This window comes from Salvelinus sp. IW2-2015, linkage group LG4p (genome assembly GCF_002910315.2).
Source record: "Salvelinus sp. IW2-2015 linkage group LG4p, ASM291031v2, whole genome shotgun sequence".
NCBI classification, from domain to species: Eukaryota; Metazoa; Chordata; class Actinopteri; order Salmoniformes; family Salmonidae; genus Salvelinus; species Salvelinus sp. IW2-2015.
Window position 1 is genome coordinate 14,533,227 of NC_036841.1, and position 72,089 is coordinate 14,605,315.

Sequence of the window (72,089 nt, forward strand, 5' to 3'; positions counted from 1 at the left end):
AGCATTATTCATCACCATCCTGAGAAAAGCTGTGACTTTCACTTCCCGATTAAATATTTAGAGGTAGGCAGAGTTCATATGTAACTAGTTAGCGCAAAGCATGCATACTTATCCTCATATGGGGTGCAGGTCTGTCAGGGTCTGTGGCACCGCTCATCTGTTATGCTAGTCATGATAGCTTGCTCATTAAAGTAGCACTCCACTTTCTCCCGGAACCAAGAGATAGAAGTCAAATAAGAGCATTTTAAGTCTACAATTACAATAAGTTATTTCTTGGATATGTCTTAAAGTGTTTCATGCAATGTCCTGTAAGCTGAGGAAAACCGAAGAGATATGATACAGAACAGATAAAAACACTGTCAGTAATAAAGCTACTAAAATGTAACCAGGAAAAGGAAAGCACATGTTGGCAAGACAGTAGTAGCAGATTAGAAGCTTTTCACCCAATCCCTTCACCTGGCCATTACTAGATTCTCTGAATGCCACACTTTGTCTGGATCTCAGGGAACCAATCCCTTGGGTACTAATATCCGTCTTTAAGTTTAACCCTCACAAACCGACAGAGAACGGATGCCCTCTGTACCCTCTTTGGATCTCTGACACCAATGAATTATTACAGGACTTTACCCCATCGCTCTCCGTTGACTGGAGTGTCAGCAGGAGTCGTGAATAAATTACACTTTTCCCTCTGTGAAGTAAATTCCAACTCCTAGCCAGCTTAATGAACACATCCTCCACTCACTGTACTGGTCCTCACTAGATCCCAATTAGGCCAAGAGTTGGCTTGTTGAGAATGAAGAACACTGGCCCTGCTAATTCTCAGGGCACACTCCAACCTCATCCCCTTCATTAATTCAGAAGTGCTCAGTCAGGTCCTCTCCTTAGTCTCTGCACTCTCCGCACTCCAAGTGTGCACATCTTCCGGTGCTGACATGAGGCTAAACTTTTAGAAAAAAAGGTGCTATCTAAAACCTGAAAGGGTTCTTCGGCTGTCCCTTTAGGAGAACCCTTTTTGATTCCAGGTAGAACTCTTTTGGGTTCCATGTAGAACCCTTTCCACAGAAGGTTCTACATGGACCTCAAAAGAGTTATCCAATGGGGATAACCGAAGAGAGTACTTCTGCCAACTTGAGAGAGAAAATCGTGATGAAAATGTTGTCGAAGAGATCGATTCAAAGAGACTGAGATCTTTTCAAAGAGACCGATTCATGTTTTTGTGTCAGAACAGTGCCAGTTCATATCAGTAACTTGCACATGCACAAGCTGGCAAATCCCCACTGCTGTCTGAGACTGTCCAAGTACTAAGACTCAGGCAGACAGGGTAGTCACTATTTTCAATCTCAGCACCAGTTCTTTCATCACAGAAAGAGCAATGATCTCAAAAGTTACAATTAAGTTGTCACTGCTGTGACTGCTTTATTAGAGCTGTTTGTTTAATGGGGACCTCAARCCTGATATATATGTTTTTTTTGTGTTTGTCAGTGGGGGCCCAACTATGTGTCCCAACTGGAACGCCAGGGGCCACAGTAGTTAGAATTCTGGCAGCAGAACTGTCACTAAAACTGTAAACATGGCTTTCTACTAGAAATTCCATCTCTTACTGTGTACTGTACAGTGGAGTCTTTTGAGAAACAGCGGGGAGTTGATTACTGTAGTGTGGGCTTACAAAGTGGATTGAAACCGTGAAATGGGAGCTTATGTGTTGCTTTGGGCTTTTTGGCCCACACATACAATGCTGAAACACAACTCAATAGGCTTAAATGCCTCAGGTGTGGGAAGAGACTATAACCCATAAGAGTCTAAGCCCTGTCTAAACCGGGGGGGGGAGGGGGTCTGTCCTATATTGGAGAGATATTCAGGATTATTCTTAATTTGTAATTTTTTTTAACACCTTATTTTTGGCACCATATATAAGAGATTAGAAATCCCGGGTTTAAAAACAAAGGCGTCATTGTACGCTGAAGATTCATGCTCTTTTAAATCCACAATCAGAATCCCTCCACAGCCTCATAGAGGATCTAGATACTTTTTCTAACCTCTCTGAGTTAAAACCAAATGATGATAAGTGTATATTACGTACTGGATCACAAAAAAATACAACTTTTACATTACCGTGTAGTTCACCAATAAAATGGTCTGACGGGGATGTGGACATACTTGGTATACATATCCCGAAAGAAAGAAATTATCATGACACAAGGCGAGACCCAGATGCAGACACAGGAGGCAGATGGTTGGAATTTAAGATGTTTAATAATCCAAAAAGGAGTAGGGAAGAGAATGGTCGTGGACAGGCAAAAGGTCAAAACCAGTTCAGAGTCCAGGAGGTACAGAGTGGCAGACAGGCTCGAGGTCAAGGGAGGCAGAATGGTCAGGCAGTCATGTACAGAGTCCAGAACAGGAGAGGGTCAAAACCGGGAGGACTAGAAAAAGGAGTATAGCAAAGGCAGGAGTACGGGAAAAACCGCTGGTCGACTTGGAACATACAAGATGAACTGGCAGAGAGAGACAGGAAACACAGGGATAAATACACTGGGGAAAGCAAGCGACACCTGGAGGGGGTGGAGACAATGAAAAAGACAGGTGAAACAGATATGATCTCAATCCAATACATTTTAATAGAAAGTTTGAATAAAATAGATAAGATCTTGCTACCATGGAAAGGAAAATAGCTGTCTATTTGTGGAAAAAATCACCCTGATTAACTCTTTAGTCATATCACAGTTTACCTATTTGCTTATGGTTTTGCCTTCACCTAGCGACCAGTTTTTTTAAATTATATGAGCAAAAAATATTATATTTTATTTGGAATGGCAAGCCAGACAAAGTAAAAGGGCCTATTTATATAATGAATATGAATTCGMAGGGCAGAAATGATTAAATACTAAAGCATTAGACCTCTCACTAAAGGCATCAGTCATACAAAAGTTATACTTAAATCCGAACTGGTTCTCCAGCAAATTAGTAAGAATGTTCACCCCATGTTCAAGAATGGCCTTTTCCCCTTTATTCAGATTACAACCGCTCACTTTTGGTGATTAGAAAACGAAATAATCTCCAAAATATAATTATTTTTTAAACAAGCCATAGAAAGTTGGTTGCAATTTCAGTTTAATCCAGCAGAAAATACAGATCAAACAATACAACAAATATTGTGGTTAAACTCAAATATTCTCATTGATAAAAACATAAAAAAATCGAATAAAATGTTTAAAAAAGGTATAATCTTTGTAAATGATATCAGAAATAGGACTGGTGGAGTTGTCACACATGCAGCTAACACAAATATATGGAAATGTCTGCTCTACCCAAAATTACAACAAGGCAATTGCAGCATTAACACAAAAATGGAAGAGGCAAGTGGAAGGGGGGAAAAGTACGGAACTTGTCTGTCAGCATTAAAGATCAAAATTGGTTAAAGAAAATTGTGATAAATAAAAATACATACCAGTTTCATTTAAGGACCAAAAGTGGCCAGCTGTGCCATATAGATTGCTAAATAGTTGGGAAGAGATTTTCTATATACCGATTCCATGGCACATGAATTGACACGCAACACGACGCCGGATTCAAAACTTAAAATGTTTCCATTTAAATTATTATACAAAATTCTTGCAACCAATAGAATGTTGTATTCAGTTGAAGTCGGAAGTTTACATACACCTCAGCCAAATACATTTAAACTCAGTTTTTCACAATTCCTGACATTTAATCCTAGTAAAATTCCCTGTCTTAGGTCAGTTAGGATCACCACTTTATTTTAAGAATGTGAAATGTCAGAATAATAGTAAAGAGAATGATTTATTTCAGCTTTTATTTCTTTCATCACATTCCCAGTGGGTCAGAAGTTTACATACACTCAATTAGTATTTGGTAGCATTGCCTTTAAATTGTTTAACTTGGGTCAAACGTTTTGGGAACCCTTCCACAAGCTTCCGACAATAAGTTGTGTGAATTTTGGCCCATTCCTCCTGACAGAGCTAGTGTAAGTGAATCATGTTTGTAGGCCTCCTTGCTCGCACACGCTTTTTCAGTTCTTCCCACAGATTTTCTACAGGTTTGAGGTCAGGGCTTTGTGATGGCCACTCCAATACCTTGACTTTGTTGTCCTTAAGCCATTTTGCCACAGCTTTCGAAGTATGCTTGGGGTCCTTGTCCATTTGGAAGACCCATTTGCGACCAGGCTTTAACTTACTGACTGATGTCTTGAGATGCTGCTTCAATATATCCACATAATTTTCCTACCTCATGATGCCATCTATTTTGTAAAGTGCACCAGTCRCTCCTGCAGCAAAGCACCCCCACAACATGATGCTGTCACCCCGTGTTTCACGGTTAGGTGTTCTTCGGCTTGCAAGCCGCCCCCTTTTTCCTCCTGACATAACAATGGTCATTATGGCCAAACAGTTCTATTTTTGTTTCATCAGACCAGAGGACATTTCTCCAAAAAGTACAATCTTTGTCCCCATGTGCAGTTGCAAACCGTAGTCTGGCTTTTTTATGGCGGTTTTGAAGCAGTGGCTTCTTCCTTGCTGATCAGCCTTTCAGGTTATGTCGATATAGGACTTGTTTTAATGTGGATATAGATACTTTTGTTCCTGTTTCCTCCAGCATCTTCACAAGGTCCTTTGATGTTGCTCTGGGATTGTTTTGCACTTTTCGCACCAAAGTACGTTCATCTCTAGGAGACAGAATGCGTCTCCTTCCTGAGTGGTATGACGGCTGCGTGGTCCCATGGTGTTTATACTTGCGTACTCTTGTTTGTACAGATGAACGTGTTACCTTCAGGCATTTGGAAATTGCTCCCAAGGATGAACCAGACTTGTGGAGGTCTACCATTTTTTTTCTGAGGTCTTGGCTGATTTCTTTTGATTTTCCCATGATGTCAAGCAAAGAGGCACTGAGTTTGAAGGTAGGCCTTGAAATACATCCACAGGTACACCTCCAATTGACTCAAATGATGTCAATTAGCCCATCAGAAGCTTCTAAATCCATGACATTATTTTCTGGAATTTTCCAAGCTGTTTAAAAGCACAGTCAACTTAGTCTATGTAAACTTCTGACCCTCTGGAATTGTGATACAGTGAATTATAAATGAATAATCTGTCTGTAAAAAATTGTTGGAAAAATGACTTGTGTCATGCACAAAGTAGAAGTCCTGACCGACTTGCCAAAACTATAGAGTGTTAACACAACATTTTTGAGTGGTTGAAAAACTACTTTTAATGACTCCAAACTAAGTGTATGTAAACTTCCTACTTCAACTGTATATTTACCCCCAAAATATATGGGGGATTGGAAATGATGCAGACAATAACATTGATGGAAGCTACAATCTATTTGCAATTTTAAAGCTGATCTACCCAAATAATATTTTAACAAACAAACAAAAATATTTAAAGAATTCTGAATAAAAGCACTAGGCTATTTTGTTCAGAATAAATCGTAAAAAGGTGGTCCTATTTTACCAAAATGGCCTACATTTTCTAATTGTGTGAGACATTGTTTTTTAGGTGAAATGGTGAGACTATTCATAACCCAAGGAAATGTAAAACAATGATGAGCATAATGTTCTGAAAATGCTGAGCTCACATAAAGTTCTATACCCCAAGTCCATTCTGCCTTCTTTTACTCTTTCTGGGCATTATATAAGAAGATGCTGAAGACTCATGGAATGTTTAATTTGCCAAAGAGAATATGAGAGGAAAAATCTACCTGAGACTTTAAAAAATGACTCCAACTTTGACATCAGCATGGAAATGGAGTGTCACTTTGGTCGAGAGGGGCTGTTCAAATTGCTGTTAGGATTAAGAACTTATTTTATGAAGTTATTTCAGTGCAGTGGGACTCAGTTGGTAGAGCATGGTGCTTTCAACAACAGTGTTGAGGGTTCAATTCCCATGGGGGACTAGTACAAATATGTATGCAATCACTACTGTAAGTCACTCTGGATAAGTGTGTCTGCTAAATGTAAATATTAAAGAGAAATAGCTTTAGATGAGCACAATTCATGCATTTGCAAAATGTGGAAACTTAATTAAACCGAAAAGTAGGTTAGTGATGATGTTACACAAGCCACAATTTACATAAACACTAACCTTCGACCTTTGTAGTCATGAGTGAGATGCCCTTGTGAGTTATAGAGGTCTAGTCGGAACAAGCACGTTAAAGCTTAAAAAAATTATGTGTTGCAGCCTTTGTATGTCTCTCTGGAATACTAAACTAGCCTTCACTTGACATTTTTAGCTGAGTGCAGTTGCCATACTCTGGAACACAGTGCAATGGTCTTGAACAAAGAAAAGCTTGAATGTTGCCAGCTTACAGAGATTCTAGGTTAAAGAGCAATGCGTGTCTGCATGACACTCAGTACCTGGGGAAACTAGTGCTGGTAGATGTACACATGAAAAATAGCAAAGTTAACCCTAGACATTCCGTCCTGTTGATGTGTTTCATGTGAATGTAGCAGTTAACCTCTCTAGGGGGTGTGGGACGCTACCGTCCCACCTGGCCAACATCCAGTGAAATTGCAGAGCGCCAAATTCAAAAACAGAAATACTCATTATAAAAATTCATGAAACATACAAGTGTTATACACCAGCTTAAAGATGCACTTCTTGTTAATCCAAACGCTGTGTCAGATTTCAAAAAGGCTTTACGTCGAAAGCAAACCATGCGATTATCTGAGAACAGCGCCCAGCAGACAAATCATTACAAACAGTTAGCAGCCAAGAAGAGGAGTAACAAAAGTCAGAAATAGCGWTAAAATMTATCACTTARCTTTGATGATCTTCATATGGTTGCACTCCSAAGACTCCATGTTACACAATAAATGTTCATTTTGTTCGATAAAGTCCCTCTTTATATTCAAAAACCTTTGGTGCGTTTTGTTCAGTAATACATTGGAACAAAGCGCGGTCACAACAGACAGACGAAAAATCTAAAAAGTACCATGAAAATTTGTAGAAACATGTCAAACGACATTTATAATCAATCCTCAGGTTGTTTTTGTCATAAATAATCGATCATATTTCAACCGGACAAAAGCTTTGTCAATAGAAAAGGAGAAACAAGAAAGGCGTGCTCCCGCTGGACTCATGTCCGGAAATTTCCACTGTCCTCTCATTGAAAGTGCTGTTTCTCCCTAATATTTCAGAGTAAAAGCCTGAAACAATGCCTAAAGACTGGCCACATGTAGAGGAAGCAATAGAGATCGTGAACTGGGTCATAAGTCTTTGTATGGTGGATAGGCTTTCGATGGAAAAACAGGCATTTCAAAATAAAAGCACTTCATGGATGGATTTTCCTCAGGTTTTTGCCTGCCATTTCAGTTCTGTTATACTCACTGACATTATGTTAACAGTTTTGAAAACTTTGGAGTGTTTTCTATCCAAATCTACCAATTATATGCATATCCTAGCTTCTGGACCTGAGTAGCAGGCAGTTTACTTTGGGCATGCTTTTCATCCAAAATTCCGAATGCTGCCCCCTACCCTAGTGAGGTTAAAGGATTTTCAAGTTGTGAGAAAAGGGTAAGACAACAGAAAACAGGAGAACTTTCACTACGATTGAATCAAAGCTGCATTTATGATTCATGTAGCTCAACTCGGCTGTACCAAAGGAGGCATAACTGAAGTCTTCAAAGATAACATGGCCTGTGTCTCCCTAAAGAGGTTTACATTCAAATGAAGCTGTTACACTTGTGCATCTACAGTTGAATAAAAATGTCTCCATCAGTTTCAGGCTTCACCTCTATTACAGAACAATAATTTACAGAAGAGTATTATAGGCTCCTTTCGATCACCCCCCACAAACCGCTCAAATTATGCAATGACTTATAGGACCTTGAAGGGTTAACCTGCTGTTCACCATTAGCCAATTCAGTAGCAAAGACTTTGAGCATTATGATTAGTAATCGTTACTTCCTCGATCTTTCCTGTATGTTGACATCAATATATCACAACTCCTTCCCTATTAATGAACTGTATTTCGGCGTTCCTTCACCACACATTGAGAGATACAGCTGAAAATATACAATTTTAAGATATGCTCTATCAATTATTTAGTGTTTTTCCCCTCCTTGTACAGTTTGCAGCATTATATTTCGTTTAGCCCTCCCTTTCAAAACCACCCATACTTCCGTATGACTTTTAACATAGAGCAATGGCGCAGAAAATGGTGTCATAAACAAAATCTGCAGAGGTGACAGACGGACTAAATAGAACAACCATCGTTAAATTACGACACTTGGCATTTGCTTTCACCTGCTGCTTGTTTCTCTTTTGATATATGGCAGACACATAAAGTGTTTTTGTCGGAGTGAGCAAGTACTTTGAAATTGCGAAGGGCTCAAGGGCTAACATGTTTGTAGTACGCCTCTTTCCTTTACGTGGTTCATTTCCCCTCTAACTAATTGGAGTATTTTCTTATCTGAATTCCCTTAGCCAGCACCAGTTTTAATGCCTTCCTCTGCCTTATTAAGAAAGTCCTTATCTCTGCCTCTTTATCAATGTGGACTAAACTTCTCTATATGAAGACAGATAGAGGCAGTGTAACAGCCTACAACGACGCATCTAATGACTATGCAGAAGGGGACTTCATATGGCTGTAAACCACCGTGGTTGGTTGCCCCACACTTACAGTACATAGCAGCTCGTGTTATTATTGATCATGTTCTAGTACCAAGAGGAAGCAGCCACTCAAATATTTCCCTTGGGGCCCAGATCTCTCTCGCTCTTTCTCTTTCTGTCTCTCTTTCTCTGTAGTCTGTTTCTCTCCATCTCTCTCTCTCCCTCCCTTTCTCTCTTTCTCTCGCTCTCTTTCTTTCTCTCTCTCTCTTTCTCTGTAGTCTGTTTCCCTCCCTCTCTCTTTCTCTCACTGTATCTCTCTGTATTTTTCTATATCTCTCTCTGTCTCTCTTTTTCTCTACCTATGTGTAGCACAACACAAATGGCTGCTTGCAAAAAAACATATGCCAAACAATACATGAAGCTTAAATATTGTGGTATCTACCAGTTGTGACACGTTTATTTAGCATGGATTCATCTATTATACTTGCTTTATGAGAGAGTTCAAGCAAAGTGTACATCCATGAAATATGGGCAGGCCAATAACATGTCCTGACAATGTAGCTATTTGCAGCAGATAGACAGAGTGCTGGACTAAAGATGTAGAGATGAGTCCTTTCACGGGACAGCATTATTTTTTGTCACATCGTAGCAACTGCCTTCTGTACATAAGACACACTACAGTCCCTACGGTCCCTTGTGACTAGACAGGCAGGCTTTGAGCCAAAAGATGTAATGAGAATCAGCTCATCACAATTGCCTGGAGTTAGACTTTGTAGCTGTGTCCGTTATGAAATAAGGAGATGCATGTCAGTCGGACTGGCAGATTGAACTGTTCAATAGAAAAATAGAATGATAAATAATGATGATCCTTACATTCTATATCAGGCAGGATTTTGCTGGTTCGTACTAAAGAATATACCCAAGTAGAGGCTTGGAGTGATGTAGTGGTCTAAGCCTCTGCCTCTGGAGCACATGTACAAAGTACAGCTGCCAGCATGGCCTAAAATCCAACCTACTACTCTCTCAGCACTGTTTCTCCTACCTTTCAGCTCTTGTATCGCTCTATCCAATAAGCATACAACATCCCTATATATATATATATATAAATAAAAATTATATAAATAAATAAGGAGCTGATGCTTGAAATTAGAAGTTAATGTGATTTATTTTTTGCAATCTACAGTTGTCATCTCACCAGCCCAAGTTAATAGAGGTTGTTGGTGGCAGTGCCTAGCTTTAATGGTAGCCCCGTGGCACTATGGCMGGTCTGAGCTGTTAGTGCCCATGGCCGGGGATGTGACTGGAGAAGACAGGCGGATTGATAGGAACACTGTTCTTGTCATGACAAGGACATTCAAACCCATGAGGTGTTTCTGATCATTGGCGCATCCCAAATGGCACCCTAGTCCCTATATAGTACACTACTTAAGTTCTGACCAGAGCCCTATGGGACCTGGTCGAAAAGTAGAACGTTGCATAACGAACAGGGTGCAATTAGGGGCGCAGCCCACCTCTGTTCTCTCTGTCCTTTACACCCCCTGGGAGATGGATGGATGTCGTATATAGGCAATGGTTTCGTTCTCTCTTTTCTTCTTTATACTCTATTGGGTGATTGTGATTGATTTGACACGATCTGTTTGATCTTGTGCTTGTTCTGTCATGAACATTTTAATATGTGATTGTTCTATGGTGGGTTTGCAGTGCTGCATACATAATGTTCCCGAGAGCAATATGTCATCTATATAAAAAAAAATGGCACAAATGATCTCAACTTCCTCCTTGGTAATATGTTGGCCTATTCGATTTCAGTTCAGTGGCTGTAAGTATTTGGGCCTTTGGATTTACTGTCATCAGTATAGTATCTGATGTGATGTCTGCAAAGCACAGTTATTGCAACTGTGGAGGAGCACATTTCTACCACTGGGAGTAAAACATTGCAAGTTCATCAAACTTACTATACTGTTTAACGAAGTGAAGACTCACACCTCACTCAAGTCTACGTGTTCTAATATTATATGCCAGCCATTGTATTTGTAAGCAAAGGCTACGCTGTATGTGTTAACTTCACATAAAATCCCAAGTTCAAGAAACATTGGGAAACTGCGGCACTCCAAAACGTTTCTTTCAAAAAATTGACAAAAAGACATCGCTTCAATTCACCTTTCTATTGTTTGTCCCGGCAGGCTAACGCGTTTCGGCAGTTATGCCTTCATCAGAGATGTGCGGAAGCCATTGTTTTTTATATGTAGGTGAATAGGTGATAATTACAATTGCCCACACACCTGTGGAAGGGCGGTACATAGTGGTAATAAAAACATTAGTGAACCAACAATTATTACAATATACATACAAATACATATACAAACACAGATCAGCAGAATAAACTTGATAAATAGCATTTAGCTATCATGAGACATTTTTGGTGGATTTAGTTACTTCCTACTGCACAGTAAAGGCTACAAAAATAGATGCTTGGGGGTATCTGGATAGAAAGACTGAATTTGAATGTATTTAGGAAATTATACATAAGGATTCAAAATACAGAGCATCCATATCATCTACATGTTAGCATCTCTGTAATCCTATGGGTTGGTAAAAAGTATTTTACTGTAAGAGTGGCATATTAGAAATCATTAGAAAAGGTTTTGATTCTATTCTTTAGAGAATACTTCCAGTTGCCTTACTAGTGTGTGTGTGTGTGTGTGTGTGTGTGTGTGTGTGTGTGTGTGTGTGTGTGTGTGTGTGTGTGTGTGTTGTGCGTCGTGCTATGCGTGCTAAGTATTTGCGTAAGTACAGTATGTGACTGGAGCATGGTTCTCTAAAGGGGTTTTAGGAATGCACTGAACTTTTCAACTTTGTGGAAACACTCACCTGTTCCCTTTTATGAATGTAATGTGTAAATACCTGGCATAGTTTGGTAAGCGTGCACTTTTATTTTCACATGAAATATGAATGCTGACCTTGTGATCCAAGACACCCACTACCTGTAAATGTTGGCATTGTCTCTCAATTCAGGTGTGAACAGATCATTGGTCATGTTAAACTTGTTTCACACCTTTACATGAACATTTTCAATTGCTTAGCTTATGAATAACGATAAACAACTTGCAGGCATCTCTTTCATTGTCTAACATAATGCCTTTTGGGACTCCTTAACATATATTTAATGAGGCATCTCCTTAAAATATTTTATATCGAATTTTCCCCACCAGTAGGCGGGCCAACAATTCCACTGTCATTCATATTGAAATAATACAGATATGTCCGGCAGACTACATCAACTGAAGATAACTGTGTCTTTTAAAGAGAAAAATGCGTTTATGCTTTTCCCCCCAAAGGTTTAAGAACTAGCCCCGCCTTAATTTAACACAGTCTGTTCTGCTCGTTATAGTTGGAGCGACTGTTCCACGGTCAGCGTTGAAGGTTACCTCGTGCATAGTGCGTAAACGGTGCAGGGAGGAGACGAATATTCCGCTGCTCTCACACACTCTATCAACGGCGCCGTATGATGCTAGCCTGAAATCTTACCTAAGGTTTTCAACAAACCAAAATAATATCAACTTGAGTAGGATATTGTAAAACAATGTTTTTGTGAAGCGCATTCATCAGACCATATGGCAGTGCCTTTGGTGGAGCAACTTATTATTTGCTTCTGAACAACCAGACTCGATGAACAATTTGAGAACTTTGAGCAAAATGTTCAAGCCAAACGGAGGACTTCAGACGCGGTGAATTTGGATATCTTTGGATTTAAAAGACGGATCCCTGTAAGAGCAGTGGTTCAATCAAACTTATGGCGTGAAGGTAAGAGCATATCTTGCTCTGACATCTCAACACAGGTCTAATGCTCTAGAGGTAAAATTGACAGTGTCCACATTTAAGATAGACTACCCGATACCTGCACTATAAAGGAAAGTGTAGACTAGATCCAGTTGCTTAATAAAGTGATATTTCAAGATCATAATATAGTTCTTTTTTTTCATGTAATTAATGCTTCTCCCTTTTAAGTTTTCAATTGGTAACAATTTGCGCACGGCTGAATTTGAGAAATTGATGAGGTACTGAGTCATTTTATTAAATTAGAACATGTGTGGTAGGGCAATGATCATTTCATGATAAACTAAACGATGTGCTCTAGGCTATGACATTTGCGTGCGTGAGTGAGTGCGTGCGTGAGTGCCTGCGCGCGTTAACATGTGTATTTTTGCGTGCGTGTCTGTGTGCGCATAAATATGTATTTATCTGCTTGCTTAAGTTTGTGTGTGTGTGTGTTTGCAAGCATGCTCTCGGCATCAAAGTAAATTTTTGTGGATTTAAGGATCATTTCTGTGTAATATGTCAGTGATGGAACGTGAAAAGGCTGCATATTGGTCTTCTTCAAAGGCCTTGATGATAGGGAAAAGCAAACATGTGATTATGTACACACTCACAACTAGTAAGTCATTTAAAGGCTTATTGAAAGTGTATGGTCTGCTGTGTCCCAGTGATGGTGTGTTTTGTGTTTCTGTGATCCTGTGAGGGAACGGCCTGTTTTTCTCATGCTGCAGCTTGTTCCTATCAACAAACTACCCGAGAATAGCAACACCATCTTTAATATGTCTTAAATGTGTTGCCTTGGAATATAAACTACCGGTACATACAGTAGGCTATACCGAAATCAACGAGGGTTATACATGTAAGGGGTTGTATTTTGACTATACTCCATGTTGTTGTTGTATTTATTATGGATCTCCATTAGTTGCTACCAAGGCAGCAGCTACTCTTTATGGGGTCAGGCAAAAATGAAGGCAATTATACAACAACATACACTTCACAACAGATTTCACAACACATTAAGTGTGTGCCCTCAGGCCATTACTCTACCACCACCACATATCTACAACACAAAATCCATCCATATGTGTGTATTTTATCGTGAGTGTGTGCATGTTTGTGCCTGTGTGTGTGTGTGTCTCTTCACAGTCCCTGCTGTTCCATAAGGTGTTTTTACATTTTTTTATCTGTTTACAAAAAAATCTGATTTAGCTAAAACAGTGTTTGATCCCTCACAAGTAAATTATTATATGAGCAATGATAAAAAATAACAAGGTGGAATCCACAGCCGACAGTCATTCTCATGACAAAAGATGATGATGATGATGATAATTGCTATTTTCAGCGTTGCTCATATAATCATTTTCTTGTGAGGGACCAAACACTGTTTTAGCAAAAAATGCCAGCAGGCTTTTGGAACATATTTAAAACAATTACACAATTACTGAGAAATACCAATTAGCCTGAATGGTGACAAATAAAAATGACTCAATACTCTCCAACTGCAGAGAAACATCTTTAAATGCAAACTGCGGAGAGACGGGAATAAATGGACAAATGGACACACTGTGTGCTATAATTATTTAAGCCACAGAAAATAGCAACTGTTATTACAACTGAATTGCAGTGATTTTGGGTCTGATCAAGCTATGTTATGCTACTTTTATGATTATTTCTGTTTGTGCTGTCCATTGTCTTGCTGACTGGCAGGTCGGAAGCCTATCGCTCCATACAATCTCAATACGATCCTCTCAGCTCTCTGGTTACTCTGTACTGTATCTCACTCTTGTGCTGCTGATGGCAATCCAAGCTGCTGCAATTACCCTATAGAGCAGGGTTTCCCAAACTCAGTCCTCGGGGGCCCCCCCTCCCTGGGTGCACGTTTTGGTTTTTGCCCTAAACAGCTGATTAAAATACTCAAAGCTTGACTATGAGTTGGTTATCTGAATCCACTGTGTAGTACTAGGGCAAAACCCAGGAGGGTGCACGTTGCCGACCCTATTTTCTAAACGAGAAGGATTCGAACAATCTAGCTTCGTTTACACGCCTGAGTCATGTTTGGTTTGTTTGGAGGCAGACTGTAGGCTTCAGCAGATTTCCCCTTTGCAGATAGCTAGCTGTCTCCCATGATTTATGAAGACCTCCATTTGAATAGTTCAGACACTCGTACTGTAGTCTGCCAATACATCATGGCTTATGTTTCCATACCTTCAGTTTCAATAACAACAACCTTTAAATAATAACACATTGAAGACATAGTTTTCTGGTGTGGGTAGACGTTATGTGACATGTTTTTTTTTCACATATCAATCATTTAATTGTATTGGTCTATTGGAATTTGTAAACAACTGAACTGATATTCCCACTTGGAGTACCTTTTTCCGAGTGTGTCAACTGCCGGACATCTCTTGCGAGCAATGCTCACTGAAAGGACAGGAGATGGAGGAGGCAATTAAGTCCAAAAACCAATAAAATATATGGTCTGCTTATGATGGTGCAGGTTACAGTCATACACTGACACAGTGCATCTGTCTGGTCATTAAGGGGCTGTAGGGGTCAACATAATGAAGGGGGTGTAAAGTGCCTGACCAGGAATGAGAATGTTATGCATTTTAAATGGTATTTTAATGTGTGATATGTTCAGGCTAACCTGGGTTCAAATAGCATTTGTTTTCTTCCAAATTCAAATACTGAGTGTTTGATTGTCTGCCAGTTGGGCGGGTATACACTTGTTAAGACTTATTCCATTGGTTGCATTGTGCCATGCAAGCTCAATCAAGCACAGCTCAATTATGCTATAGAAAATGAATACTACTTGAATCCAGGTCTGATGTACAGTATCCCTAGTATTTGTTGCATCCAAAATACCATCTACTGTATACTGTCTGGATAACAGCTCTTCTTATTGAAACACAGAAGAGTACATTTGTACATAATAACATAGGGAAGATTTCAATTGCATACTCCTCACGTCCTCTCTCATTTCTCCTCAAAACCCATTGGAGGAGAAGGTCAGAAGGGAGGGACCGTAGAAACCTTTAGTTGGCCCTGAGTCCATTTGAACTCTTATCCTAAGCTGATCAAAACGTCGTACATCTGGCGTCACACTTGATTTCAAATGTTTCCTGACAAACCTTATCTAAACAAATGGTCCACGGTGAAATCCTCGCCTTATCATATGTAAGCAGTCTTGGTTATTTTGGGTGCTTAGAAGCAGAGATCCTTTCTCCCCCTCTCTCTCATCCACTGCAGGATTATGAAGAGACAATGCTCCCCTGGGAGACGTTTTACTCCTTTAGTCACAGTCAGGCTAAATTGTCAAACCACAGACATACGAAACACATGCACACGCGTGCACAAAACAATACACACGGGCGTACACACACACATTCATATGAGTGTCCTCTATGGTTACTTCTGCATGGCGTGATAAAGTATCACAGGTACAGTAGCGGTGCGTGGGTAAAATCACCAGTGAAGCCAAGCCAGGGGGGAAAAAAATCTGCATTACAACCTATGTGTTGTGATAATTGCGTTGTTTGCCTGTTAGTTCATATGCCTTGACACTGTGATATACAGGCCTGAGGCCGAGACAATAAGAAGACACAGTGGCAGAATAAATCCAAGTCCAGAAAATATATTGCATGTAACGAACAATTTAGCCTGACTGTGACTAAAGGAGTAAAACGTCTCCCAGGGGAGCATTGTCTGACCTACAGTATGGTCAAGCAAGGTCATGTTTCTGACATTTTGGACTACTAAACAACTATTGATTTAGAACCACAGAGTTAACGCAAATCACAAAGAATACATTATTGCAGCACCATTATTTTTATATTTTTTATAATATGTGTATTATTTTCCAATAAAAATCTAATAAAAAAAGACAACAATACAAACAATGACATTCATTGTACTGTTGAATGGGATGGCCAATTTAGAGGACAAAACAAAAGTTAATTCACACATACACAAAATAAAACAAAATCCTATTAGGTGGTACATGTATAAGAAGACAGCATATAGTCATTACAAGCCGTGTGGTTAAGCCAAAAATAAATATTGAGTGGAGTACAGCACAGAGTAGCAGCAGATCGTCAGCCCAGTTATGAAGCGGGACTAGATCATTTATCCAGTATCGGCTGCCGTATTTTGTAAAACACTGGACTTCTATTGGAGGTATTGTATCGAATCTTTTCCATATGTATTACATTCCCTAAATCCCGTAACCACATTTCAAAGGTAGGTACAGTCTCCAATTTCCAACATTGCAATATGAGCCTTTTGGCTAATAGAGTACAAAGAGAGACAGCTTTTCCTTCCTGGTTATTCCCATCAACTGTACCAAACAGATCGATCAATGGGTCTGGGGCTAGAACTCTATCAAAGGCTTTAGATAAGTAATCAAAAATGAGAGCCCAGTAAGCATGTAACTTAGGGCATGTCCAGAATAAGTGGGTCAACGTCCCCTCATCRTGCTTGCACCTCTCACACAGTGGTGAGGTGTCCGGGAATATTTTATGCAGTTTTACTTTTGAGTAATGTAACCTGTGTATCACCTTAAACTGTACAAGGTTGTGTCTGGCATTCACTGAACTGGTTTATATTCCTGAGAGCTTCTACCCAGTCCTCATCTGAGATTTCTGAACCAAGTTCTTGTTCCCAAGCCCTTTTAATGGTGTCTGTGGATACCTCTATGTGGGCCTGTAGCACATCATACAGTCTAGAGACCGACCCTTTTGAATGGGGTTTGACAAGGATCAAYCTATCTAATGTAGGACTATTMGGCMTKATGCCATACTGTGGGATATGTGTCCTTAAGAAATTCCTGATTTGGAGGTATCTGAAAAAATGTGTTGTTGGCATGTTGAACTTTSCCTGTAATTGTTGAAATGAAGCTAACTGACCATCTATGTATAGATTACCAATTGTTGTGAGCCCCTTCTCCCTCCACTGTGAAAACACCACATCATCCAATGCAGGGTGGAAAGCATGATTCCGGCAAATTGGGCTGTCTATGTAAACATTGGGTATGTTAAGAAAATACATAATCTGTTTCCAGATCCTAAGCGTATGACAAATGACTGGATTAGAGTCATAAGTGTCTTTTTTCACATATGATGGGCTATTAACAAGTGCAGGGAGTGAGGAACGTTGACAGGAGGCCTGCTCAATCAAAAGCCATGAAGGCATATCCTTCTGTCTCATCGCAGGTAAACTTTCCCTCCAGAAAGACACAATGTTCAGATTAGCAGCCCAATAATACAGTTAGAGGCTTTGGCCTTCCTCACTTCAATCTTGTACTTGCATAAATGCTTCTTTGAAATTCTGGCTGCCTTGTTATCCCATAAAAATGGAGTTACTATTGAATCCAGTTTCTTAAAATAGCTTTGTGGTATGAAAATGGGTAGACATTGGAAGAGGTAAAGAAACCTGGGTAGGACAACCATTTTAATAGCGTTTATGCGACCAACCAAGGAAATAGGCAGAGTTTTCCAAAAATCTATATTTTGTTTAAGCTGATATATTTTCATGTCCCAATTCGCTTTCAATAGCTGATCAAGGTCTCTTGTCACTACAATGCCAAGGCTTGTGAACTTGTCCCTCACTGTTCTAAACGGGGTAGATTGCAGAAATTGCATATCCACAGGCCGTGATATTGGCATCAACTCACTTTTTTGCCAGTTTATCTTGTAGCCAGAGAAGGAGCCGAATGTGTTTATCAAGTTAAGTAAGGGTGGAATAGAAGTTTTAGGCTTGGAGAAAAACAAAAGTACATCGTCTGCATATAGGGAAATTTTGTGCTGTGTGTCTTTTATTTTAACAGAAGCTATATCGGCACATGCCCGAATGCGAGTAGCAAGGGGTTCCGTGGCCATAGCGAAGAGAGCAAGTGAAATAGGGCACCCCTGTCGGCACCCCTTGAACAGGCGGAATGACTGCGACATTTCCTGATTGGTTACCACAGACACGCCATTGGGTGTGCATAAATAATTCTTATCCAATTAATAAATTCCTTTCCAAACCCGAAATGCTCCAGAACCGACATCATATACTTCCACTCAATCTGATCAAACGCCTTCTCTGCATCAAGAGCTATTACCACTGCTTCAACTTTATGATCATGATACATTACGTTGAAAAGACGTCTCAAATTGTAGTATATATGTCGGCCCGGGATAAAACCTGTCTGTTTGCCAATATCTTTGTCAACACCTTGTTTTCTATGGGGAGTAACGACACTGGGCGATACGACGACATCTCCATGGAATCTCTATCTTTTTTCAAGATCAGTGCTATTGTAGCCTCATACAGTGTTTGCGGGAGTTTGCATTTTCTTTGGATTGTTTAAACATTCGCAACATAAGTGGAGATAGACTGGCGCAGTACTTCTTATAGAATTCTATTACATATCCATCGGGCCCAGGGGCCTTGCTGTTTGGAAYTTGTGCTATCGCTGTGTTAATTTCCTCTAAYGTTATCRCTGCATCGAGTGCAGCAGCTGCCCCCCTGTCTAGTTTAGGAAGTTCACATTCAGCGAGAAAGCGTTCCATAGTTTGTGGATCAGTAGCATCGCATTTTGATTGGTATAGCTCTGAGTAAAACTGCGCAAAGCATTTATTAATATCCTGCGAATCTGTTACTATTTTACCCTTCTTGTCTTTTATTTTGTGAATAGCTCTAGATGCCTTTACATGCCTTAGCTGTCTTGCTAATAATTTATGTGGTTTGTCACCCAGTTCAAAATAACTTTGTTGCGTTCTAGCAAGTAAAGAGCCCACCCGTTTCGAAAGGATGGTATTGTATTCATATTTTAACTTTGTGATCTTCTCAAGGACTGTATACGAGGAATTCGTCCTAAAAACGTTCTCCTGTTCCCCTAACTCTCTTTCAATTTTTCTCAGCCTAGTATTGGCACGTTTCTTCCTCTCTGATGTATAAGAAATAATGTAACCTCTAATCACAGCCTTTAGAGATTCCCAAAGGGTGGAGTCGTCAACATCCCCCGTGTCGTTAGTTCCGAGGAAAAGGGCAATCTGCTCCTTCAAATACTGACAAAAAGCCTCATCTTTCAACAGGTATGCGTCTAAGCGCCACGGTCGCCGACCTGTCGACATATTGTCGAGTTTCAGCACCATGGACAGAGGAGAGTGGTCCGTAATTAGAATAGGGTGATGGGTAACCGACTCAGCTGCTGAAATTAGTTTGGAGTCCAACAAAAAATAGTCAATTCTGGAATATGATTTATGAACTGATGAAAAGAAAGAATAATCCCTGTCTGTTGGGTACGTCAGTCTCCAAATATCGACAATGTTAAGGTTTGTCATCAATGTATTTAGACAGACACTGGCATTTGATTGTTGAAGTGACCTTGATAGCTGTTTATCTAAAACAGGATCTAACGTACAGTTAAAGTCACCTCCAACAATAACACTTGTATCCAAGATATTTGGTATGGCCTTAAATACCCTTTGAAAAAATAATGGATCATCGAAGTTGGGTCCATATAAATTGACCAAGGTTATTGGTTTCGAATTCAGTGTACCAGCCACAATAATATACCGACCATTAGGATCTGAAATCGAGGATGAGTAAACAAAAGGAATGTTTTTCCTTATCAGGATTGCTACCCCTCTCGCTTTTGCATCAAAGTTAGACTGGTATATCTGACCGATCCAGCCGACTCGTAGCTTGGCCTGAGCAGAGCGTTTAATATGAGTTCCTTGAAGAAGCACTATGTCAGCACCCAGTGATTTAAGATGAGAAAAAACCTTAGCTCGTTTCACGACATGCCCTAACCCATTACAGTTCCAGCTGACTATCTTTATTCCACCTGGTCTACTCTGTGCTCTGTCACTATGTGGCATTCTTTATTTTAGAGCAAATTGTTGCTGTCATACAAAACCCAGAAGAAAAACATCCCGCCGTGCGGGAGCTTGTCATGCCACCTGTCTTAATAAACGTGAACATAAAACACAGACCCCATCCCCCCTCCCGTCCCTTTACTGAGTGACTTCCCCAAATGAAGCACTCCTTGGCTAACACACAGCCATAGGGTGTCTAGACATACAGCTTGAACTAACTCGTCATCTATAGATGCTCCGCATATAAACTAATATTAAATAACACTTAACTCTCACGTTAGGGGGTGAGTGGCGCTGAAACATGATATGCTAAACAATGCTATATTAGCCACAACATCTAACCTATCATATAAGTCCCAATTTCTGATCTTCTGATCGAAAAGACATAGGCCGGAAATTCAAACACATTCCTGGCCTGTATTTGGCCATTTCGCCGGCTGACACAGCCGTTCTGTATCCTCAGCCGGGGAGCTTGCTTGTCAAGAACAGATCGGCCTCTTTTGGGTTGTCAAACGTACGTGTTGATCCCTCGACTGTCACCTTAAACCGGGCTGGGAAGAGGAATCCATATCGGATGTTGGCCGCCCTGCATTTGTTGCGTACCTCATCATACTCTTTCCGTTGGTTCCTCACCTCCAAGGTAAGATCTGGGTAGAAAGACACCCTGGCTCCGTTGTAGTTAAGGGGGAACTTTTGACTAGCCAGCTTGCGGATGAGATCCCTGGTCTGGGGATAGTGCAGCCGTACAATGAATGGCCTTGGTGGCCCGCCCTTGGCCGGCTTCGTTGCCTGAGATCTGTGTGCGCGGTCGATCAGGATGGCCGTTTTGAAGTGTTCACTCCCCAGCAATGCCGGTATCAGCTCCGAGACAAATTCAGTGGGTTTCCCTTTCTCAGTTTCCTCCTGGATCCCACATATTCGGATGTTCTGGCGTCTTGAATGCGACTCGAGCATTTCCAGTCGGGCATTCAGGGTTTTGTTGTAATTTTTGAACGTTGCGCACTGTTTCTCTATGTCCTGTAGCCTGGCCTCGTGATCAACTGTCGTCTGTTCAACCTCATGCACCCTTCCCTTAGTTGCCTTCACAGTTTCGGCCAAAGTCCCAATACTCTTTGAGATATCAGCCAACCTTGTGTCCACCTTCTTGCTTAGGGAGTTTATGGCAGCCAGTATGTCACTTTGAGTAGGATCTGTGGGGAACTCTTGGAAGCTAGCCTCTTCAGCTAACTCCTCGTGGGTCGGCGACGTTGAAATTGGTTCGTTGTCTATCTCATTCAAATMATCTTGTTTAGCGCCCCCTTTTTTGCTGCCTTTTCACTTTGTCATATTTGTTTGAAGTTATAGGTTGTGAGAGGTTAAGATAAGTACTAATTTGTTTTAAAATAGAGTGGAGCTCTAGCAAAGCACGTCTACTCCATAGCACGCTCTCTAGCGCCCCCCGCAGCACCATTTCAACTTAAACATTTCAACATCATCAATCAATCATCAATCAAATTGATTTAGTAAGCCCTTCTTAAATCAGCTGATGTCACAAAGTGTGCAGGTGTAGAAGCACGGTGGCTAGGAAAAACTCCCTAGAAAGGCCGGAACTTAGGAAGAAACCCAGAGATGAACCAGGCTATGAGGGGTGGCCAGTCCTCTTCTGGCTGTGCCGGGTGATTATAACCGAACATGGCCAAGATGTTCAAATGTTCATAGATYACGAGCAGGGTCAAATAATAAATCTAAGTGGTTATAAATGGTGCAACTGGTCAGCACCTCAGGAGTAACCTCAGCACCTCAGGCTTTTCATAGCCAATCATTCAGAATATCTCTACTGCTCCTGCTGTCTCTAGAGAGTTGAGAACAGCGGGTCTTGGACAAGGTAGCACGTCCGGTGAACAGGTCAGGGTTCCATAGCCGCAGGCAGAACAGTTAACTGGAGCAGCAGCACGACCAGGTGGACTGTGGACAGCACGGAGTCATCAGGCCAGGTAGTTCTGAGGCATGGTACTAGGGCTGAGAGAGAGAGAGAGAGAGAAAATATACTTAAATTCACACAGGACACTGGATAAGACAGGAGAAATACTCCAGATATAACAGACTGACCCTACCCCCCCCCCCCCCCCCCCGGCACAAACTTTTGCAGCATAAGTACTGGAGGCTGAGACGGGAGGGGTCGGGAGACACTGTGTCCCCGTGCGACGATACCCCCGGATAGAGCCAACCAGGCAGGATATAACCCCACCCGCTTTGTCAAAGCACAGCCCCCACATCACTAGAGGGATATCTTCAACCACCAACTTACTACCCTGAGACAAGGCCGAGTATAGCCCACAAAGATCTCCCCCACGGCACGAACCCAAGGGGGGACGCCAACCCGGACAGGACGATAAAGTCAGTGACTCAACCCACTCAAGTGGCGCACCTCTCCTAGGGACGGCATGGAAGAGCACCAGTACGCCAGTGACTCAGCCCTTGTTATAGGGTTTGAGGCAGAGAATCCCAGTGGATCGAGGGGAACCGGCCAGGCAGACAACAAGGGCGGTTCGTTGCTCCAGTGCCTTTCCGTTCACCTTCACACTCCTGGGCCAGACTACACTCACTAATAGGACCTACTGAAGACATGAGTCTTCAATAAAGGCTTAAAGGTCTAGCCTGAGTCTCTCTCCTATGGATAGGCAGACCATTCCATAAAAATTTAGCTCTAAAGGAGAAAGCCCTGCCTCCAGCTGTTTGCTTAGAAATTACTCAGGACAGTAAGGAGACCTGCGTCTTGTGACCGTAGCGTACGTGTAGGTATGTACGGCAGGACCAAATCAGAAAGATAGGTAGGAGCAAGACCATGTAATGCTTTATAGGTTAGCAGTACAATCTTGAAATCAGCCCTAGCCTTAACAGGAAGCCAGTGTAGAGAGGCTGGAGTAATATGATCACATTTTRTGGTTCTAGTCAAGATTCTAGCAGCCGTGTTTTTAGCACTAACTGAAGTTTATTTAGTGCTTTTTCCGGGTAGCCGGAAAGTAGACCATTGCAGTAGTCTAACCTACAAGTGACAAAAGCATGGATTAATTTTGCTGTATCATTTTTGGACAAAGTATCAGATTTTTGCAAGAGATCAGGGTCCAGAGTAACGCCGAGGTCCTTCAGTTTTATTTGAGACGACTGTAAAACCAGCAAGATTAATTGTCAAATTCAACAGAAGATCTCTTTGTTTCTTGGGACCTAGAACTAGCATCTCTGTTTTGTCCGAGTTTAAAAGTAGAACATTTATCGCCATCCACTTCCCTGGAAGCCTGTGTTTCAGACATAAGGAAGGCAATTTTGGGGCTTCACCGTGTTTCATCGAAATGTACAGCTGTGTGTTGTCCGAATAGCAGTGAAAGTTAGCATTATATTTCCGAATTACATCCCAAAGAGATAAAATATATAGTGAAAACAATAGTGGTCATAAAACGGAGCCTTGAAGAACACCGACATTTACAGTTGATTTGTAAGAGGACAAACTGATATCTTTCCGACAGATAAGATCTAAACCAGGCCAGAACTTGTCCGTGTAGACCAATTTGTGTTTACAATCTCTCCAAAAGAATGTGGTGATCGATGGTATCAAAAGCAGCACGAAGGTCTAGGAGCACAGATGCAGAGCCTCGGTCTGACACCATTAAAAGGTAATTTACCACCTTCACAAGTGCAGTCTCAGTGCTATGATGGGGTCAGCTTTTTCCATTTTTTTTTTTTTTGAGGAATGGGAGATTCGATATAGGTCGATTTTTAGTTTTAAAAATATTTTCTGGGTCAAAGTTTGGCTTTTTCAAGAGAGGTTTTATTACTGCCACTTTTAGTGAGTTTGGTACACATCCTGTGGATAGAGAGCCGTTTATTATGTTCAACATAGGAGGGCCAAGCACAGGAAGCAGCTCTTTCAGTAGTTTAGTTGGAATAGTGTCCAGTATGCAGCCACCAGAGGACTATGACACAACGTGATGCAAGCGTTTTCTGTCAATGACATTTAGCTTCTGGTGTGATGTGATTGGTATGAAGCCAAATCCAAACTGGCTTCCCTTGACACTTTTTTTTTTTGGTGTGCCAGGAACATTCAAAGATGAGCTCACTCAGATTAGCTCAACTCTGATTGGCTATTATTTTATGAATGTTTTATCTAAGGAAGCCAAATGCTTGCTGGCTTGCCGTGCATTCAATGCTATGAGTGGCAACAATGTCATACTCTTTTTAACCAGACGGCATCAGATGGATGGGCTACATATACTGAGACAGAGGGGTACTCTTTTGTTTGCTCGGGTGCTCTCTCCGGTGAGATACATTCCGCTTCTTGCGAATTGAAGGAAATTCATGAAACACAGAAACGATTTGTAAATGTTTTGGGGAAACCTGGCTTCTCTTGGCAGCCATGAATACACACCACTGCACAGGTAAAATATGTACAACAAGATGCATGTTAATCTCCCTACAAGTTTGAGACAACGATTGTCCAAATGACCACAAAAAGAGAGCGAAGAAAAGTGCTTGAGTGACATGAAACCTCTCAACAACTACCTCAATGTGACAACATGTTCAGTCAAAGGACCATTAACTGTGAATGTGTCACTAGATCTGGGCTGGTCCCCTTAGACATTTAGTCAGAATGACTAGCTTTAGATTAAGCCTTGTGCAAGGCAGATGTTGTAACTTGACAGCCCCGAGTTAGGCACAACATTTTACCCAGCGTTGGAGTGCAGAACCTCTCTTTTGTGATGTTAGTCGAGAAACGTTTCAAGAAGATCTAAATGTTAGACTACACAGTGTGGTATAGTTTAAATAGCTTTTTAACTGCAGTTTAGAAATGTTCCCCCAACTGGTACAAAACCTTACTGTATGACCGTTACTGTGGGCTTTGATACATACAAGTAATGGTCCAATCAAATATGTTCTTATGAAAGATTTACATCTGAAAATAGCATGTATCCATTTAGACCTTGGCCCTTAACCTCAACATCACAGGTATTCATTAAAGGGTTCAGGGCTGTTAAGGCTTAGGATCTGCCATGATGGGCGGGCTTCTCTAGCACACTGTCAGTCATTCCGGGATGTTAGCTAGTAGCTACACCGTGGGAGCCCTGTTCATGTGGAGAGTGAAGGTGGTTTGTGAAATAAGAATGGGTTAATCAGGCTCTTGGGAATGAAGTAGAAGCATAGGCTATATGTAAAAATATCTCTCTCTCTCACTCATAAAAAAAAAGTATGTGGACACCTGCTAGTCAAACATCTCTTTCCAAAATAATGGGCATTAATATGGAGTTGGTCCCCCCTTTGCTGCTATAATAGCCTTCCACTAGATGTTGGGACATTGTTCTGGGGACTTTCTTCCATTCAGCCACGAGCGTTAGTGAGGTCGGGCACTGATGTTGGGTGATTAGCCCTGGTTCGCAGTCAGTGTTCCAATTCATCTTTAAGGTGTTCGATGGGGTTGAGGTCAGGGTTCTTTGCAGGCCAGTCAAGTTCTTCCACACCGATCTCGACAAACCATTTCTGTATGGATCTCGCTTTGTGTACAGGGGCATCGTCATGCTGAAACAGGAAAGGGCCTTCCCAAAACTGTTGCCACAAAGTTGGAAGCACAGAATCGTCAGAATGTCATTGTAGGCTGTAGTATTTAGATTTCCCTTCACTGGAACTAAGGGGCCTAGCCCAAACCATGAAAAATAGGCCCAGACCATTATTCCTCCTCCACCAAACTTTCAATGGACTATGCATTCGGGCAGGTAGTGTTCTCCTTGCATCCGTCAAACCAATATTTGCATTCCAAACTGCCAATAGGTGAAGCGTGATCCAGAGAACGCGTTTCCAATGCTCCAGAGTCCATTGGCAGCAAGCTTTACAACACTCCAGCTGGCGCTTGGCATTGCGCATGGTGATTTAGGATTGTGTACGGCAGTTCAGTCAAAGGACCATTAACTGTGAATGTGTCACTAGATCTGGCTGGTCCCCTTAGACATTTAGTCAGAATGACTAGCTTTAGATTAGCCTTGGTGCAACGCAATGGTTGGTGACATTGACAGACCCCGAGGTGTGTAGGACACATTTACCCAGCGTTGGAGTGCAGAACCTCTCTTTTGTGATGTTAGTCGAGAAACGTTTCAAGAAGATCTAAATGTTAGACTACACAGTGTGGCTTAGAGTGTGTATAGTTTAATGTTTCCCCAACTGGTACAAAACCTTACTGTATGACCGTTACTGTGGGCTTTGATACATACAGTAATGGTCCAATCAAATATGTTCTTAAAGATTTACATCTGGAAATACGCCTTTTATTCCTATGTTGTCCTATCACGATATGGCCACAATTAAATCTTAGCTCTCGGTGTATTGTAATTAATAAGCCTTCACCGAACACATTTTGTATCAATCGTAAGAAGTGTAAATCGTTAACATCTGAGCATTTTTCTTCATCAAAGTGTAAACAAACAATTTCCCGAGTTGTGAAAGATGTGACCTGCAAATCTCCTCCGTAAACATTTATAGAGTGATGAAGTGCTGCTCGTGTTCAAACATCCCCTCGAAGGCTTAAAGAGTTACTCAGCCATTTCAGACCAGCTGTGTTTGATTCACTAACCCAACACAGGAATACCTCTTGGATTCGAATCAATTTGTGAGCCATATTCTTTTGGCCCTTGAAAGAGCCTCATTGCAGTTGCAGGTCGTACTTTTAGTTGGAGCCTGAGAAATGTGAAATTATTATTACTGTGGAAACACTCCCCTGTCTTTGTTCAGATCGAGGCCCCAATATTTTAGAAGATGATACAGTGAATTCCTTTTGTATCTGGAACAGCTTCTATTGTTTTATTAATGCAATCAATTCTCACTTTTTCCAATTTTCTCTTGTTTACATTTTTTTTTATCTGGGAGAAGTTCCAAACCGGAATAGATGCACATTTAGAGGGCAAGGATGGTAATTATTCTTAGTGATGTAACCATTTGAAGGAAATAATTGCACTAAGAAGATAAAGAATAAGATAAAGGGAAGAGACGGTAATTGCTACTGTATGCAGGCCAGAGAGGGCTTTTTCTTCTCTGCACAGTAGAGGTACAATGACCCTGCTTAGTAAATGGCTAAATGATGACTACCTACCGAAAGCATGCCAGACAGAGGTAAAATGGGTATGCAGTATAATGACTATCTAGGACAAGGGTGGACTGGGACCAGAAATCAGCCCAAGCATTTCTAACACACCGGACCATTTTATTACTTGAGGCCCCCACACTGTCCAATTATTTTCCTCAAGGCCCCCATTATTGGCCAAATAATGATAATTCTGCAAAAAAATTAAATAAACATTTTGCAGGCCCACTGGGCTAAAGATCAGCCCATCTGGCATTTGCCTGAACTGCCCTACAGCCAATCCGTTTCTGTGAAAATACTGTGTTCTGTGTTTTTCTATGCTGTACTGTGAACTTCAAATGGGCATGGGTCAAAGTGTGCGGAGCCTTCCCTCACCACATTACCTACAGTACTTATGTGTCAGTAGGTAGTTGGACAGTAACAACAGATGCCAACCGATGATTCACAGCCTGCAATTGGCTAGTTGCCATCAATGATTTCGACCAAGCATCAAAGAGGCCTACGGCAGATAGCAGCTATTTTTTAATTTGTTTTCTATCACCGAATAAGATCAAACACTTTTACTCCAGATTGACAGAGGTGGTATCTACTGGAGGTTTTTCTGCACTCTCAGACACTTGTATTCCATATACACACACACACACACACACACACACACCCACCACACACACACCACACACACACACACACACACACACACACACACACACACACACACACACACCACACACACACACACACACACACACACGGCACGCCACATTCCAATCATCATCTTCTATCTAGGCTCCAGTCATCTGTGCTGCTATGGTGTAAGACATAGCAGGCTATGCAGGGCGTATGGATGCTTGTGGCTAGACTGGGGTCGTTGAGTGTTCATCCAGGTCAGCACTTCATGGCAGGTCACCCGCTCATGGATGATGTAGGTCAAGGTTATGCGGTCAGCTTATGATTGGATATGGAGTCATTTGATGTCAAACGATGCCGGAGAGAAGACACTAAAAGCCCCTCCGTGAGCTGGCAGACAGGGAGATAATAGGATATTGTGTAACGTGTGTTTCTTATAAAGGTTATCAGCAATAGAATTCAATAGAACGTATGATATTGCATCTCTATGGTTTTCAGCCTGTGTTTTTTTTTAAATAATTCTGTAAATCCATGGATTGTCAATCAATGGGCATATCTGGCTTGGCTTATTCATTTTAGCTCCTAGTGGACCATGGCCTGAATATCTGGTTATATCTTGACACAATCCACTAGTTTTATCTGTACGACCTTCAGGAGTAGCACCCTGACTTCAACTTCATAGCACACCCTGAGCTCCACGTGTATCTGAAACTGTGTATGCGATTGGGAGATAGCTAGCCGTTGCTACTATCTCTCATCTTGGAATAAGCGTACATGATGCGCTGCAGGGATAAGGCTGGATGCTGCTACTGCCCCAGTGAGTACTGCAAGGACAACCAGTTCAAACACAAGCTTTCAGGACAGCAGTGAGAACAATCTCTCATAAATAAAGAATTGGAGCGGGCAAATAAATGAGATCAGACAGCACAGGGCATCTGCAGGGTAAAGGCACAGGCCTGGGTCCCCGGTGCAATGCTTTCAGGTAGGCGGGAGCACGTGAGGAAGGGGGAGAGAGAGAGAGAGAGAGAGAGAGAGAGAGAGAGAGAGAGAGAGAGGGGGATAGAATCCCAGAGCCAACCTCTCGGCTGCTGAGTCGAAAGAAAGTTCCTCATGTACGGCGCACACCATCGTACACACAGATGCGTGCATTCACGAATGCACGCACATGTACGCACAAAAAAATGCACACACGCGTAGAGAGAGATGAAGACAATCAAGTAAATGCGCAATCACCAATGATGTATTTTAGCACACACACACACAGCTCTTGTAATTAAAGCTGAATATGTAAATTCTCTCTCTTTTTCTTTGTGTCCATTTCAGGGCCCGTTCTCGGCCTTCGTCACTCACAGCTAATGGATGTCCTCACACAGTATGCCTACAATGAGAGTTTCTGGGACAATGGGAACGGGAGCTTCAATGACACGGAGAGTGGGCAGAAGCACCCGTACAATTACTATGCCATGCTCCTGACGCTGCTCATCCTCGTCATCGTCTTTGGCAATGTGTTGGTGTGCATGGCCGTGTCCAAGGAGAAGGCCCTCCAGTCCACCACCAATTACCTGATCGTCAGCCTGGCCGTGGCTGACCTGCTGGTTGCCACCTTGGTTATGCCCTGGGTGGTCTATCTGGAGGTAGGTTACCTACACACCCACGCATGCTCTGTCATTGGCAGAAAGGCTTGATGCTAAAGATACAGTTTTGTTTTTTACCCTGTGGTTGCTGGAGGTAGGCTTCCTGTACACTCATGCACATTTGTCATTGGCTAAAGGCTTAAATGTGCAGTGGAGTATTCTTTCCCATGAGGTTGCACGGCAAATTGCGTACATAGCTGAAGCAAAACAAACGCGCACATAAACAAGAGGTTGTTTGATTACGCTTATGCCAATCAGGGTTCCTTTTACCCTTTCCTCTTTGATTTTGCCCTTGCATTGACCCTCCTCCTCAGTCCTCCAAAATGAAAACAAACCTTTAGGGCCACATTGTTGATCTGAAAAGAATACGTTCACAGTGCTCCTTTATTAAAGGTCTGGTAATACAACAGCTTTCCCAAGGTGTCTGTCATTGAAGCAATGAGCATTACACAAACAGAAAGGACAAAGGCAACAAATACCATTGCTGGAACAATGTGAATGCAATGTGTGTCTGTTTTCATTGTGTATCTTCTCCACATAACTGGTTAAAGATGTTCATTTTAACTAAATGAGTAATAAACACATTTAAATATTACAAATCAAATGTTCTGCGTGGCTTAAAAGTGCATGAGGAATAATAGCTCTGCCGTTTTCAAAAAATGCATAAATGTTATCGCGTTTTATGATGCCAATTTACCACGCAATAAAATATTAAAGTTTAAATCCATCAAAAATGTTTCCCTGTCAACAAGAAAATATGTAAGTAATTATGGTTCCATCCAATGTAGTTATGGAATTTAATAGATACGAATTAAGATGGCATCAGCATTAAATTGTGGGAAATAGCTGTAACGGCTGTCGTCTTCCTCCTCCTCGGACGAGGAGAGGAGAGAAGGATCGGTGGACCAATACGCAGCGAGGTATGTAGACATAAATGAATTTATTTGAAATACAAAGACGAACACGAAAACACTTGGAAAATTACAAAATAAGAAAACGACGTAGACGAAAACCTGAACATGGAACTTACATAACTACACGCAGAACTCACGGACAGGAACAGACTACATCAAACGAATGAACAGCCAAAACAGTCCCGTGTGGTGCACATACACAGACACGAAAGACACAGGAGACAATCACCCACAAACAAACAGTGTGAACAGCCAACCTATATATGGTTCTCAATCAGAGGAAAACGTCAAACACCTGTCTCTGATTGAGAACCATATAAGGCTGATTACAAGACCTAAACATAGAAACACAAAACATAGAAATGCCCACCCACACTCACGCCCTGACCGACTAACACATACAAAACAACAGAAAATAGGTCAGGAACGTGACAATAGCATTGCATATTATAACTCACAGTTCAATCAGTCACTCAATAAAAAAGTTATCACTGTAGCAAATAGGCTGTAATGTTGATCAAATGTCTACTGTATACAGGAGGTCAGACGATTAAGTTTGAGCAAAGTGAGGAAATTAATAAATTCACATCATGAAAATAAATGGCACTGTACCTACAAAGCTATCTAAACTCAGCAAAAAAAGAAACGTCCCTTTTTCAGGACCCTGTCTTTCAAAGATAATTTGTAAATGTGTACTTGTCCTCTTGCTCTGTTGTGCACCGGGGCCTCCCACTCCTCTTTCTATTCTGGTTAGAGCCCGTTTGCGCTGTTCTGTGAAGGGAGTAGTACACAGCGCTGTACGGGATCTTCAGTTTCTTGGCAATTTCTCGCATGGAATGGCCTTCATTTCTCAGAACAAGAATAGACTGACGAGTTTCAGAAGAAAGGTCTTTGTTTCTGGCCATTTTGAACCTGTAATCGAACCCACAAATGCTGATGCTCCAGATACTCACCTAGTCTAAAGAAGGCCAGTTGTATTGCTTCTTTAATCAGAACAACAGTTTTCAGCTGTGCTAACATAATTGCAAAAGGGTTTTCTAATGATCAATTAGCTAATCCAAGTTTATCATTTTAAAAGGATAACACAACGTGATGGCTGCTGATAATGGGCCTATGTAGATATTCCATTAAAAAATCTGCCGTTTCCAGCTACAATAGTCATTTACAACATTAGCAATGTATTTCTGATCAATTTGATGTTATTTTAATGGACAGAAAATTTGCTTTTCTGTCAAAAACAAGGACATTTCTAAGTGACCCCAAACTTTTGAATGGTAGTGTATGTACTCATTTCCCAGCTATAGCTAGGTTAGACAACATTGGTGAATTATTATGTATTATTTTGTGATGTGACTTTTAAAACTGTCTTGTGTGATCTAGGTGTGTGCTGTGTAAACCACGTAAGGTTGAATCAATGCCCAGTGACATTTGCGACGTAAAACAGCAGAACGGTAGCCTTGGGCAGCAATACAATAACCTCATTCCAGCAAATCAATTGAGAGCAGGAAGTAGTACAGGTTTCGGAGGAAAAACTCCTTGGCTTACCTCGCTGTGTTAGGATGTCATTTCTTACCGTGGTCTTTGGCCAGTGACGTGAGAGGCTATCCAAGACTGCAGCAAAATAATCCTCCTATGTGTGTGTCAATGAGCCTGCCTCCTGATTACCAGGGCTATCAAGTTACACTCTAAAATTATAGTCTGTCGTGTGCTCTGGAGAAAAACTGTGACTTGATCTCTTGCTCTAGCATCCAAGAAATCCCCAATAATTCTCCTCTGGTCTACTTACATTTAAAAATCTGTCATTTTGCAGATGCTCTTATCCAGAGCAATTTACAGGAGCAATCAGGGTTAAGTGCCTTGCTCAAGGGCACATTGACAGATTTTTCATGTAGTTGGCTCGGCGATTCAAACCAGCGACCTTTTAGTTACTGTCCCAACGCTCTAAACCGCTAGGCTACATCTGACTAAAAGTTGAGAAATGCCACATACAGTAGGCTAACTCATTACACAACCTTTCCACAGTGACCCTCAGCTCCCTTCAAATGGGCCTCTCAATTGTATGCAGTAGGCTGCAGCTTGGCAACATTACAAGGGCTTATTGTTAGCATGAGAATAAGCACTGCCCTTAAGTGAAACGGGTGGATTTTTTGGGATGATTCACACTCATGAAACGTTTGATTTCTAGCAGAGAAAAGAGATGTCATGTAGGATTATGCTTCGACACAACGAAAATAAACACGTTGATCTTTTGTTATTACAATGCCGTGTTTTGGATTATCGTCCCTCTCCCGGGAGAACATTGTAATTTGCTGCGTGACCGTTGTCTATTTGTTTTCATCTTGCTGAGATCTTGTTCAGGTTAATTGATCTTCCTAGTCTAACAACAAGCTGTGGTAATGTGTTGGTCACAGTCTGCTGCAGGAGCACTGTTGCCCTTTCTCGCTAAATGCTACATTTGCATTAATTATGAATATGTTACGCCTTAGTTCGACCATGCCAAATGTGGTATATTAAGAGCCTCTTCTTGACATATGCTAGATGACCTTAGGTCTTCCGATGTTTATTGGCTTTGATGAGCAGCTGGGAAAGAGCTTAGCCTCTTTCCTCCCTGCCAGCCTCCCCGTATGTTAAACAAAGTGTCTGTGCAGATAGCAAACGAAATGTTGACATTTCTGAGAGAGCGTGATATCTAGTGTACAATCCCCACGCAAAATGAGAAAAACAAAACATCCGGACTAAATCAGAAAATATGTATCGGGCCGCAGTCGACATTAACATAGCAATTGGATTTCTCGCTGCGTTTTATTTTACGATGTCACCGACGTCAGGGGCAGTCCTCGGCCAAATCAATCCAGCATTTTCCAGCATCACTTATATCATGGTGAAGGTAGATCTATGTTTCCAATAAGCCCTGACCATGATGTCTATGGGTGTTCAGAATGACCTCCATTCCCACCAGTTAGGGAGGTGTGTTAGTAGGCTGATTTGTGGAGCCTGGTAGAAAGAGTCTCTCATTAGGTTTGTCAGATCATTCTTTAATCACTGGCAGGGCTGCAGACTGACAACCAGGAGCAAAGACATAACCCTCTTCAAGCCTGAGCTTGGCATAATTAATAACACACTGCCTCAGGACAGAGATTAATCAGACAGGTCTCCGTGAGAGCGGCTTCGCAGTTCTGGCTGTTTAAAAAAAAAGAAAAAAGGTGAGATGCAGATATCGCTGAGCTTGACGACTCCAATATGATTGAGTGAGAAGCAAAGCAGTAGTGGTGCAGGGGAAAGGCTTAGGATCTGCAACGATGGGCAGGCTTCGAAGCGCACTGTCAGTCATGCAGGGATATTAGCTAGTAGCTAGACCATGGCAGACCTGTTCATGTAGAGAGTGGAGGTGGTTTGTGAATACGAATGGGTTCATCAGGGTCTTGGGAATGAAGTAGAAGCATCGGCTACTCGTTATTAAAATCTCTCTCTCTCTCTCTCGGTCATGACCAAAAGTATGCGGACACCTGCTCGTCGAACATCTCATTCCAAAACCATGGGCATTAATATGGAATTGGTCCCTGCTTTTGCTGATATAACAGCCTCCACTTTTTTAGGGGAAGGCTTTCCACTAGATGTTGGAACATTGCGGTGGGGACTTGCTTCCATTCAGCCACAAGAGCATTAGTGAGGTTTTGCGATTAGGCCTGGAACTTGGCGTTCCAATTCATCCCAAAGGTGTTCAATGTGGTTGATGTCAGGGCTCAATGCAGGCCAGTTCTTCCACACCAACCATTTCTGTATGGACCTCACTTTGTGCACGGGGGCATTGTCATGCTGAAACAGGAATGGGCCTTCCCCAAACTGTTGCCACAAAGTTCAATGCACCGAATCGTCTAGAACAGTGGTTCCCAAATTTGTTATAGTCCCGTACCCCTTCAAACATTCAACCTCCAGCTGCCTACCCCCTCTGGTGCAAGGGTCAGCGCACTCTCAAATGTTGTTTTTTGCCATCATTGTAAGCCTGCCACACACACACTATACGATACATTTATTAAACATAAGAATGAGTGTGAGTTTGTCACAAACCGGCTGGTGGGAAGTGACAAAGGGCACAAATAATAATCAGGGCACAAATAATAATGTACAAATAATCAATATTTTTGCTCTTTATTTAACCATCTTACATATAAAACCTTATTTGTTCATCGGAAATTGTGAATAACTCACCACAGGTTAATGAGAAGGGTATGCTTGAAAGGATGCACATAACTCTGCAATGTTGGGTTGTATTGGAGAGTCTCAGTCTTAAATCATTTTCCACACACAGTCTGTGCCTGTATTTAGTTTTCATGCTAGTGATGGCCGAGAATCCACTCTCACATAGGTATATGATTGCAAAGGTCATCAGTGTCTCAAAATATATATATATTTGTGGCTTGAACAGGGGTGAGGGGAGTGGTTATTAAAGGGAAATATGTTGCAGCCCGCTGGCTCCACCCCCGAGCCTTATATGGACTTCCTGCCCCAACGAGGCGATGCCCCATTTTTCTATAAAGAAAAAGTTGCTATGTCAGGTCGTGAAGAAGAATGACGAATGTATGGAGTTGTTGTTGGTGCCCCGTCCCTTTGTACCATCTGTCCTGCAGTTGGCGCACTCCAACCTTCTTGGGGCTCACCTATGGGTGTAGAAGACCTTAGACAGGATCAAGGCACGCTTTTGGTGGAGCACGTGGAAGACTTGAGAGACCACATGGCAACCCTGTGGCCCCTGGTACAGAAACACATGCAGGAGGCCCAAGCGCAGGTGTACATCAGAGGAGCACAACGAAGGGACTTCCAGCCAGGAGACAAAGTGTTGTTCCCCACCTCAGAATGTACGTTTTTGGACCGATGGAATGGGCCATACGAAGTCATTGAGAAGGTGGGTGAAGTTAACTATAGGGTCAGACAGCCGSGACTTAGGCATTTAACCTCTTAGTGATCCCTTCACGCGCCAATCCCTTTAGCGGGATCGATTTGACAACATCCAGTGAAATTGCATAGCGCCAAATTCAAACTACAGGAATATCAATATTCAACATTCACGAAAATATAAGTGTAAAACATCGAAATAAAGCTTAACTTCTTGTTAATCCAGCCGCTGTGTCAGATTTCAGAAAGGCTTTACGGCGAAAGCAGACCATGCGATTATCTGAGGACAGCGCCCTGCATACAAAACCATGCAAAACATATTTCAACCAGGCAGGTGCGCCACAAAAGTCCGAAATGGTGATATAATTAATGCCTTACCTTTGAAGATCTTCTTCTGTTGGCCCTCCAAAATATCCCAGAAACATCATAAATGGTGCTTTTGTTCGATAATGTCCTTTATGTCCCAAAGATGTCCATTTATTTGGGCCGTTTGATTCAGAAATATACCGGTTTCAACTCGCCCAACATGCCTACAAAGTATCTAATAAGTTACCTGTAAAGTTGGTCCAAACATTTCAAACAATGTTCCTAATCCAACCTCAGGTATCCTAAAATGTAAATAATCGATAAAATTTAAGACGGGATAATCTGTTTCCAATACCGAAGAAAAATAACACGAAGAGCTTTCCTGTTCACGCGCACCAAAATAGTAGGGACCTTCAGAGTGACACATGGAATGAATAGCACTACTTCTTCATTTCTCAAAAGGAAAACATCAACCAATTTCTCAAGACTGTTGACATCTAGTGGAAGCCATAGGAACTGCAACCAGGTTCCTCATAAATAGGGTTTCCCATAGAAAACCATTGGGAAATCCTATGACCTAAAAAAAGAAATCCCTGGAGAGTTTGTCCTCTGGGTTTCGCCTGCCAAATCAGTTCTGTTTTACTCACAGACATTATTTTAAAAGTTTAAAAAACTTGTGTGTTTTCTATCCAATCTACCAATTATATGCATATCTTCGCTTCTGGGCCTGAGTAACAGCGAGTTTACTTTGGGCACGCTTWCTTTGGTCAGTTTACTTAGGTTACGTCAAAATACTGCCCCCTAGCCTTAAGAAGTTTTAACCCAGATTTAGCATGTGAATTTGCTAAAGAAATGGAGTGTGATGCACACGTGATGCACTCTACTCTATTTCCCCCGAAGAAGGTTACCACAGAGACCAAGCCGGGCAGATGTGCCACTGAGGAGCAGCTGAGCCAAGCACAGAAGCAGGAGCTGAAGGAGTTGGTCGGCCAAAACCAGGAGGTGTTCTCCAGTGAATCAGGACACACCGATCTGACACAGCATCATCACCGAACCCGGGAAAACCTTACCGCAGACCTTATCGCATACCGGAAGCAACGAGAGAGGCTGTCAGGACCGAGATAAAAACGATGTTGAAAGCTGATCTAATCGAAGAGTCGCATAGTGAGTGGTGCAGCCCCATAGTGTTGGAGCCGAAACCAGACTGCACCATTCGCTTCTGTAATGATTTTAGAAAGGTAAATGAAATCTCAAAGTTCGACACCTACCCCATGCCCCGAGTTGATGAATTAATCGAACGGCTAGGGACCGCCTGATTTATCAGCACGCTCAAGCTGACGAAGGGTTATTGGCAGTTGCCCTTAACTCCCGAGACACTGGAGAAAACTGCTTTCGCCACCCCGGATGGGCTGTTCCATTACAAGAAGCTGCCCTTTGGGCTGCACGGTGCCCCGGCCACCTTCCAGAGGTTGATGGACTGGGTTCTCCGACCCCATCGGGAGTACGCGGCGGCATACATTGACAATATTGTGATCCGTGGGAGACACATCTAAAACAGCTGAGCGCGGTACTGCAAGCCTTACGGGAGGCGGGGCTAACAGCAAACCCAAAGAAATGTCGGCTCGGCCTGCGGGAGACTGAGTACCTGGGGTACACGATCGCGAGGGGATGTGTCAAACCCCAGGTGAAGAAAGTGGAGGCGATTCGGGACTAGCGCCGCCCCCTCACCAAGAAGCAGCTACGCACGTTTGTGGAGTTGACTAGTTATTACCGGAGATTTATTCCCCACTTTGCCTCCCTAGCCAGCCCCCTGACAGATCTGTCCAGGAGCCGTCTGCCCGCTCAACTGACGTGGACCGAGGAGACGGAGAAAGTCTTCCAGGACTTAAAGGGAGAACTATGTTCTGGACCCGTGCTGGTGACCCTGGACTTCTCCAAACCACTGGTGGTACAGCCCGATGTGTCCGAAACGGATGGGTGCCGTCCTGTCACAGCTACAAGAAGGTGAGGAACACCCAGTCATGTACATTAGCCGGAAGCTGTTGCCGTGGGAACAAAGATATTKCACTGTGGCGAAAGAATATCTAGTGATCAAGTGGGCGCTGGAAACGCTGAAGTAGTACTTATTGGGACGGCACTTCACCCTCATAACGGACCATGCACCACTGGTTTGGATGTCACGGAATAAGGACAGTAACGCCCGGGTCACCCGCTGGTTCCTATCCTTACAGCCCTTTGCTTTCTCTGTCATCCACAGATCAGGTGCAGCCATGGAAATGCCGACGCCCTCTCCAGAAGGGATGCTCTAGGGAGCTGGACCGCCCCTCTGGGGTGTGTGTGGGGCAGACGGCAGGGAGAGGTGAGGGGAGTGATTATTGAAGGGAGATATCTTGCAGCCCGCTGGCTCCACGCCCAAGTCTTATATGGACTTCCTGCCCCAACGAGGCGAGACTGTGGATCATTAAGCCAGGGAGTGCTTGGGGGATAAAATAGGAAGCAGCCTGCACAAAGGGGAAGAGAATGGAGAGCAAAGCGTGCGTGATGAAGAGTGGGAGAAGAGAGAGCAATATCTGTGTGTTTACCCCTTGTGACCTGGACTGTCTGTTTACCCCCCTTATGTACCGAACAGGATTGGCTGAAGATCCGAGTTTTAGGATTACCCCTGGAGAACGGAACGGACAACGAGACCGGTTTGTGTACGGTCAAATAGTTGAATTCCCCCCTTTTCCCCAGTGTACAAAGATCCCTAATAAACTCCCCATTTGCATTCTAGTTGTGCTACTGGTGCGTTATTGAGCCTGCTACAATATATATATATCAAATCAAATCAAGTTTATTTTTTATAGCCCTTCGTACATCAGCTAATATCTCGAAGTGCTGTACAGAAACCCAGCCTAAAACCCCAAACAGCAAGCAATGCAGGTGTAGAAGCACAGTGGCTAGGAAAAACTCCCTAGAAAGGCCAAAACCTAGGAAGAAACCTAGAGAGGAACCAGGCTATGAGGGGTGGCCAGTCCTCTTCTGGCTGTGCCGGGTGGAGATTATAACAGAACATGGCCAAGATGTTCAAATGTTCATAAATGACCAGCATGGTCAAATAATAATCAGGAGTAAATGTCAGTTGGCTTTCCATAGCCGATCATTTAAGAGTATCTCTACCGCTTTTTTTTATATATATATATATTATATATATATATATATTATATATATATATATATATATTATATATATGTCACACACTCTACCGGTCAAAAGTTTTAGAACACCTACTCATTCAAGGGTTTTTCTTTATTTTTCATACTTTCTACGTTGTAGAATAATAGTGAAGACATCAAACTATGAAATAACACATATGGAATCATGTAGTAACCAAAAAAGTGTGAAGGAAAAGCACCCAACAAGTGCTCAGCATATGTGGGAACTCCTTCAAGACTTTTGGAAAAGCCTTCCATGTGAAGCTGGTTGAGAGAATTTCTAGTGTGCAAAGCTGTCATCAATACAAAGGGTGGCTATTTGAATAATCTCAAATATAAAATACTTTTTTGGTTACTACATGATTCCATATGTTTTGATGCCTTTACTATCATTCTACAATGTAGAAAATAGTAAAAATAAAGAAAAACCCCTGAATGAGTTGGCGTTCTAAAACTTTTGACCAGTTGTGTGTGTGCATACATTCACTCAGTGGCCAGTTTATTAGGTACACCACCCCGTTCGCAACGGTTTGCTTGCTATATAAACACACATCAAGGCATTCTGTTACTGTTCGATTGCACTTTAGAATGGGCAAAACGAGTGACCTAAGAGACATTGAGCGTGGGACTGTATGATCGTCTGTGCCTGCTGCGCCGGTTCCAGTATCTCAGAAATGGCCAGATTCCTTGGCTTTTCACACACAACAATGTCTAGGGTTTATCAACAATGGTGCAACAAACAGAAAACATCCAGTCAGCGGCAGTCCTATGGGCCGAAAACAGCTCGTTGAGGTTGAAGGAGAATGGCAAGAATCGTGCAGGCTAACAGGCTGGCCGCAGACAGGCGAATAACGGCTCAATACAACAGTGGTGTGCAGAACGGCATCTCGGAATGCACAACTCGTCGGTCCTTGTCACGGATATGCTATTACAGCAGACGACCACACCGGGCTCCAGTGGGCACGAGATCACCAACACTGGACAATTGAGGAGTGGAAAAACATTGCCTGTTCTGACAAATCCCAGTTCCTGTGCGTCATGCTGATTGCAGAGTCAGGATTTGGCGTAGGCAGCATGAGTCCATGGCACCATACTGCCTGATGCCAATGGTACATGCTGGTTGTGTAATGGTGTGGGGAATGTTTTCCTGGCACACGTTAGGTCCCTTGATACCATTGAGAAATGATGGAAAATAGAATCAATCCATGCTCCGAAGAATTAAGGCTGTTCAAATTGAATTGTATTTGTCGCGTGCTACGTAAACAACAGAGAAATGCTTACTTACGGGACCTCCCCAACAATAATAATAAAAAAATAGAAATGGTAGAAAAAATACAAATATATATATATATCAATAAAAATAACATAAGGAATAAATAGAAAAAGTGATAACTTCTGGAGGCAAAAGGGGATCTGACCCAGTACTAGTTGGCTGTACCTAATAAACTTGCCACTGAGGTAATATACACTGAGTATACTAAACACTAGGAACACCTTCCTAATTTTGACTTGCAATTCCCCCTTTTTCCCTCAGAACAGACTCAATTTGTCGGGGCATGGACTCTACAAGGTGTCAAAAGCGTTCCACAGGGATGCTGGACCATGTTGACTCTAATGCTTCCCACAGTTGTCAAGTTGGCTAGTAGTGGATAGCTTGTTCCATCTCATCCCACAGATGCAATTGAATTGAGATCTGGTGACTGGGCAGGCCACTGCAATAAGCTAAATTCACTGTCATATTTGTGGAACCATTTCTGGACAATCCTCGCTGCCTTGAAGGGATGCACCCGATGGCAATGTTGTTCAGATATCCCGTGGCATTCAAACATTGCTCCACTTTTATCAAGGGGCCCAAATGTGTGCCATAAAAACACACCTCACACCACCACCACCAGCCTGCAATGTTGACCCCTTGCGTGATGGATACATGTACTCGTGGTTTTCTCCATACCCTAGTCCTCCCATCTGCGTGAAACAGCAGGAACCGAGATTCATCAGACCAGGCAATGTTTTTCGATATTCTCCCGTGTTTTCGTTCCTGAGCCCACTGCAACCGCAGAGTCTTGTATTTTTTGCTGAAAGAAGTGGAAGTCTGTCAGGTTATCGGCTGCCATAACCCATTTGTGTCAATGTACAACGAATTGTGCTTTCTTTTATGGGTCTTTGGGCAGCAATGTTGTTCTTGACTGTTAGTTGACTAACTGTAGCCCCTCTGTTGCTCTGCACAATTTGTGTCTGTCTCCTTTGTCCTTTTTAATCAATGACACATTTTCGACAACTGGGCTGCCGTTGGCTGAATGTCCATTGGGTGGTGGACCATTCTTTATACACACTGGAAACTGTTAAGCGTCAAAAACCCAGTAGCGTTGCAGTTCTTGACGTACTCAAACCAGTGTGCCTGACACCTACTACCATACCCCGTTCAAAGGCACTTAAATATTTTATCTTAACCATTCACCATCTGAATGGCACATGTACACAATCCATGTTTCAATTATCTCAAGGCTTAAAAATCCTTCTTTAACCTGTCTCCTCCCCTTCATCTACACTGATTTGAAGTTGATTTAACAAGGGACATCAATAACAGATCATAATTCTCACCTGGATTCACCAGGTCAGTCTGTCATGGAAAYATCAGCATACACTCAGTGTGTATATACTGTAAATACAGTGCATTCAGAAGGTATTCAGACCCCTTGACTTTTTCCACATTTTGTTACGTTACAGCCTTATTCTAAAATTMATTAAATCGTTTTTTCCCCCTCATCAATCTACACACAATACCGAGTAATGACAAAGCGAAAACAGGTTTTTAGAATTGTTTGATGGTGAATGGAGCAGGCATTGGAAGATTCATGAGAACAGCTGGAAAGATAAGAACATTTATTCAGGAACATGAAAGGTGTGCTTTTTAATATCTGACTGAACTGCAACTGTAAAACAGTCTGTGTTTGAGTCAGTGCTTGAGGGGGATAAAACAAATTGTTCTGTTGTCTCTAAATGTTGGAACATCTTCCTTTCAGGTGGTGGGAGAGTGGAGGTTTAGTAAAATCCACTGTGACATCTTTGTCACCCTAGATGTCATGATGTGCACTGCAAGCATCCTCAATCTCTGTGCCATCAGCATTGATCGGTAAGTGCTCTTGAAATTGTTGAATCTTGGCTGGAGGCAGGTGCCATTGTGGATTTGCAGTGAAAATCTTTAAGCAAATTCATTGGACTCTGGGCCTAAAAGGCCTACTTGCATAACCCAGCTGGTACTTTCTATTGAATACCAATGCCATTATTTATGGACTATGCAGTACGCCACTTTTCATTTTAAATGATTTTCCACTTCACTGATTTTTGTGTCACTCAAATGCATGTTCAGAACACCTCCTTGGTTATGTGAATACATAACTCAGAGTTGATTTAAATATTTATTGAAGTAATTTGTATTTGAATACAAAATGTCTGCACATTCAGTATGTGTGCAGAAAATCTTGGAGTTGTTTATACTACAGATACTTTATTTTAGAGTAAGAGGGTATATAGTCCTGTGATTAACAATTAGTCCTGTGATAATCATGTGATCTGTACTATTGAATAAAGAGTACCCATAAAGCTAGAGTCCTTAATTGAAACAATAACCAGTCTCAAATTCATAGACAGAGCTATGGATGAAAGGACTGTACCCTCCATGATATCAAATGTACAGTTTTACCGTGTTTTTAGCTATATGGTGTTTATAGTTACATTGTTTACAAACAGTGCAGTAAAACAAGCTAATTTGGGATTCTGATGGGGTACAATAATGGAACTAAGCTCATAAGGCATTTATAAGTAATATTTTTCAAGAATCAATGGTTATTATGTACAGTACCAGTCAAAAGTTTGGACAGACCTACTTATTCCAAGGTTTTTCTTTACTATTTACATTTTCTACATTGTAGAATAATATCGAAGATATCAGAACTATGAAATAACACAAKATGTAATAACCAAAAAAGTGTTAAACATATGAAAATATATTATATATTTGAGATTCTTCAAAGTAGCCAACCTTTGCCTTGATGACAACTTTGCACACTCTTGGCATTATCTCAACCAGCTTCATGAGGTAGTCACCTGGAATCCATTTAAACTAACAGGTGTGCCTTAAGTTAATTTGTGGAATTTCTTTCCTTCTTAATGCGTTTGAGCCAATCAGTTGTGTTGTGGGGTGATATACAGAAGATAGCCCTATTTGGTAAATAGTGAAGACATCAAAACTATGAAATACCACATATGGAATCATCTAGTAACCAAAGCAGAGTTAAACAAATAAAAATATTTGTTTTGGAATTTCTTTCCTTCTTAGTGCGTTTGAGCCAGTCAGTACACAGAAGATAGCCCTATTTGGTAAAAGACCCAGTCCATATTATGGCAAGAACAGCTCAAATAAGCAAAGAGAAATGACAGTCCATCATTACTTTAAGACATGAAGGTCAGTCAATCCAATCCAAGTGCAGTCGCAAAAACCATCATGATGAAACTGGCTCTCATGAGGACTGCCACAGGAAAGGAAGACCCAGAGTTACCTCTGCTGCAGAGGAAAAGTTCATTAGAGTTAACTGCACCTCAGATTGCAGCCCAAATAAATGCTTCACAGAGTTCAAGTAACAGACACATCTCAACATCAACTGTTCAGAGGAGACAGTATGAATCAGGCCTTGCTGCAATTGCTGCAATGAAACCACTACTAAAGGACACCAATAAGAAGAAGAGACTTGCTTGAGCCAAGAAACACGAGCAATGGACATTAGACCGGTGGAAATCTGTCCTTTGGTCTGATGAGTCCAAATTTGAGATTTTTGGTTCCAACAGCTATGTCTTTGTGAGACGCAGAGTAGGTGAACGGATGATCTTCACATGTGTGGTTCCCACCGTGATGCATGGAGGYGGAGGTGTGATGCTGTGGCAGTGCTTTGCTGGTGACACTATCTGTGATTTATTTACAATTCAAGGCAGACTTAACCAGCATGGCTACCACAGCATTCTGCAGCGATACGCCATCCCTTCTGGTTTGCGCTTAGTGGGACTATCATTTGTTTTTCAACAGAACAATGACCCAACACTCCTCCAAGCTGTGTAAGGGCTATTTGACCAATAAGGAGAGTGATGGAGTGCTGCATTAGATGACCTGGCCTCCACAATCACCCGACCTCAACCCAATTGAGATGGTTTGGGATGAGTTAGACCGCAGAGTGAAGAAAAAGCCGCCAACAAGTGCTCAGCATATGTGGGAACTCCTTCAAGACTGTTGGATTCCTTATGAAGCTGGTTGAGAGAATGCCAAGAGTGTGCAAAGCTGTCATCAAGGCAAAGGGTGGCTACTTTGAAGAATCTAAAATCTAAAATATTTATTCATTTGTTTAACATTTTTAGGGTGACTACATGATTACATATGTGTTAATTCATAGTTTTGATTTCTTCGCCATTATTCTACAATGTAAAAAATTGTCAAAATAAAGAAAAACCCTTAAATGAGTAGGTGTGTCCAAACTTTTGACTGGTGCTTTATATCATTKATTTCTAAGTCCAAAAATGTATGTAGCAACTAAGGATTATAGCTTTAAGCGCTTAAGTCGCCTTCGGCTTCGTACCTTAAAGGTTCCAAACCAAATTACAATGAAATCAGTAAAGTATGTCTGTTAGAGAATTTCTACTTCCTAAGGATGTCAACTAACTCACTAATAAGGTCACACAGCAGGCTAGAGGTTAATTGATAAGGTTCCCTACCAGGGATGTAGTGGAGGGTTATTTCATATAAACACATTTAATGCACAAGGGTTAATGCACCTTAGGCACCGTTTTATTTCCTGAATAGCATTACCTGTTATGCTAAATTAGCGMTTTTTTGCGTTTACTGTGTTTACCCACCTTTTTTTCTACCCATACATCCCAGATGTCCCTACTAAGAGAAGATAGAGAAAGATGTAGTCTGTCACTCCACGTGTAGTCTGCGCAGTAGAGAAGCCAGTTTGTCTATTCCTACTGTTTTTTTCCCTCGTCTTTCCTCCCATCTGCTTCCTTCCACAACAGATACACAGCAGTCGCCATGCCCATGCTGTACAACACGCGCTACAGCTCCAGACGACGAGTCACTGTTATGATCTCGGTGGTGTGGGTTCTGTCCTTTGCGATATCATGCCCCCTGTTGTTTGGCCTAAATAACACAGGTAATAGCAGGAACTGTGAGCTACCTTGCTCTGCTGCACTGTAATCTTTGATATTGCACAGTGCTTCCGCTGTGTTTTGGCTTTCACGGCACTAAGGAGTAGACTCAATTTGGCAATGATAGGTGATACTAAACTGTATGACTGCTGTGAATGGGGGTTAACAGTGTGGTGGTTAGTTTGAATGCTCCTCTTTCAAACACATAGTACAGTCGTGGCCAAAAGTTTTGAGAATGACACAAATATTAATTTTCACAGTCTGCTGCCTCAGTTTGTATGATGGCAATTTGCATATACTCCAGAATGTTATGAAGAGTGATCAGATGTATTGCAATTAATTGCAAAGTCCCTCTTTGCCATGCAAATGAACTGAATTCCCCAAAAACATTTCCACTGCATTTCAGCCCTGCCACAAAAGGACCAGCTGACATCATGTCAGTGATTCTCTCGTTAACACAGCTGTGAGTGTAGACGAGGACAAGGCTGGAAATCACTCTGTCATGCTGATTGAGTTCGAATAACAGACTGGAAGCTTCAAAAGGAGGGTGGTGCTTGGAATCATTGTTCTTCCTCTGTCAACCATGGTTACCTGCAAGGAAACACATGCCGTCATCAATGCTTTGCACAAAAAGGGCTTCACAGGCAAGGATATTGCTGCCAGTAAGATTGCACCTAAATCAAAAATGTATTGGTGCATCAAGAACTTCAAGGAGAGCGGTTCAATTGTTGTGAAGAAGGCTTCAGGGCGCCCAAAAAAGCTCAGTAAGCGCCAGGACCGTCTCCTAAAGTTGATTCAGCTGCGGGATCGGGGAACCACCAGTACAGAGCTTTCTCAGGAATGGCAGCAGGCAGGTGTGAGTGTATCTGCACGCACAGTGAGGCGGAGACTTTTGGAGGATGGCCTGATGTCAAGAAGGGCAGCAAAGAAGCCACTTCTCTCCAGGAAAAACATCAGGGACAGACTGATATTCTGCCAAAGGGACAGGGATTGGACTGCTGAGGACTGGGCTAAAGTCATTTTCTCTGAATCCCCTTTCCGATTGTTTGGGGCATCCGGAAAAAAGCTTGTCCGGAGAAGACAAGGTGAGCGCTACCATCAGTCCTGTGTCATGCCAACAGTAAAGCATCCTGAGACCATTCATGTGTGGGATTGCTTTTCAGCCAAGGGAGTGGGCTCACTCACAATTTTGCCTAAGAACACAGCCATGAATAAAGAATGGTACCAACACATTATCCGAGAGCAACTTCTCCCAACCATCCAGGAACAGTTTGGTGATGAACAATGCCTTTTCCAGCATGATGGAGCACCTTGACATAAGGCAAAAGTGATAACTAAGTGGCTCAGGGAACAAAACATCGATATTTTGGGTCCATGGCCAGGAAACTCCCCAGACCTTAATCCCATTGAGAACTTGTGGCCAATCCTCAAGAGGCAGGTGGACAAACAAAACCCCACAAATTCTGACAAACTTCAAACATTGATTATGCAAGAATGGGRTGCCATCAGTCAGGATGTGGCCCAGAAGTTAATTGACAGCATGCCAGGGCGGATTGCAGAGGTCTTGAAAAAGAAGGGTCAACACTGCAAATATTGACTCTTTGCATCAACTTCATGTAATTGTCAATAAAAGCCTTTGACACTTATGAAATGCATGTAATTATACTTCAGTATTCCATAGTAACATCTGACTAAAATATCTAAAGACACTGAAGCAGAAAACTTTGTGGAAATTAATATTTGTGTCATTCTCAAAAAACTTTTGGCCACGACTGTATATTCATCCAAAATGTCCCTTTTTATGTATTTTGCACTGTTTTGACCAACTCAGATGCCTTGTGGTTAGAGTACCCACCCTGAGATTGAAAGGTTGGGAGACCGCTCATCGGCTGTGTCATACCAAAGCCTGTTTATATGGTACCCGATGCGTCTCAGCTTGGCACTCAGAATTATGGAGGTACATTGGGGAAAAGACTGCAATAGAATAGTGTCCTGTCCAGGGGTTGTACTTGTACATCAAACTGCTTCATGCTACAGAGAATTACTGTTACTCAAATGAGCTGTTCCTGTTCGCTCGTGCAAGGCTCCTTACTTACAGTGGCAAGAAAAAGTATGTAAACCCTTTGGAGATACCTGAATCTCTGCATAAATTGGTCAACAAAATGGATCTGATCTTCATCTAGGTCACAACAATAGACAAACAGTCTGCTTAAACTAATAACACACAAACACTTATACGTTTTCATGTCTTTATTGAACACACCGTGTAAACATTCACAMTGCAGGGTGGGGAAAAGTATGTGAACCCTTGGATCTAATAACTGATTGACCCTTTTTTGGCAACAATAACCTCAACCAAACGTTTTCTGTAGTTGTGGATCAGACCTGCACAACGGTCAGGAGGAAATTTGGACCATTCCTCTTACAAAACTGTTTCAGTTCAGAAATATTCTTGGGATGTCTGGTGTGAACTGCTCTCTTGAAATCATACCACAGCATCTCAATCGTGTTGAGGTCAGGACTCTGACTGGCCTTCTGTTGAAGCCATTCTGTTGTTGATTTACATCTGTGTTTTGGGTCGTTGTCCTGTTGCATCACCCAACTTCGGTTGAGATTCAATTGGCGGACAGATAGCCTAACATTCTCCTGCAAAATGTCTTGATAAACTTGGGAATTCATTTTTCCGTCGATGATAGCAAGCTGTCCAGCCCCAAATGCTCCCTCCACCATACTTTACAGTTGGGATGAGGTTTTTATGTTGTTGTGCTGTGCCTTTTTTTCTCCACACACAGTGTTGTGTGTTCCTTCCAAACAACTCAACTTTAGTTTCATCTGTCTACAGAATATTTTGCCAGTAGCGCTGTGGAACATCCAGGTGCACTTTTGCAAACTTTAAATTTTTGTTTTTGTTTTGGACAGTAGTGGCTTCTTCTGTGGTGTCCTTCCATGAACACAATTCTTGTTTAGTGTTTTGTTCCAGAGATTTCTTTAAGCCTTTAGCTGACACTCTAGGATTCTTCTTAACCTCATTGAGCATTCTACACTGTGCTCTTGCAGTCATCTTTGCAGGACGGCCCCTCCTAGGGAGAGTAGCAACAGTACTGAACTTTCTCCATTTATAGACAATTTCTCTTACCGTGGACTGATGAACATCAAGGCTTTTAGAGATACTTTTGTAACCCTTTCCAGCTTTATGCAAGTCAACAATTCTTAATCTTAGGTCTTCTGAGCTCTCTTTTGTTTGAGGCATGGTTCATATCAGGCAATGCTTCTTGTGAATAGCAAACTCAAATTTTGTGAGTTTTTTTATACGGCAAGGCAGCTCCAACATATCCAATCTTGTTTCATTGATTGGACTCCAGGTTAGTGGACTCTTGACTCCAATTAGCTTTTGGAGAGGTCATTAGCCTAGGGGTTCACATAATTTCCCCAACCTACACTGTGAATYTGTAAAAGATGTATTCAGTGTAGACAAGAAAAATACAATAATTTGTGTGTTATTAGTTTAAGCACACTATGTCTGTCTATTGTTGTGACTTAGATGAAGATCAGATCAATTTTGATGACCAATTTATGCAGAAATCCAGGTCATTTCAAAGGGTTCACATACTTTTTCTTGCCACTGTACGTTTGACTAGTATTGTTGTTTTCTGTCATTTTGTTTTCCTCCCTAGCGACTCGCGACGAGTCCCTGTGCATCATCGCCAACCCGGCCTTTGTGGTGTACTCCTCCATTGTGTCCTTCTACATTCCCTTCATCATCACTCTGCTGGTCTACGTGCAAATTTATGTGGTGCTTCGCAAGCGGCGAAAACGGGTGAACACAAAGCGCTCGTGTCAAGGGACAGGCGACCACGACACAGGCGTTACGTTAAAGGTGACTAGGCTGCAAATCATGTTTTTCAAAAATGAAGTGCTCGACACACTTAGGAGAGCCAATTCAATTAAATACTTTGTCAACAACACGTCATGTGTTTTTGGAGAATGTAATCTATCAGGAGGAAGCAAAATATTGTCCATAAAGTGTTTTCTCTTCCCACACATGAGAGGCCAAACACATACAGTTGAAGTCGGAAGTTTACATACACTTAGGTTGGAGTCATTAAAACTCGTTTTTCAACCACTCCACAAATCTCTTGTTGACAAACTATCGTTTTGGCAAGTCGGTTAGGACATCTACTTTGTGCATAACACAAGTAATCTTTCCAACAATTGTTTACGGACAGATTATTTCACTTATAATTCACTGTATCACAATTCAAGTGGGTCAGAAGTTTACATACACTAAGTTGACTGTGCCTTCAAACAGCTTGGAAAATTCCAGAAAATTATATCATGGCTTTAGAAGCTTCTGATAGGCTAATTGACATAATTTGAGTCAATTGGAGGTGTACCTGTGGATGTATTTCAAGGCCTACCTTCAAATGCAGTGCCTCTTTGCTCGACATCATGGGAAAATCAAAAGAAATCAGCCAAGACCTCAGAAATAAAATTGTAGACCTCCACAAGTCTGGTTCATCCTTGGGAACAATTTCCAAATGGCTGAAGGTACCACGTTCATCTGTACAAACAAGAGTACGCAAGTATTAACACCATGGGACCACACAGCCGTCATACCGCTCAGGAAAGAGATACATTCTGTCTCCTATAGATGAACGTACTTTGGTGCGAAAAGTGCAAATCAATCCCAGAACAACAGCAAAGGACCTTGTGAAGATGCTGGAGGAAACYGGTACAAAAGTATCTATATCCACAGTAAAACAAGTCCTATATCGACATAACCTGAAAGGCCGCTCAGCAAGGAAGAAGCCACTGCTCCAAAACTGCCATAAAAAGCCAGACTACGGTTTGCAACTGCACATGGGGACAAAGATCATACTTTTTGGAGAAATGTCCCCTGGTCTGATGAAACAAAAATAGAATGTTTGGCCATAATGACCATCGTTATGTTTGGAGGAAAAGGGGGGAGGCTTGCAAGCCAAAGAACACCATCCCATCCATGAAGCACGGGGGTGGCAGCATCATGTTGTGGGGGTGCTTTGCTGCATGAGGGACTGGTGCACTTCACAAAATAGATGGCATTATGAGGCAGGACCATTATGTAGATATACTGAAGCAACATCTCAAGACATCAGTCAGGAAGTTAAAGCTTGGTCGCAAATGGGTCTTCCAAATGGACAATGACCCCAAGCATACTTCCAAAGTTGTGGCAAAATGGCTTAAGGACAACAAAGTCAAGGTATTGGAGTGGCCATCACAAAGCCCTGACCTCTATCCCATAGAAAAATTGTGGGCAGAACTGAAAAAGCGTGTGCGAGCAAGGAGGCCTASAAACCTGACTCAGTTACACCAGCTCTGTCAGGCGGAATGGGCCAAAATTCACCCAACTTATTGTGGGAAGCTTGTGGAAGGCTACCTGAAACATTTGATCCAAGTTAAACAATTTAAAGGCAATGCTACCAAATACTAATTGTGTGTATGTAAACTTCTGACCCACTGGGAATGTGATGAAATAAATAAATGCTGAAATAAATAATTATCTCTATTATTATTCTGACATTTCATATTCTTAAAATAAAGTGGTGATCCTAACTGACCTAAAACGGAATATTTACTAGGATTAAATGTCAGGAATTGTGAAAAACTGAGTTTAAATGTGTTTGGCTAAGGTCTATGTAAACTTCCGACTTCAACTGTAGATAATGATCTTGTAGGAGGAGGCAAGAAATACACASGAGAGCTTTCTAGCTGGGATGAAAAGGGCACACGCAATTATCCTAAGGTGTTTTTAAGGGGGTTATCTTTTGTGCATTGAGATTATTAGCAACATATTGTGCTGTAATTGGTCATTTCACACAACAAATCCCAATCCCTTGGCCATGTTATATTGGTATACTACATTAGAAGGAGAGGTGAAATGCAACAGTAATTATAATGTGCCTTTAAGTGACCTTTTCTGGATATTGATTTTAGTGACATTAAAGCGGATCAATACAGGAAAAGAAGCCGTATTTCTCTCACCCCTGTACATTACTCATGTACATGCATGCTTTTTGTCTTGGTGTGGGGGAGGGAGAGAGAAGAGAAAATAAATTTACAAAGTACTAGGCAATTGCAAGGAAAATAGTCCTCATCACTGTTATACTGACAGTCAATAAACCATTTCTGAAACAATATTGTCAGTTTAACTTTTTATTTCTGCCCTGTTGAGTGTTATGGATGTAATGATTCGAATGGGAATCAAATAACGGTGTACGCTTAATAGAATTACCGTTTTATTTTGTTAATTGTTCTTTAGAATTGTGCCCTCTCAAACGGCGACTCTGAGACCATTTGGTGCCTGTGCAGTGACTGTGTGCCGGCTTCTCTCCCCTGTTGTTGTTTCAGGAGAAGTGCAGTCACCCAGGAGATGTGAGGCTGTGCACTGTGATTGTGAAACCTAACGGGAGCTTCCCTGTCAACAAGAAAAAAGTGGTGCGTCAAGTATTTGTTGTGCTATTTTTACAGAGTAACTCTCATAAGGACATGTATTTCCTTTCAAAGGCAGTTAACGCAGTGTCACCTCTATCGTTCCCATTTCTCCCCATAAGCAAGATATAGAAGTTACTGCTCTATTATTAGTATTACTACTACTACTACTATTACTGCTACTACTACATTGTTGTTGACCTCTGTCTGCAGATCTTCATCAAAGAGGTGGCCCGCGAAGGGGACGACATGGAGTTGGACGAGGTGACCAATTGCAACCCTCAGAAACAGAAGAATGTGGACAATGCCACCGCCACGCCTGTCAGCCACCAGCTCCTCCCGCCAACCAAGGCCAACGCCAGCCCCACCTCCGTGTCCCCCTCCCCGCCTGAGAGCTCCCTCAAAGTGGAAAAGAACAGCGACTCGAAGGATATACTGGCGGTGGTGCCCAAAGTGGCCAAAGTGTTTCAGACCGAGGCCTTACCCAACGGCAAAACCCAGACGTCTATCAAGCAGCAACCCGCTCTCATGAGTAAGAGGAAGATCTCCCAACAGAAGGAAAAGAAAGCCACTCAAATGCTAGCCATAGTCCTTGGTAAGTTGTTAACATGAATACCACGTTGAATGTTTGAAAGTACTGTTTGAACTTTTRAGGAGAGAGGAGGGATACAAACATTGGGGTAAAGTCTATTTTACTTTCACACGTCATAAGCAATAAGAGAACTCGATAAAATGTAGCTGATATATTTATTTTACTAGCTGTAGTTTTCCGATGGCCTGTATAGGTATATTGTATTCCCTTAGTAATCCTTAACTTGAAAAGAGCTTACAGGCAGCGAGGCAGACAATGTTGCAGCAAAAGGACACGGTTTTCATTTTCATCAATCAGAAGGACTTTTTTTTTAATCAAGTTTAACTTCAGGACATGATTCAATGTCAACATCAATCCAGTACCACGGTAATAGCTGGTTTCTCCGACATCTTCACATTTTGTCTTCTCTCTCTCTCTTTAGGTGTATTTATCATATGCTGGCTACCTTTTTTCATTACTCATATATTGAACACCCACTGCACCACGTGCAAGGTTCCTGCGGAGATGTATAACGCGTTCACGTGGCTGGGGTATGTGAACAGTGCGGTGAACCCCATCATATACACCACTTTCAATATAGAGTTCAGAAAAGCTTTCATCAAGATCCTGCATTGCTAAGGTTGATGTTTGAGCAGGGAGCTGAAATGAATGAGATGCATATCTTACAGCCTACTAAAATATACCTCATCCACATGAGGACAGTGCACATAACCATTAATCTCAGTGATGATCTTTGAGAAATGGAGAGACTGAGTAAATGCCACACATGAAGACTTGGGGACTTTTGTTTGATTCTTTTGTGGACTCATGTTCTCCCACATGAATGTATATCGAGGAATAATGTCTTTATCATTGAGCTGTTTCTTGGAAATGTCATGTTGGTCTTAACCATCGTGCTTGTCACTTTAGAGCTGTCCATGTCAGGAAATGTAAAGAAAACACAAGACGATGTGTTTAAAAACACTAAAAGCAAACCACCTATTTAATCTGTGTATATATGATGTATTTTGATAATGGCTGAATCCTGCAAAGAACAACTAGATATCAACAAATCAGTGTTCATCTCAGTATTAAACCTGATCATATTAAACTGGTCATCTATGAGCTCTGCAGCTTTAAACCACCCACAGAATAAAAATGTGTGTTATATAGAGATTAAACATTTTGACTCATGGTTTTCTCACTGGTCCACTTGGCAAGAGAGGCACATATTTGTGATTACATTTAATAATATTATTATTCTTATTATTCTTATTATTATACCAAAAGAACTTACAGCCACCATGTGACAATTGTTCCTATCTGACCCGGAAGGACCATGAATAAGGGTTTTTGTGCAATTATTATTTACATTTGCTGTACATGCTTTTTATAAACCCGTTCTATGTGACTAAATGCCTGCAATGAAAATTTGATGCATGTTGCAATGCTCCTTTACATGGATTCTCATGAAATGTAAGTTTGACAAAAAAAACTGTATGTCCAATAAATGAAGTAATGAGACGTGCTACGTAAATATATTATTKTTTGATACTCTATATACTGTTTATATCATGTAATACTGTATAAATAACTAATACAATAGTGCAATGCAAAACGTTATACCACTACTGGACTGAATACTCTATTATAATTGGTCGAGAGGGTGTTCATTATTTTCCTGTAAATACACAGCAAAAAATAATATGGCAATTATGTAGTTGCAACTAAAAACAGTGACTCACGCTATTCCATATCAATGTTTTCTGCAGATGATTCTAATGTTCTCTGTGCAGGAAACCATCATGCGACACACAAAACATGTTTGAATATTTCTTTATTTCCATTATAGTGAAAAATCGAATACAATATATCTATCCATTTGAAAAAGACAAACCAACAGCAAGTCTTTAGTGTGAAAGCCCCCTAGGCCTAGTCTATGGTTTATGTGGCATGACACAGCCTGATCTACAGGCCCCATCTCGTAGGATGTTATAATGTCATTAGTCCCATGGTAACCATTATCAGCGACTGTGGTTCGTCTCTCTACATAAGATCAAAGCCACAGTTTCTGATGACAGCGCAGAAATAGTTGTCTTCAAGTGTAAAAGGGATGCCTCATCCCGTAATTAATGTGTAATCTTGAACACTCAAGATGTTCTGCCCCACTAAGCTACCTGTCTTGACATATCAAGTCCCTCATCACTACCTCACGAGATGGCTCCTCACTGCACTGAAAGTATACCCTGGCTGTCTGGCCTGATACCACCAACAATAGTAAAGAATAGAGCTATAGTAGCGGTCACACACAGAACCCCATTGTTGTACTGGTAGGATAGCAATGACACTTACCAGATGTTTCCTTAAAATCCAAATTGACTTGCAGTACAATGAGTGCATACACTTTTCGAACGTCTGTGTCATCCCTGTGGGACTTAAACCCACAACCTTGTCGTCGTTGTTTTTTTCCGACCAAGTGATGTGCCTTTGCATACCTTGTCTGAATTTGTTTGGCATTCAGACACATTCTGRCGTCATACTATACGTCTCATCACAGGCTGCTGTGTTATTATGGGTACTTTGATTTACACTTTAGCCATGGTTCATCTGTGCCAGAGCCATTTGAATATTTACCTTTCTCTTTCATCATCCTTGCTCTGTAACAAGCTTCCCTTAGATTTTTTTTGTAAATACTAGACGTTTCCTACAAGCAGCATCCAGCCCCTGGCCCTGCGTCACATTTTAAGGAGGTCCCCAGGGCCCCAATTCAAACAGCACCCTGAGTCTTCAAAATCCTGTTATTCAGATGCTATATCACCTTCAATGACCCCAATACCAACCATATACATGTACTATCCCCGGTCACTGTCAATCTGAATGTCCTCCCCTCCATCCGTGATGATGACACAGTCAGGCCCCCACTGTGTTGTCTAAGCTTTACGCAACATTGAATGGTCCGTGACATTGATTCTCCTCAAGTTTAATTCAGATCAACGGCAACTTTTGACAAGCACATACCTCGAGGGACAACTGGGAACACTGTATAATCTCTGCACAGCCCAAATACAAACCATCAGGGGAGGACAGGGATAGGCCTCCCTTGGCCTCGCAGGTACCCGCCTCCTTCCAGTGTATATCCCTCTTCCTCTGATCTCTGAAGCGACTTTTCTCCTTTTCCTCGCCTGCTATCACCCTAAGGCTTGCCTGAGCCCCAGTGATTGGCATGTTCAAATAAAGTAGTAGTGGTGGTGTGTGTTCCAACACTGGGGCCCTTTAATGAACTGAGCGAAGATGGCTTGCCAGACACTGCATTATTGAAAAGTTTCCACACCCGAGCTGTGATCAGGCGGCCTGCGAGGCTCTTAATGGACTTTGTGTCAGAGCTTTCCATGTGATTGCTAGATCAGCCATTGCCATTTACCTCCAGCGTGAGCTGTGAAGTCGTGCTGCTCTGACTAGTGATCGCTGTGCTGCAGGGGGTATGCTGGATGGATGATTGCCTCTCAGAGATGGAGCATCCTGGGTACTGCGTTGTGACAATCTAACAGGATGTTTTGAACTGCAACTGATTTCAACTCTCTGTCTCGTCTCATTAACTGAAGAGCACATATCTACATCTATGCAGTTAGATCCAGTTTAGACCTGTTCATCGGTAATGACGGGACTAGACAGGACTTTGCAACGACAGGGTTAGGCAGGGTTGACGGAAATATTACGGTAAATATAGAGATGCAGTGCATTCGGAAAGTATTCAGATCCCTTCCCTTTGTCACGTTACAGGCTTATTCTAAAATGGATGAAATACAAATGTTCCTCATCAATCTACACACAATACCCCATAATGAGAAAGCGAAAACAGGTTTTTAGAAAAGTTAGCAAATGTATTAAAAATTATAACACAGAAATACCTTATTTACACAAGTATTCAGACCCTTTGAAATTGAGCTCATGTGCATCCTGATTCCATTGATCATCCTTGAGATGTTTTTTAATTGGAGTCCTCCTGTTGTAAATTAAATTGATTGGACATGATTTGGAAAGGCACACACCTGTCTATATAAGGCCCCACATTTGACAGTGCATGTCAGAGCAAAAACCAAGCCGTGAGGTCAAAGGAATTGTCCGTAGAGCTCTGAGACAGGATTGTGTCGAGGCACAGATCTAGGGAAGTGTACCAAAAAATGTCGGCAGCATTGAAGGTCCCCATGAACACAGTGGCCTCCATCATTCTTAAATGGAAGAAGTTTGTAACCACCAAGACTCTTCCAAGAGCTGGCCGCCCGGCCAAACTGAGCAATCGGGGGAGAAGAGCCTTGGTCAGGGAGGTGACCAAGAACCGGATGGTCACTCTGACAGAGCTCCAGAGATCCTCTGTGGAGATGGGAGAACCTTCCAGAAGGACAACCATCTCTGCAGCACTCCACCAATCAGGCCTTTATGGTAGAGTGGCCAGACTGAAGCCACTCCTCAGTAAAAGGCACATGACACCCTGCTTGGAGTTTGCCAAAAGACACCTAAAGGACTCTCAGACCATGAGAAACAGGATTCTCTGGTCTGATGAAACCAAGATTGAACTCTTTGGCTTGAATGCCAAGCGTCATGTCTGGAGGAAACTTGGAACCATCCCTATAGGTGAATCATGGTGGTGGCAGCATCATGCTGTGGGGATGTTTTTTGGCGGCAGGGAATGGGAGACTAGGCAGGATCGAGGGAAAGATGAACGGTGCAAAGTACAGAGAGGTCCTTGATGAAAACCTCTTAACTTTCCAACAGGACAACGACCCTAAGCACACAGCCAAGCCAACGCAGGAGTGGCTTCAAGACAAGTCTGCGAATGTCCTTGAGTGGCGGAGCCAGAGCCCGGACTTAAATCCGATCGAACATCTCTGGAGAGACCTCAAAATAGCTGAGCAGCCTGACAGAGCTTGAGAGGATCTTCTGAGAAGAATGGGAGAAACTCCCCATATAAAACAAAATGTTATTTGTCAAATGCGCCGAATACAACAGGTGTAGACCTTCCAGTGAAATGCTTACTTACAAGCGTTTAACCAACAATGCCGTTTTTAGAAAAATTAGTGTTAAGTAAAAAAGTACAAATAATTAAACCACAGCAGTAAACAGTATCAAGGCTATATATGGTGGGTATCGGTACAGAGTCAATGTGCCGGGGCACAGGTTAGTCGAGGTAATTGAGGTAATATGTACATGTAGGTAGAGGTGAAGTGACTACGCATAGATAATAACCAGAGAGTAACAGCAGTGTAAAAGGGGGGGGGGGGGGGGGGGGACAATGCAAATACTCTGGGCAACCATTTGATTAGCTGTTCAGGAGTCTTATGACTTGGGGGTAGAAGCTGTTATGAAGCCTTCTTTGAAACCTAGACTTGGCGTTCCAGTACCGCTTGCCGTGCGATAGCAGAGAGAGCGGTCTATGCCTAGGGTGGCTGGAGTCTTTGTACATTTTTAGGGCCTTCCTCTGACATGGGCTGATATAGAGGTCTTGGAAGGCAGGAAGCTTGTCCTCAGTGATGTACTGGGCCATATGCACCACCCTCTGTAGTGCCTTGCGGTTGGATGCCGAACAGTTGCTATACCAGGCAGTGATGCAACCAGTCAGGACGCTCTCGATGGTGCAGCTGTAGAACCTTTTGAGTATCTGAGGACCCATGCCAAATCTTTTCAGTCTCCTGAGGCGGAATAGGCTTTGTCGTGCCATGTTCACGACTGTCTTGGTGTGTTTGAACCATGATAGTTTGTTATGGACACCAAGGAACTTGAAGCTCTCAACCTACTCCACTACGGCCACGTCGATGAGAATGGGGGCGTGCTCGGTCCTCCTTTTCCTGTAGTCCACAATCATCTCCTTTGTCTTGATCACGTTGAGGGATAGGTTGTTAGGGAGAGGTTGTTAGAGACAGCAGGAGCGGCAGAGATACTCTGAATGATCGGCTATGAAAAGCCGATCATTTACTCCTGAGGTGCTGACCTGTTGCACCCTCGACAACCACTGGGATTATTATTATTTGACCCTGCTGGTCATCTATGAACATTTGAACATCTTGGCCATGTTCTGTTATAATCTCCACCTGGCACAGCCAGAAGAGGACCGGCCACCCCTCATAGCCTGGTTCCTCTCTAGGTTTCTTCCTAGGTTCTGGCCTTTTCTAGGGAGTTTTCCTAGCCACCATGCTTCTACAACTGCATTGCTTGCTGTTTGGGGTTTTAGGCTGGGTTTCTGTACAGCACTTTGTGACATCAGCTGATGTAAGAAGGGCTTTATAAATAAATTTAATTGATTTATCCTGGCAACACACGGCCCAGTCTCTGACCTCCTCCCTATAGTCTGTCTCATCGTTGTCAGTGATCAGGCCTACCACTGCTGTGTCGTCTGCAAACTTAATGATGGTATTGGAGTCGTGTCTGGCCATGCAGTCATGGGGGAACAGGGGGTACAGGAGGGGACTGTGCACGCACCCCTGAGGGGCCCCTGTGTTGAGGATCAGCGTGGCAGATGTGTTGTTACCTACCCTTACCACCTGGGGGCGGCCTGTCAGGAAGTCCAGGATCCAGTTGCAGAGGGAGGTGTTTAATCCCAGGGTCCTTAGCTTAGTGATGAGCTTTGAGGGCACTACAATGTCGAATGCTGAGCTCTAGTCAATGAATAGCATTCTCACATAGGTGTTKTTTTTGTCCAGGTGGGAAAAGGCAGTGTTGAGTATAATAGAGATCGCATCATCTGTGGATCTTTTGGGGCGGTATACAAATTGGAGTGGATCTAGGGTTTCTTGGATAGTGGTGTTGATGTGAGCTATGACCAGCCTTTCAAATCACTTCATGGCTACAGACGTGAGTGCTACGGGTCGGTAGTCATGTAGGCAGGTTACCTTAGTGTTCTTGGTCACAGGCACTATGGTGTTCTGCTTAAAATATGTTCGTAGTACAGACTCGGACAGTTTAAAGGTCTTATTCACATCTGCTACGGAAAGTGTGATCACACAGTCGTCCGGAACAGCTGATGCTTTCATGCATGCTTTAGTGTTGCTTGTCTCGACGTGAGCATAGAAGTAATTTTGCTCATCTGGTAGGCTCATGTCACTAGCTCGCGGCTGTTCTTCCCTTTGTAGTCTGTAATGGTTTGCAAGCCCTGCCAAATCCGACGAGCGTCGAAGCCAGTGAAGAATGATTCAATCTTAGTCCTGTATTGATGCTTTGCCTGTTTGATGGTTCGTCTGAGGGCATAGTGGGATTTCTTATAAGCGTCCGGGTTAGAGTCCCGCTCCTTGAAAGCGGCAGCTCTACCTTGTAGCTCAGTTGCCTATAATCCATGACTTCTGGTTGGGTATGTACTTACGGTCACTGTGGGGACGACGTCTTCGGTGCACTTGTTGATGAAGCCAATGACTGAAGTGGTATACTCCTCAATGCCATCGGAAGAAGTCCTGCAGCTTAGCATCTGCGTCATCTGACCACTTCTTTTTCGACCGAGTCACTGGTACTTCCTGCTTTAGATTTCACTTGTAAGCAGGAATCAGGAGGATAGAATTATGGCCAGAATTGCCAAATGGAGGGCGAGGGAGAGCTTTGAACGTGTCTCTGTGTGTGGAGTAAAAGTGGTCTAGAGTTTTATTTCCCTCTGGTTGCACATTTAACATGCTGGTAGAAATGAGGTAAAACGGATTTAAGTTACCCTGCATTAAAGTCATATACAGATGTACCAAGCTTGTAGCGACATACCCAAGAATACTCCAGGCTGTAATTGCTGCCGAAGGTGCTTCAACAAAGTATTGAGGAAAGGGTCCAAATACTTATGTAAATGTTATATTTCCTTATTTTTTTATAGACATTTAAAAAAATGGTATTAACAACAGAAAATACGGCATCTACTGTATATAAATACAGAAGTTTAGAGACTTTKTTTTTCTTTTCCCAAAACCCTTCCATCTGCTGCTGTATGCGTTCACATTTTACTGGCATAAACCGCATTGAATATTTATTTGAAAGACAATATTTTACTTGCATGGTGGAGACAAAAAGAAAACAATTCATAAAGTTGTTAGTGCAACAGAACTAATGATTTATCCCCGCACATTTTTTCTCTTTGAGTGTTTTCAGAGTCAGAGGGGGTTGGACCAAGGTGGTTGAAATGCCGTCAGGAGGAATAGTGTTGCAGTTCATCCAGAAATCCAGAAATCAATTTACTGGATACAGATATCCTGGGAGAGGTGTAATCAACATCGTGTTTGTGAGAATCTCCCCTTTCCACAGTGGGGTCACATTAGTTTGTAGCCAACCGGTTTGGACGCTACAAACAGTAGTTGGCACATCAACCGTACTGACTTCAGAAGAGTCCCTTGACACTTGTGTGGGTGACAGAGCAAACCGTTTGGACGCTATAGACATTTTTGTGATTTTTCCGGGATGTCTCATGGTCTGACAAACACCACTCTAGCTCTGCCACTTTCACCGCAGATGCGTAAGTGCGACACTGGTGGATGAGGTGGATTGAGACTCATCCAATGAAAAATAAAAAACATATCTCTAGCTTAAACTGACGGTGCACCGGTGCGTCAATCGACTCTGAGGTTATTAAATAAGCATACTATTGTCCTAAAAGTATGCATATGTAGGTCCTTTATAGATAAGCACGTAGAACAGATTTTGTGGCTGATAGACAATATTGGCAACTTGTCCCTAAGCCTTCGAAGCTCGACCCTTACTTAAAAGCGAACATTTTCTTCAATCATGGCAATTATTTTCACCTGGCACTTTTTCCATTTCACTAATGGCTGTGGAGTCAGGACGGAGTCGTTTGTAATAATTTATCCCTCCCAGGCACAGTATCAATCTAAATCTTGGTACAATCTATCGCATTTGAGGCCGGAGATTGCAAGAGGAGCCTGTTGTTAATTGTGTTGGGAGTGTGGTGGAAGATTGGAGAGCTCTGAGAGCTCCCACGGCGTCGCGGCCATAATCACATGCTTGAGACACGCCGAAAGCCGCCTCCTCCTTCCTCCGGAGTCAGGGTGATGGGGAGAATAAGGCTGCCACAGCTGAGCCACTGGCAGATGTTGTGTTTGTTTTTCTAATGTGTTAATAAGACTTCTAGCCGGACCCAAACTAGAGCCGGCTGGTTGATTTGCTTTATGCATTCATTTTTCACACATATAAATCAATACTGTCAAGTACCTGGGCTGGGCTGTGTACAAGGTGCAGGCTCTGTTGTTTACTGAGGCTAGGGATAAAAGCTCTGGCACAGTCTGCCATCCCCTGGAAATATATATATTTAAGTGGTAGCAGCTGCGATGTGTGTCATTTCCATCCCAGATTTTTGCTCTAATTCCAATCCTTTCCCTAGAGATATGATCATGTTTGAGGAATCTTAATACAATTCTACATCATCAGTGATTGTGAGATAAATAAAATGGTGGATACTATCCAAGTATCTGATAAATAGTTGAAATGTTAACCCACTTCAGACTCAATTATTCACTGCAATGGGAATTGTCTTTTGGCCTGATTACAACCGATGAATGTAGTTAATTAATTAACATGTAGTTCATTAACATGTCTTGCTCAGTCACAATCACAAATGTGTTTCTGAGACAGAATGTATGGTTTCACTTTCACAGAAGGAAATATTTTGAAGTCACTTTTTGTTCCTTGAAAGGCCTCAAAACCACTATCCCATATTCCACTTCAATCGAAACAATATTGAGGACGATCAGTACTATCTATGGGGATGTCTGAGTATGTCTGAAACGTTCAGGCTTATCCAGCATCCAAAAACCTTCCATAACCCATCATTTGCACTTATAGGCCTATAGCTATCTAGTTATCTATGTATTGATTAATTTTTATAGGCCTACAGGCCTACAGGAACATAGCTGGGCAGAGAAATTCGGCAAGTTCATCGGATCTCATCACAACGTTTTTCCATTCCTCCTGCAAAAGACTCTTTTGTAACTTGCTGAATGGTTTCTGGGAATTACAAGCTATTGTTGGAGAAGTAGAATGGAAGGGCTTTGGGGTTAATATAAGTACATAGGCCTGTTTAGGGGAATAAATTACAACTGAACTAAGATCCATGTTGTATTGTGTCTGCAGTACAATAAGTTATCAAATTGTGTGCTCTGTGGTTTTATTGTTACCTTCATTCTTACTTTCCGTTGTGTATCTTTAACCATGGTTTAAACTACTTCACTACGGGGTTTTCATACCGTCATGTATTGTAGCTATCTATTATCCAAGCAGTTTGTCACGTACCCTTGCTAAATCCACTGTATGTCAACAAATCAGGTTTTTGACATGCCTAGTGAATGACAGTTGACTGACTGTTTTCTAAGAGGATATTTGGAACCACTTTTTAAGGGGTTCTTATTACATATGTAATTACAATGTTGCAAGTATTGTAATTAATTGTAATAATAATTAGACTGTAATAACATGTCACTTCTGGCAATTGCAGTCGGTAATTACAGGGGTGTAAACAACAAAATGCTTGTTACCATGTTTGTTACAAATGTTAAAGTTTCCGATAGTGTCCCAACACACCATATTTCATCCTGCATGAACTACGTGATAAGTGTTAGCCAACTGAAAACCTGACTACCTCAATGTCATAGCTCTGCAATAAACAGCTCTGGCCCAGTGGCAAAAACGGGTTCACAAACGCCTCACATCAAAAAATACTTTAACTTGTTAAGCCATTTATAGGTGCATTTGACAATAGGTCAATTACTTTAACCATCAATGAAACATTTTTACACAAATTAATTAAAAAGTTATGGTTAAGATTATGAGATTATGATTATGATTATGATTATGAGATAGTAATTTGTGCTTGTCAAATTGTGAGCCTATTAAGCTTGGTTGAATAATGGTTTGTACAGTAAATACACTTAAAATGGTGATAAAACAAACTCTTATTCTGTCATTTAATCTTGCAAGGAATATTTCACTTTCTCTGGTCATAGGAGTAACAACATTAATTTGTGCATGACTTGAGTTTCGCCATCAGCTGGAAGACAGTGTCCCTTTTCGGTCAGTGTCAGCGGAGGAAAGGGAGAGCGGAGGGAAATGACATTAAGAGGTGGACCCGTCTGCTGCCCTCTCCCTCCACTGTGACTGACCATCAGATGCAGGCTCAATCAGCCCAGTGATATAAAAAAAGTAAATTATTTAAATGTATGCTCACTCAGCTGTGCCTCACAAGTAACACAACAACTGATCTACTACCGGTGTGATTATATAGCGTACCTGAAATGTTGAAATATAAATGGTCTGAGAAGAACAACAATGCATTGGCAGGGCAATTCAAGCAAAGCCAATGTATGCAGTCATAATGTTTTGGGCCTATAGCCTGCTGCACAAACCTCATTACTACAGTATTCTTTTAATAGGTTCATGTTGGATAGGCTTATTTTACGTTAGGAACACCTGCTATTTCCATGACATAGACAGACCAGGTGAACCCAGGTGAAAGCTACGATCCCTTATTGATGTCACCTGTTAAACCCACTTRAACCAGTGTAGATGAAGGGAAGGAGACAGGTTAAATAGGGACTTTAAGCCTTAAGACAATTGAGACATGGATTGTGCATGTGTGCCATTCAGAGGATGAATGGGCAAGACAAAATATTTAAGTGCCTTTGAATGGGGTATGGTTCTAACTCTGAATGCGCGGCTATGAAAAGCCAACTGACATTTACTCCTGAGGTGCTGACCTGTTGCACCCACTGTGGCCACCCCTCAGAGCCTGTTTCTTCCTAGGTTCCTGCCTTTCTAGGGAGTTCTTCCTAGCCACCGTGCTTCTACATCTGCATTGCTTGCTGTTTGGGGTTTTAGGCTGGGTTTCTGTATAGCACTTTGTGACATCAGCTGATGTAAAAAAGGCTTTATAAATACATTTGATTGGTTGATTGGTAGTAGGTGACACGCCCACCGGTTTGAGTGTGTCAAGAACTGCAACGCTGCTGGGTTTTTCACTCTCAAGAYTTTCCTATCAAGAATGGTCAAACACCCTACAGACATCCAGCCAACTTGACACAACTGTGGGAAGCACTGGAGTCAACGTGGGCCAGCATCCCTGTTGAACGCTTTCGACACCTAGTAGTCCATGACCCAACGAATTGAGGCTGTTCTCAGGGCAAACAGCGATGAAACTCTATATTAGGAAGGTGTCCTAATGTTTTGTACACTCAGTGTATATCTGATCTGTTTCTGTAAACTCAACCAAGTTAACTCAGGTGGTACACTTTTTGGGGGAAAGTGCAAGCAACAACACTGAGTGGATATTTTGAAGAGTGCGCATTCACAGGTAGGTAATTAGAGCCTACTGAGCCTCCAACCTTTTTAATCTCGGGCACCCAGCAATCTTTACACAAGAGATTACAACCTTGTGACAGTTACTGAATCGGATGCAGCTGAGAAGAAACAAAACACTAAATGATTTGTAACAAGCATTTGTCGTTACACCTCTGCAATTACTGACAGTTTCATTTTGTTATTACAGTGTAACTACAACTTAGTACAATTAAATGCAATACTAATTACACATTTAATTGCACTGTAATAAGGAGCAGAGACATCACTAGACATTCAGAACATCCGGCGGGGGGAGATTTGATCGCTGCGCGACCGAAATGAAGCACCCCGCACACTTGGCCTCGCACGCTAGCAGTGAACATTTTTCAGAAACATACAGTACCAGTCAAAAAATTGACACACCTACTCATTCAAGGGTTTTTCTTTATTTTTACTATTTTCTACATTGTAGAATCAAAGAAAGACATCAAAACTATGAAATAACACACATGGAATCWTGTAGTAACCATAAAAGTGTTAAACAAATCAAAATATATTTTATATTTGACATTCTTCAAAGTAGCCACCCTTTGCCTTGATGACAGCTTTGCACACTCTTCGGATTCTCTCAACCAGCTTCACCTGGAATGTTTTCCAACAGTCTTGAAGGAGTTCACACATATGCTGAGCACTTGTTGGCTGTTGGCTGCTTTTCCTTCACTCTGTGGTCCAACTCATCCCAAACAATCTCAATTGGGTCGAGGTCAGGTGATTGTGGAYGCCAGGTCATCTGATGCAGCACTCCATCACTCTCCTTCTAGGTCAAATAGCCKTTACACAGCCTGGAGGTTTGTTGGGTTATTGTCCTGTTGAAAAAAAAATGATAGTCCCACTAAGCGCAAACCAGATGGGACGGTGAATGGCTGCAGAATGCTGTGATAGCCATGCTGGTTAAATCACTGACAGTGTCACCAGCAAAGCACCCCCACACCATCACACCTCCTTCTCCATGCTTCATGATGGGAACCACACATGCTGAGATCATCCGTTCACCTACATTACTCTGCGTCTCACAAAGACACGGCTGTTTGAACCAAACATCTCAAATTCAGACCAAAGGACATATTTCCATCGGTCTAATGTTCATTGCTCGTATTCTTTGGCCCAAGCAAGCCTCTTCTTCTTACTGGTGTCCTTTATTAGTGGTTTCTTTGTAGCAATTTCACCATGAAAGCTTGATTCACGCAGTCTCCTCTGAACAGTTGATGTTGAGATGTGTCTGTTACTTGAACTCTGTGAAGCATTTATTTGGGGTGCAATTTCTGAGGCTGGTAACTCTAATGAATGTATCCTCTGCAGCAGAGATCACTCTGTGTCTTTCTTTCCTGAGGCGGCCCTCATGTTGGTCAGGACGTGAGCTGGGTGGGCATTCTATGTTGTGTGTCTAGTTTGTCCGTTTCTATGTTTGGCCTAATATGGTTCTCAATCAGAGGCAGATGTTTTGTGTTGTCTCTGATTGGGAATCATATATAGGTGGCTTGTTTTGTGTTGGGATTTTGTGGGTGGTTGTTTCCTGTCTCGGTGTTTTCTCTGCACCAGATAGGGCTGTATCGGTAAGCCACGTTTGTTATTTTGTTATTTTGTATTTTGTAAGTGTTCACTGTTTAATCGTCATTATTAAATCATGTTGAACACGAGCTACGCTGCGTCTTGGTCCGATCCCTGCTACACCTCCTCTTCAGACGAAGAGGAGGAAGGCTGCCGTTACAATGGACTTGTTCTGTTGCCAAATAGGGCAATATTCTGGATACCACCCTTACCTTGTCACAACACAACTGATTGGCTCAGTTGGTGCCTTTTTTTCAACTTTCGTCCTAAAATGACTGCCTGTAACTCAGGCCCTGAAGCAAGGATATACATATTATTGGTAGCATTTGAAAGGAAACACTTTGAAGTTTGTGGAACTGTGAATGGAATGTAGGATAATATAACACAATAGATATGCTAAAAGATAATACAAAGAAAAAACCAACTGTTCTTTTGTATCATCATCTTTGAAATGCAAGAGAAAGGCCATAATGTATTATTCCAGCCCAGCTGCAATTTAGATGTTGGCCACTGGATGGCAGCAGTGTATATGCAATGTTTTAGACTYATCCAATGAACCATTGCATTTCTGTTCAAACTTTTGTATGAAGACTGCCCAAATATGCCTAATTTGTTTATTAATAACTTTTCATGTTCTAAACMGTGCACTCACCTCAAACAATAGCATGGTATTGTTTCACTGCAATAGCTACTATAAATTGGACAGTGCGGTTAGATTAACAAGACTTTAAGCTTTCTGCCAATATCAGATATGTCTATGTCCTGGGAAAGTTTCTTGTTACTTACAACCTCATGCTAATCGCATTAGCCTACGTTAGCTCAACCGTCCCGTGGAAGGGACACCGATTCCGAAGAAGCTAGACTGTGTCGTCCCTCACGTTAATTAGTTAGCTTAACGTTATCTGTCAGTGCAGAGTCAACATGTTGAAATGTAAGTTACTCGAATCTGGCTTACTGTGAGATCAATAACTCTGAAGAACACCATCTTGGGCTAACAAACTGTGCTATAGTAATAGCAAGCTAACAGAGTTTATCTCCGGTTCTCCTTCCCATCTTTGCAGTCTCTCCCTCAGAGAATGAACAGTCTGAAATATATTTTTGGGGGACTAATCAGAAATTACTTTGGAAAACCACTTTGACTCCGTACATAGAAATGCTGGTTTTAGGCAGCACTAAAAAGGCAAGGCAGTCCAGGGCTCATGTTTGGAGTATTCACTGCAGTGTAGCCTATCTTGTTTTACACCATCCCAGCAGGGCAAAAGACTCGGAGCTGAGACAAAATAATTTGGGGCTAAAGCCACGAAAGCCCTGGTCTGGTGACGTCAATGATAAGGAGCCCTTAAAATTAAGTGTGATCCAGATTTTTCTATTCCATTTAGGTTTTCTGGTTGAATTGAACTAGCCCAAACCTTTGCTGCTGCAAACCTCACAACTGTAAGGATATTACCTACTGCTGACAATTAGGTTTACAATTGACAACTGATTGTTTAAAAGAGTGGCAGCCCAGCCTAACTTCTTCCCATCCAAATTGATTTCTGGAGCCTCTAATCCTCAACTTCCTATACTCCATTCCTAATTCTTCTCACATGTGTAAGTAAGAATTAAACACATTAATATCGGAGTTGGTTACAAACATTTCTTCATGACAGTTAGCAGAAAACCMCCCCTTCAACTAGTCGCCACGATGCCTCTATGCCTCTACTGTAAACATGTCTTCAGTCAAACCATCTTCCCATACAGTACAGTACTGTGACATCAAAAAGCTCCCAGTTCTATACAGTCTTGTGAAATCCACAAGCCATCCAGATCCAGACTACAAGGAATGTCTGATTGCCATTGTGCGACAGTACTGTGGGCGGAAGATTTTTCGAAGGGTTGTGGATGTGATTTTTAAAGGGAATTGGCCGGCCATGAGAAGAACAATCGCGTTCTTCTCCCATTATGGTGCTATCTGCGCTGAAGCCTGAAGGACAAAGAGGAGAAACAGATGCATATCTGTGTGCTGTTTAATTCAATCCTTCAGAAGAGACTGAACAAAGGAGTTTCACTTCACTATAGCCTATGTACTTCACTGTACAACTTTAGTTTTCATACATTGTCGAAATGCCTTTGTCGTCCAGTGTTCCTTGAGTTGTTAAGTTGTTGAGCTTTGAAATGCCTTAGGAGCCAGCTACAGTCTGTGTGACACACAAAGGTTGGGGGGTGTAGTTCCTATTACAATAACAACAATTGGATTGAACACATCCTTTATGCTCTAAACATATCATTAGAGGCCATTGGCTGGATAAAATGTTGATCAATGTCAATGGGAAAACATAAKGAGTCACGTGTTGCCTTGTATGTGCGTGTGTGATGCGCTACGTCCGTGTGTGTATGCACACGTGTGAGTATGTACATACACATGGGTATGTGTGTGTGTGCGTGCATGTCTGACTTGTTACGTTCCGCAATAAGAAACCAAAAAGCATCACTCAACAGAAAAAGGGAACGAGCAAATGAACCAGAACAAAACAGGTGGGTTTTCAAATGGGTACTGAAAGGCAMCCATGGGGGGCCTACTGATTGCTGGCCAATCAACTCCAGTTGGGTCTTATAAGATCTCTTCTTCCAACTGAAGCACTGGGCCAGCAGCACTTAAATATCAGCTGTGCTAGCACACCTTCAGACAACAGGTGCAACACATTCTGGTCAATGAGGATGATTCCAATCAGTACACCACACAAGAGAGAAAGAGGCGAAGCGAAAGGGATAACTGGGCCTGAAAATCTTTTTTCTTCAGCCAGTGGTGTTGTTTAATTTTTATTTGTTTTTCTAACCAAGCAAGGAGTTTTTGTATAGAGGTCAAAGAGCGAGTGTCAAATTTAGTTGACAAAAAAGTTATGGCTTTTTTTTCCTATGTGTGACTTATTTGATCGAACAGGAGTTTCGGAATGATTTAAAGAGTGTAGTGATATAAATAGGACACTGCAACTTTGAGAACAAGCATACTTCTAACCTCTAACCTTAAATTAAAACCAAAAAGCACATTTTTGTTTTCATAAATTTTTATGATATAGACAACTTTGTGGCTGTGGTAACTGTCACATGCGTATCTGCCCACTCACTGGTTAGAATGGTCCCACCTGATCTTGCCCCACTGCCTTCCATTATTTAAGAAATGTATTTTCATTGTTACATGCTGACCAGACCGCACGTGCACGTGTGTCCGAATGCACCAACGCATGCAAGTATATTTTTTTCCACCCACACCAGATGCGATCAGAACACGCAGGTTGAAATATCAAAACAAACTCTGAAGCACTTATATTAATTTGGGGACCGGTCGAAAAGCATTAAACATTTATGGCAATTTAGCTAGCTAGCTTGCTGTTGCTAAATAATTTGTCCTGGGATATAAACATTGGTTGTTATTTTACCCGAAATGCGGGCCGCTCACCAAAACTCCCGGACCAGGCAATGAGGGCATTAATCAGAGAGGCAACAAAGAGACCAAAGATAACCCTGAAGGAGCTGCAAAGCTCCACAGCTGAGATTGGAGTATCTGTCCATAGAACCACTTTAAGCCGTACACTCCACAGAGCTGGGCTTTACGGAACAGTGGCCAGAAAAAAGCAATTGCTTAAAAGAAAAAAATAAGGTGTTCGCCAAAAGGKCTGTGGGAGACTCCCCAAACATATGGAAGAAGGTACACTGGTCAGATGACACTAAAATTAAGCTTTTGGGCCATCAGGGAAAATGCTATTTCTGGCTCAAACACAACACCTCGCATCACCCCGAGAACACCATCCCCACAGTGAAGCATGGTGGTGGCAGCATCATGCTGTGGGGATGTTTTTCATCGTCAGGGACTGGGAAACTGATCAGAATTGAAGGAATGAAGGTTTGCGCTAAATACAGTTAAATTCTTGAGGGAAGCCTGTTTCAGTCTTCCAGGGATTTGAGACTGGGACGGAGGTACACCTTCCAGCAGGATAATGACCCTAAGCGTACTGCTATAGCAACACTCGAGTGATTTAAGGGGAAACATTTAAATGTCTTGGAATGGCCTAGTCAAAGCCCAGACCTCAATCCAGTTCAAAATCTGTGGTATGACTTAAAGATTGCTGTACACCAGCGGAACCCATCCAACTTGAAGGAGCTGGAGAAGTTTTGCCTTGAAGAATGGCAAAAAATCCCAGTGACTAGATGTGCCAAGCTTAAAGAGACATACCTCAAGAGACTTGCAGCTATAATTGCTGCAAAAGGTGGCTCTACAAAGTATTGACTTTGGGGTGAATAGTTATGCATGCTCAAGTTTTTCCGTTTTTTTGTTTATTTCTTGTTWATTTCACACCCAAAAATATTTTGCATCTTCAAAGTGGTAAGTATGTTGTGTAAATCAAATGATACAAACCCCCAAAACATATATTTGAATTCCAGGTTGTAATCAACAAAATAGGAAAAATGCCAAGGGGGGTGAATACTTTCACAAGCAACTGTACCTAGAGAGTTTTCATCTGTATTTTTTGTAGCTGTTTTACATACCAACACAGTCAGAGGCTGGCACTAAGACAACATTGACTGAGCTGTATTCCGCCATAAGAAAACGCGGCGCTCCTACTTTAATGCAGGGAATCTTAAATCTGTTTTACCAAATTTCAGCATGTTAAATGTGCAACCAGAGGAAAGAAAACTCCACCTAGATCACCTTTACTGCATACACAGAGACGCATACAAAGTTCTCCCTTGCCCTCCATTTGGCAAATCTGACCATAATTCTATCCTCCTGATTGCTGCTTACAAGCAAAAATTATAGCAGGAAGCACCAGTGACTATACCAATAAAAAAAGTGGTCAGATGACGCAGATGCTAAGCTACAGGACTGTTTTGTTAGCACAGACTAGAATATGTTCCGGGATTCCTCCGATGGCATTGAGGAGTACACCACATCAGTCATTATCTTCATCAATAAGTGCATCGATTACGTTGTCCCCACAGTGACCGTAGGTACATACCCCAACCAGAAGCCATGGATTACAGGCAACATCCGCACTGAGCTAAAGGCTAGAGCTGCCACTTTCAAGGAGCGGGACTCTAACCCAGAAGCTTATAAGAAATCCCGCTATGCCCTCCGACGAACCATCAAACAGGCAAAGCATCAATACAGGACAAAGWTAGAATCGTACTACACCGGCTCTGAAGTTTTGTCGGATGTGGCAGTGCTTGCAAACTATTACAGACTACAAAGGGAAGCACAGCCGAGAGCTGCCCAGTGACACGAGCCTACCAGACGAGCTAAATTACTCACAGGGCCACACGGATTACCAGGACATGTACTACGAGCATGCGCTGACCAACTGCTAAAGTGTCTTCACTGACATTTTCAACCTCTCCCTGTCCGAGTCTGTAATACCAATAATATTTTAAACAGGCTTTTGTACCCCTAGTGCTTGTACCCCTAGAACACTAAGGTAACCTGCCTAAACGACTACCAACCCGTAGCACTCACGTTCTGTAGCTTGAAGTGCTTCAAAAGACTGGTCATGGCTCACACCAACATCATTATCCCAGAAACCCTAGACCAACTCAAATTTGCATACCTTCCCAAAAGATCCACAGCTGATGCAATCTCTATTGCACTACACACTGCCCTTTCCCACCTGGACAAAAGGAACACCTATGTGAGAATGCTAGAGCTCCGCGTTCAACACCATAGTGCCCTCAAAGCTCATCACTAAGCTAAGAACCCTGGGACTAAACACCTCCCTCTGCAACTGAATCTTGGACTTCTTGACAGGCCACCCCCAGGTGGTAAGGGTAGGTAACAACACATCTGCCACGCTGATCCTCAACACAGGGGCCCCTCAGGGGTACGTGCTCAGTCCCCTCCTGTACTCCCTGTTCACCCATGACTGCATGGCCAAGCTCGACTCCAACACCATCATTAAGTTTGCCGATGATACAACAGTGGTAAGTCTGACAACGACGAGACAGCCTACAGGGAGGAGGTCAGAGACCTGGCCGTGTGGTGCCAGGACAACAACCTCTCCCTC

At 42.2% G+C, this 72,089-nt stretch overlaps 1 protein-coding gene across 1 annotated transcript; it reads left to right on the forward strand.

Annotated features, from left to right (window-relative positions):
* Positions 1–11,985: 11,985 nt before the first annotated feature.
* LOC111960561 (D(2)-like dopamine receptor) lies at positions 11,986–53,670 on the forward strand. The gene is made up of 8 exons (XM_023982609.2): positions 11,986–12,371; positions 29,295–29,605; positions 41,936–42,045; positions 44,976–45,112; positions 48,782–48,984; positions 51,495–51,581; positions 51,789–52,170; positions 52,589–53,670. The coding sequence occupies exons 2-8, from the start codon at positions 29,327–29,329 to the stop codon at positions 52,783–52,785; spliced, it is 1,395 nt and encodes a 464-aa protein (XP_023838377.1). The 5' UTR covers positions 11,986–12,371; positions 29,295–29,326; the 3' UTR covers positions 52,786–53,670.
* Positions 53,671–72,089: the final 18,419 nt, after the last annotated feature.

Bases quoted from the DNA above. Each gene is read 5' to 3' on its own strand.
- LOC111960561 (XM_023982609.2), top strand. From the start codon at position 29,327: ATGGATGTCCTCACACAGTATGCCTACAATGAGAGTTTCTGGGACAAT. The intron at 51,582-51,788 runs GTGCGTCAAGTA...CTCTGTCTGCAG, and splicing joins CTGTCAACAAGAAAAAAGTG to ATCTTCATCAAAGAGGTGGC. The intron at 52,171-52,588 runs GTAAGTTGTTAA...CTCTCTCTTTAG, and splicing joins AATGCTAGCCATAGTCCTTG to GTGTATTTATCATATGCTGG.